The sequence below is a fragment of the Bubalus kerabau genome, chromosome X (genome assembly GCF_029407905.1).
Source record: "Bubalus kerabau isolate K-KA32 ecotype Philippines breed swamp buffalo chromosome X, PCC_UOA_SB_1v2, whole genome shotgun sequence".
NCBI classification, from domain to species: Eukaryota; Metazoa; Chordata; class Mammalia; order Artiodactyla; family Bovidae; genus Bubalus; species Bubalus kerabau.
The window spans coordinates 22,897,306-22,969,394 of NC_073647.1; the positions used below are offsets into that span (position 1 = coordinate 22,897,306).

General features: G+C 43.0%; 2 protein-coding genes across 4 annotated transcripts; one reads left to right on the forward strand and one right to left on the reverse strand.

Annotated features, from left to right (window-relative positions):
* Positions 1-10,711: 10,711 nt before the first annotated feature.
* CT55 (cancer/testis antigen 55) lies at positions 10,712-45,994 on the reverse strand. 3 transcript variants are annotated; one of them, XM_055564205.1, is made up of 6 exons: positions 45,657-45,994; positions 42,478-42,662; positions 39,894-40,038; positions 37,134-37,217; positions 35,148-35,260; positions 10,712-11,227 (listed from the first exon to the last, which is right to left on the reverse strand). In XM_055564205.1, exons 1-6 carry the CDS (start codon positions 45,745-45,747, stop codon positions 11,225-11,227), a joined length of 621 nt encoding a protein of 206 aa, XP_055420180.1. In that variant the 5' UTR covers positions 45,748-45,994; the 3' UTR covers positions 10,712-11,224. The 3 variants fall into 3 exon arrangements, with proteins under 3 accessions (XP_055420180.1, XP_055420178.1, XP_055420179.1); XM_055564203.1 differs by lacking the exon at positions 10,712-11,227 and adding an exon at positions 33,265-33,685 and having other exon boundaries at positions 45,657-45,993; XM_055564204.1 differs by lacking the exons at positions 10,712-11,227; positions 37,134-37,217 and adding an exon at positions 33,265-33,685 and having other exon boundaries at positions 45,657-45,990.
* Positions 45,995-56,979: 10,985 nt separating this feature from the next.
* On the forward strand, positions 56,980-57,216 carry LOC129640363 (small integral membrane protein 10-like protein 2A). The gene has a single exon (XM_055565646.1). The coding sequence runs from the start codon at positions 56,980-56,982 to the stop codon at positions 57,214-57,216; it is 237 nt and encodes a 78-aa protein (XP_055421621.1).
* Positions 57,217-72,089: the final 14,873 nt, after the last annotated feature.

Consider the following 72,089-nt stretch of genomic DNA (forward strand, 5'->3'; position numbering starts at 1 on the left):
ATTTGAAAAGACCCTGATGCTGGGAAAGATTGAAGGCAGGAGGAGAAGGGGACGACAGAGGATGAGATGGTTGGATGGCATCACCGACTCAATGCACATGGGTTTGGGTGGACTCCAGGAGTTGGTGATGGACAGGGAGGCCTGGCATGCTGCGGTTCATGGGGTCGCAAAGAGTCAGACACGACTGAGCGACTGAACTGAACTGAACGTGCCCTTGAAGAGACAGGGCCATAATCGAAGGGGCAGGGCTGAGTTTTCCAAGGTAGGCACCTGGCTAGGAACAGGAATCAGGGGAGGAGCCCTAGACTTTGTTTTTTGTAAAGTTCATGGGGTTCTCCTGGCAAGTATACTGGGGTGGTTTGTTATTCCCTCATCCAGTGGACCACGCTTGGTGGCTCAGGTGGTAAAAAATCTGCCTGCAATGTGGGAGACACAGGTTTGATTCGTGGGTTGGGAAGATCCCCTGGAGAAGGAAATGGCAACCCACTCCAGTATTCTTGCCTGGAGAATTCCATGGACAGAAGAGCATGGCAGGCTACAGTCCATGGGGTTGCAAAGAGTTGGACATGACTGGGTGACTGAACAACAACAGCAACCTAGACTTTGTGCTGTAGGGCCCACAGCACGTGGAGATGAACACAGTTCCTCTTCTTGGAGTTGAACAGTGTTTCCTTTTCAACCCAACTTGTCCACTCACTCCAATATTCTTGCCTGGAGAATCCTATGGACTGAGGAGCCTGGCATGCTACAGTCCATAGGGTTGCAAAGAGTTGGACACAACTGAAGCAACTTAGCTAGCTAGCTAGCGAGCCCCTTTGCCCTAGCGTATCCTTTGCCCACCTTCGGACTGGGACACCACTTGGGTGCAGTTCTTTGAACACATTTTCTTACTTATCCATGCATCTCTTAGCTGGAGAAGTATCGCACCACTGGTTGTAGGTGTGGTTGCTTTTCACCACACCAAATATTAGTCAGCATAGTTCAGAGTAACTCAAGGAGTAACTCAAGTAACTCAAGTAATTCAAGGAGTAATGTACCATGACCAGTCAATGTGAAGAGGGTCAAATGATACAAAATCTCTTACTCTGGTATATTAAAAGACCAAAAGAAGTTTATCAGTATATAAACCAAAAGACAAAAGAAGTGTTGGATGCTTTCCAAATAGGATGGTATACATTTCCATACATGAGAATAAGGGGAAAAAGTAGCTAAGACATTAACCAATTGAAAGAGGGAAAACTAACCATTACAGGTTATATCTGAATTCATTTGTATGGCTGAGTACAAAATTAATATATATTCCATACACACTTTCATATAATTCAGTAAATAATCAATTAAAATAGATAATACTGTTAATTACTCAATTCAGAAAAGCAATTCAAAAGAAATAGTGCCTAGGAATATACTTGAAATATCCTAAAAGCCACTTAAAGAACATTTTGAAATGTGAAAGGGGGGGATATAAAAGAATACTCAAGCAAACACAAAAGCAAACTCGGATCTGAAATAGGATGGCACAACATCCTATTTGGCACCACTAAAGATGCTAATTTTTCCTGTGTGAGGAGATAGAGGAGGTGCGGACTTGTGTGCTGCCTCATTCCAACAAGGTGACAGCAAATTTGTCTCCACTTGCTTGAGTTGCAACAGTGCTTGGTGATCTCATGATGTTCAAGTGTAAAATCTCATGTGGACCAGGCTATTCCAGAATTATCCACAAGTAAAAAAATTCAAATTATATGAAACACTAGTTTTGTAACATTGGACATCAGGCAGCCACAGTAATATTCCTAAGTGTGAAAAATACTTAAAGTGCACCCTAGTATTGCCTCAGTTTACAGTCAGGAGCAAACATCCAACTTGCCTGTTTGTTTATGAGTGTGCATTGGCTTGTTTGTTTACTCTTGCTGATCCCAAATGGAAAGCAGATGTGAAACATCCTCCAAGACTCCCAAAGTTTTCTCTTGATTGTTGTCCTGTAGATCTTAACTTTCTATTGAGGATGTTTAACATCCCCTTCCCATTATGTCTCTTTCCCCAAACCTGGGCTCTCTCCATCCAGAGTGGGCACTTGCCTTGACTATTCCAAGAAGGCAATACCTTAAGAAAAAGACAGTTTGCTACCTTTTTGTTAATAAAATACTGTACACTAATAATAGCTTTCATCCCTCTTCAATTTCTTTTAGACACTGAACACACTATTTTAGTCTCTTTCCATGACTCTATATGAGATGGGAGGAAATCTGGAAGACAGAGCCTCTCAAAGAAGGGTGTGTGTGACCTGGGTCCATCTCACAGACCTCCTTGCCTCAGTTTCTTCAGTTGTCACATGAAATTGACCACAGTAGGGTCACCAGTGTAGGAATATATCAAATTTCTTCATAATACTCATGCTAGACTCTTAGGAAAGCACTATCAAAACAAAAACAAAAAACACTACCACCACCACCAACAGAGTCTTGTCCTCACAATTACCCCTCTTACAGCCTGTAAGAACCCATGTCATGACACTAAACAATACCCACTTGGATCACTCATCAATGTCAGCTATATAGCTGTTCTGTATCAAAGACTTGCAAGGTAATATGGCATGAGAAGTATGGCTACTCATAGTCAAAATTTCTACAATTAGACACCCCACTTATGATGTGAATTGTGCATTTCAGAATTGTGGCCAAGGCTGTATCTAGAGATTGAGAAAGAAGCAGAAAATTCTATCTGAGGCCAAGTTCCTGTTTGGCACTTGAGGCCAAAACTGCTCAATACTGCCCAGAAGACCTATGGATATGCAATGGGTATTTTAACTCCTAACACAGGAAACATTTAATGGGAGAGATTTTGAATGAGCCAGGAAAGATCTCTGAGGCCAAGAGAACTGAGTATCCTTCCAGGGAACAGATATGAAGATGGTAGCCAAATATGGGTAGTATTTTCCCCTTTTACTAGCACCTCGCAGTCACTCAGTGTTCAGCCTCACACCAGAGATAACCTAGCTGGTGGTATCCATGGCACCAAAATCAGAAAGTTCTTTGAGGCATTGTGAGTCATCATGACTCCTGGGTCTGACCAATCAGGCTCTCACAACAAGGGATAAGACAGGGAGAGACAGAGAATCCTCTTTCTAACTTCTTGAAGTCTCTTCAGGACTCTCCTTCCAGAGAAACCTGAGTGGTCTGGGTTGTAAGCTATCCAGATATATACAAAGTAAGGTAACATTGTTTTTTACCATCCCCATACTAGTCCACCTGATAAACTCCAACCCTACGGTATGAGACTGTCATTTGCTTTATAGAGAAGTGATGTGGAGCACAGGCTCTAGAAACAGGCTTGGTTAGTTCCAATCCCAGCTCTGTGTAACCCTAGACAAGTTAGATGAGACCCCAAAGCAATCTCTTATGAGCACTGCTGGGAACACGTGTGTGTGTGTGTGTGAGATTGTGAAGGGAAGAAGCCCCTGGATCCACTGGATTCAGTGTATTTCATCATCTTTTTCAGGCCTTCTCGGTTGTGCTCTCTTGCTGAAGACTGTCTGTGGCATCAACCATTCATGGATAAAGGAAGCTCTGAAGTCAATCCTAACACACCTACAGTAACTATCAAGAAGGAAGAAAAACACCCCAAATCCCGCAGGGTCTCCCAAAATGTGCTGGTCTTTTTACTTGATAGGCAACTGGGGAGGCACAGAAGTGATGTGGATTTGTCCAAGTGGGTGTGGATGCTGACATAAGCCACAACAAGGGTAGAGTTGGCTATTGCCAAAAAGTCACAATATCTAAGTGCTTATGCATGCCCATAATTTTAGAAAAAAAAGCAAAAAAATGTGGAATAACAAACTCCTTCTTTGTTTCAGTTGTTAAAATAAAAGCTGAATTTTCACCCCTTTTGACTCAATATGTGTTTATGTCAATACAGTTTTCCTGGGTTACACTGGAGGGGAGATTCTGTTTATCCTAACAGTCTATGAAGAGGCTCTCAGACATAGCAGAGATGGTGAGATCACACTGCATGTCCGATATCTTTCGCCTTTAATTCAAAAAAAAAAAAATCAAGGGACATTATATAGTTCTAAGTCACTCAAGGACCCAAGACTCCCATCCCCTAGGCCTTTTGGAAAGACACTCACTGTGTTGCACTCTAAAACCTGTTTGCTTATCCTGGTGAGAAGACACTGTTTAAGAACAGGCCATAAGGTGGGGGGTGGTGGCATTTAAGACAGTCTTTTTAAAATGTTGATGCTCATGAGAATATCATTTAAATATTCTGCAGCATCAAATCATCTTTGTTGGCTCTATTTACTATAAAAAAAAATCACAACACAAGGCATTTAAAAATGGGAACATACATTCAGAGCTTTCTAATGGTACTACTTGTCATTGTCCCCAAAGAAGTGGAATCCTCAGGTCCCTTATCTGCACCATGTGAAGTACACCTGTTCAGGCCACAGCTGGGTGAACAGAATCCATTGGACTGAAGTGATGCCAGCGAAGATAGCTCCCCAAGAGATGTGCTGAGAAAACCATGATGCCCACTGGGGTACAATGGAAATGGGAAGTTGGGAAATTGGGCATTCAGAGTGGGAGCTAAGCTGAGAGGAGGACAGGATGAGCTGAGAGGCAGGAGCTGTGGGGGTGTGGGAAAGCCTGCTGACCAGTGAGATGTTCGGCTGGGACTCTTGCCCTTGTTGGACTTGGCAGACTCCCCAGAACGATTGGTATCCATACTGCACATCTCCCAAGGGTGGTCTGACCATCCACGGAGGACAGATGGCTGACAAGGACATCGCATGCACTCATGTGACCTCTGACTTCTCACCCACGGAGGGGCAGGGTATGGACTCACATAAGAGTCTAGGGGGCTTCAAGCCCAGAGAGGCCCTCCTCACAGAGGTTCAGAAATGTGCTGAGTTTAAAAGAGGCAAATAAATATCCCTTATGTACTGGGAGCATGAGCTCTCAAGATGTCCACTTGGAGGGCTTGATTTGTTTCTCCAGAAGTCAGAATCACAAATTCAAAAAAAGGTAGAAAAGGGTAGAAAATATGAAATTCAAAAAGGCTGGCAGAAAGAGACAGAGTCAGAGAGAGAGACAGAGATAGACACACACAGAGAGAGATATGGCTGGAATCCTCCTAAAGGAGTTTTTACCATGAGATGTTTGCGGAGGCTATATGCAGCTTTAACAGAGCATCAGGATGCAGGTGAGGCTCAGGGATTAGGCTAATTGGAGAGTGCCTCACACAGTGCCACAGAGAGACATACTGTCTCCTTAATTTCTGCATGCTGCCTCTCCTTGGCCAATGTATCTGCCAGCCTGAGAGAAAGAAAACCATGGTAACAGCAGTCTATGGATGTCAGCCTTCTGGGGCACAGAGCAGTGGAGAGAAGGGAATAGAATTATCTGGGTGGACAAAGAGAATAAACAATCCTCCACTTTTTCCACAGGCAGCATCTACTGTTGGTTTGCTCAGACGAAGGAACACTTTGCCCAACATAGCCACCTTATCACTGAAAGGTGAGATAGATTTGGCCATAGTCCTGCCTGGAAGCTAAATTATAACCTTAGTGGCCAGCTGTCAGTTTTGTAACCCAACGACCCAAAAATGGACGGTTAACGATCCACCGACCAGGGAGTGCTTAGGGCTGGTTCACCCTGCTACCCTGACTCCCCCATGGAGACCTTAAATGACAATGAGAGGTTCTCAGCCCGGATGGAGAGGGGCAGGAACTGGGGAAAGAGGGCACAGGGGGACAAAAGGTGTTAAACTCCCTCATTATCATATATTCCCTGTATACATATATTTCCAGATATATTATATTTAAGATGGTACCTTAATTATTAAAATAATTACTGATAATAATACTGTTTCCAGATATATTTAAGTTGAAATAATTACTTAAATATATCAGTAATTATTGAAACAATTACTGATAATAACAATACTCATCAATGTATTCAACAAATAGTTCTTGACAATTCTGTGTGCCAGCCACACAACAATGATCAAAAGATATAATATTCCTGCCCTCATTGAAAGAACTTCCCTGATACCTCAGTTGGTAAAGAATCCACCTGCAATGCAGGAGACCCGGTTCAATTCCTGGGTTGGGAGCTTACATTATAATTAAGATTTATTGATTTCTCAGGTCCTGTGCCAAACACTTCATGAGTACTGTATATTCCTTTCAATAATGCTGTGGAGTAGGTACTCTTAGCTAGTCTTTCAGCTAAAGAAGCTATAATTCAAATAACTTCAACAATTTGCCTAAGATAAAACACACTACTGCAGTGGGCAGCCTATCCCTTCTCCAGGGGATCTTCCTGACCCAGGAACTGAACTGGGGTCTCCTGCATTGCAGGCAGATTCTTTACCAACTGAGCTATGAGAGAAGCCCATATTTTACAAAAATGGATTTCAAACCCAAGCAGAGCTTCACCTAAAATCAGTGCTCTTAAATACTATGTTACTATTTATATTCACATTAGCTAAAACTATAGCTGAATATATGGTCATAGAATATCCACATGACTACTGAGTATTTAAGTTTTATTTAATAAATGAATAAAAGTGTTTAATGAAATCATTTATTTAATAAATTGTCATTCCTCAGAGTCAATCATTCACATGAATATTAAATTATAGAACTCATTTTGTATTGCCTTTGATAGATTCTTTCTGTACTTTGTAAATTTACATGTGGCCATGTATGACAATGTATGACAACATAGATAATTTTTCAATTAAACTTGGAAGAGACACAGAGATATTTACTAAAGTTTTGTGAAGATAAGAAGAGATTATATCACATATCACACAGTTAAACTTGCTAAAAATAAACCTCTAGTTTCCCAAATTTCACCTAACTACTGTTAGATTTATCACCCTAGTATCAGTGTCTTCTCTCTCACAGGTTCCCCCAACCCTCTCCCAGGCCACTCTACATCCTCAGAATTTCCCTAGTCCTTTATAGCCTCTCGCCAAAATTTGGTTTGCCAGTCTACCTAATAATAATAGGACTCATTCAAGCAATGAGATTTCAGCAAAGCAGATATGCTTGGCAGCCACTCTCTTTGTGTCTCTGGCTAGTTTCATCTTAACACAATACATTTTACAAATATTTTTACAGTTTGAATTTTATATTTTGTAGTTTTTAATAGCTTGTCAATTATATCTCATATTTTAAAATCATTTTATTTCAATGGAAATTTTAAACAGTGAAAAATGTAAAAAAAGGAATGTTCTATAATTGCATCCATGCTCAAGAATTAACCAGAATTAAAATTCAGAAATATATTGTGACCATGTTTCCATATGATTAAATACTTTCTGATCACACAATCTTTTATTGACTGAGTCAACATATATTCATTGATTCATTAAAATATATTTTTAGACCTCTACTTATGTGCTCTTAACATGTATATGGTGTTTTTGACAAATTATATAGAGTAAATAATAATTTTTAAACAAAATTTCAGCCATATACCTTTATATTGATCATTTGTGATTAGTACATTAGCTTTAGATTTTATGCTGCCGCTGTGCCTGCTGCTGTCACTTCAGTCGTGTCTGACTTTTGCAATCCTATGGACTGTAGCCCTTCCCTCCAGGCTCCTCTGTCCATTGCATTCTCCAGGCAAGAATACTGGAGTGGGTTGCCACTTCCTCCTCCAGCGGATCTTGCCCACCCAGGGATGGAATCTGTGTCTCCTGCAGCTCCTGCATGCAGACAGATTCTTTACCACTGAGCCATGGGGAGACCCTTAGAGTTTATAGAACTAATCAAATGAAAATATTAAGATAAAGTATGGAAAAACCATTTAATACGTTTTTTAAAACACGGTTATATAATTAAGAACCAAAATATTTATTTTTGTTACAGATTTAATTTTTCATTAAAATGGTAAAACTAGTCTCTGAAATATGTACCTTTGAAATGAAAGTCATCTTTGAAAAACATTGTCATTTTTGTTGAGAACATATATGCTTGGGGAAAACATAATTGTTTTGTTTTGTTTCTAGGCAGCAAATTATGCTCAGAGACTGAGATTGTCTTCGACGATTTATGTAACACAGGTTCACTGAGGGAGATAGAGTAATTTCACAATCCAATAGCATACAGCATAATGTCTCTTAAAAAGCCAATAAAGAAATAAAAGAGTTCAAATCAATACTGGAGTAATGACACTATGGTTCCGGACAAGAAGGAGACAAATAAAGTCCAAATTTAGTTGAGCTGCACCTTTCTACAGCAGGCCCTCCAGAGAGTGGGCTTGGTCGACCACAAACAGATGCCCAGCTGCCAGGGCAAAATGTTGCTAGACCACGTTGCTAAGGAAGGTAGAAGCCATGCTAGAGGACAGGGCACGTTGCTAGGAAAGGAAGACACTATATTGGCAGCCAAAGCGATCTCCTTAGGCCGCTGCAGGCAGGCAAAGAGTCATTTCGTCCAGGCGGGAGCTTATCCTCACCCCTACCCCACTCCTACCCACCGCTCAACACAAAGTCTTCAGAGAATTATTTAGATCCGCAAAGAGCTGCCTTGCCCAGACTGAACACTCTGGAGATACTGTTCACATCTCTTGGTATTTAAAGCTTAAATGTTCTCCAGTCATAGTCGCTCCTCCTTGTGTTCTTACAGATAAGCACCCAGCAGTGCCAGTCAGTAGTGGAATTAATGTATGCTTGAGAATTCCATGGACTGAAGAGCCTGGTGGATTACAGCCATGGGGTCGCAAAGAGTCGGACATGACTGAGTGACTAACACTACTTCTATGACAGCTACAGATATCAATGATAACATCCTGACACAGCTTCCTCAATGTGAACAACTTCACTCTCAGAGCAAAACAGCTTCATTCTTAGATCAAAACAAGTGGGTTTGAAATCATATCTAACCAATACACAACAGTAATTCTCAAACTTCACAAAAAATACCACATCTTATGATAAAGTGAAAGTGTTAAACCCATAGTGTATATGGTAATGGGTTTAATATGAAGTAATTCCATTCAGAAGAATTGTATCATCCTAACATGAAAACGTACTGAAAGAAAAAAATTAAAAATTTTATTAACAAAATGTAATGATTTTGACCACTACACCAGCTGCATTATTTTAGTGTTTCTAGCCATCAGGCAGTGAATCTCCACTAGACATATACACCCATAGTGTATATGGTGATCGGAGAAGGCAATGGCACCCCACTCCAGTACTCTTGCCTGGAAAATCCCATAGATGGAGGAGCCTGGTGGGCTGCAGTCCATGGGGTCGCTAAGAGTCAGACACGACTGAACGACTTCACTTTCACTTTTCACTTTCATGCATTGGAGAAGGAAATGGCAACCCACTCCAGTGTTCTTGTCTGGAGAATCCCAGGGATGGGGGAGCCTGGTGGGCTGCTGTCTATGGGGTCGCACAGAGTCAGACACGACTGAAGTGACTTAGCAGTATATGGTAATACTTTATATCATAATTTTTAATGATCAAGCTTTTGGGGAAAGTTTTTTTCTTTTCTATGTTTGCTCCGATGAGCACAAGAGGCTGTGGAGTCACATGTGTTTTATTGTTGTTTTACTATGTTTTTCCTCTGTTGTTACCATAGAAATGAAGTAGCATCAGAGAGTCATGTCATTTTCAATAAACATGCTTTCTTATTTGTTTGTAACATTGTTTGACAAATGTAGTTTAAATCTACTATCCAGATATTCTGGCTTTTCTTTTTAGTTAGGCATTTAGGTTGCTGTGCTGTTGCTTAATATTAACAGCTTCATGATTTTTAATAGTGTGATAATGGGTTGATATAATGGACTTCATTCTCTTCCAGCCTATTTCTGACACTGATTTTATCTTCCCAGCAAAGTGCATCTTAGTCTCTCTTTGTCTCTGTCACTTTTATCTTTGTCTCTATCATATTTAGCTTAGTGGCTCAGTCGTGTCCAACTCTTCACAACCCCATGGACTGTAGCCCACCAGGCTCCTCTGAAATAGCCAAATTTAGAATAATGATGTTTTACAACTTATATCTAGTCTATTATTTTAAAAGAACAAAATAGATTTCTCTTGTTATTTGACTAATGCTAAATATTCTTCACAATGTTGTGCAGGAAGAAAGAAGAATGGCGATTCAATTATGTGTTTATTTGTTGTTCTAGACTAAAGACTCCACTGCTGTAACAAAACAGCTCCCACTGCATTAGGTTATACACTACTGAAAACAGAGAGATAGGATCAGGATCCTTGTATTAAATTGGAGGAAATTAATTTCATTTCCAAGCTCTTGAAGGTCTTTACATGAATTACCTCATTAGATTCTTATAGCTAAGCTATGAGTTCGGTCCTGTTACCTACTCTGTATTACGGCAGGAAAAAGTGTTTAAATAGGTATAGTATCTTGCCCTAAGGTACAGCTTGTTAGTAGTAGTTGTTTTTGAATCTTGGTATTTACTGCTGCTAGAGTACACATGTTTAAATGAATCATTACCCTAGAGTCTAGGTAATGATTAGTACTGACAAAGGACAGCTCATGCAGAGTGATTAAGGTCAAGACAGAAAAGAGACCATGAGGTGTCTGGGGAACTGGGAATGGCTTAAAATGATAAGTGTGATGGTTAATGAGCAGGAGGCCAATGACAGAGTTCCTCTGTCTGCTTGGTGACTGTCTTACTCCATTCAGGCTGCTATGATAAAATATCACACATTGGAAAGCTTATAAACAACTGAATTTATTTTTAACACTTTTAGAGGTTGGAAGTCCAAAATCATGATGCCAGCATGGTCAGGTGACGGTCTTCTTCCTGGTTCATTGTTGTTGTTCAGTTGCTCGGTCACATCTGACTCTTTGTGACCCCATGGACTGCAGTACACCAGGCTTTCCTGTCCTTCACCATCTCCCAGAGTTTGCTCAAACTCATGTCCATTGAGTCAGTGATGCCACTCAACCATCTTGTCCTCTGTCCTCCCCTTCTCTTCCTGCCTTCACTCTTTCCAGCATCAGGGTCTTTTCCAATGATTTGGCCCTTTGCATCAGGTGGCCAGAATATTGGAGCTTCAGCTTCAGCATCAGTCCTTCCAATGAATATTCAGGGTTGATTTCCTTTAGGATTGACTGATTTCCTTGCAATCCAAGGTACTCTCAGGAGTCTTCTCCAACACCACATTTTGAAGGCATCAGTTCTTTGGTGCTCAGCCTTCTTTATGGTTCAACTCTCACATCCATACATGACTACTGGAAAAAAAAAATATATATATTTTTTGACTTAGACTCTATGGAATTTTGTTAGCAAAGTAATGTCTCTGCTTTTTAATACGATACCCTGAAGAAGGAAACGGCAACCCACTCCAATATTCTTGCTTGGGAACTCACAGACATGACTTAGTGATTAAACAACGAGTAAGCAGAAAAGTTTAAATATGAAACAACAGGTTGACACTATTGAAAAAAAAAGAAACAGACGTAAGAGAGTAATGTAATACAGCAATGATGTTCAAAAAGCAGAGAAAGTATAATCCTAGAAAAAAGAATTATTCCCAAATAGTACAAGAAGAAGTTAGTCATAATCTTCTTTAATACTAGTAAGAAATTTAAACTCATGGAAAAAATGAAATTAAAGGGGAGAAATTGACAACAATGAGCTGACAAAATTCTTGTGAAAATAGGAAAAAATAAAGCCATTGCTGAAGTGAAACATTATTAGAAGCATCAGGAATCAGAATGGATGGTACAGAAGAAAAAAGGTCTGATACAGGATACAGAACAGAAAAAAAAAAAAACCCACAAAGAAATAAAAACTACTAGAAGAAGGCAACAGATAAGAAAAGGAGAGAACAAAGCACTAACCTATGGGTTGTTGTAACTCCTACCACAATTCTCAACTGGAAATGTCATTTTTTACAAGGGGAAAATATCAGGCTGGTTTTAAAATTCTTTTCTGTAATTTTTAGTGTCAAAAGGCGTACTAATTTACCATAAACTCAGTAGATTAAACAACAGAAGTTTACTGTCTTATAGTCTGGTGACTATAAGTTGGAGATAAAGGGGTTGGCAATTTTGGTTCCTTTTGAGGGCTGTGAGGTAGAATCTATTCCAGTCCTTTCTTCTAGCTTCTAATCATTTGTTGTCAATCTTTGGTGTTCCTTAGTGTAATAGGATTCTCCAGAGAAATGGAACCAATATGATGGGTGGATGGATAATGACACATAGACAGACAGATTTATTATAAAGAATTAGTTCATGTGATTATGGAGGCTGAGCAGTCCCAAGACCTGCAGTCAGCAAGCTGGAGACCCTGAGTCCAAAGGCCTGAGAAAGTAGGAGAGCTGATGGTTTAATTTTACAGGCTGAAAGTCAATAGGCTCAGGCTGGAGAGTCAAGAACAGCTGATGATTCAGTCCAAATCTGAAGGTCAGAAAAAGATCAAAGTCTCAGCTCAATCCAGGCAGAAGGGGTTCTCTGTCTCTCTTTTTTTCTTTTATGAGAAATTCCCTCTTACTCATAGAAAGGTCAATGGTTTTGTTCTATTCAAGCCAACCACTGCTTAGATTATGGCCACCTGGATTATGAAAAGCAACCTGCATTACTAAGTCTACCAAATTTAAATGTTAATCTCATCCAAAAAACACCTTCACAGACACACCCAGAATAACGTTTGACCAAATATCTGGGTACCCCGTAGTTCAGTAAAGTTTGATACATAATATTAACCATTGCACTTAGCTTCTGTTGCATCACTCTGATCTCTGCCTTCATCTCCACACGGTACTCTCCATGTGTACATATATGTATCCAAAGTTACCCCTTTTATAAGGACACCAAGTCATATCAGATTAGGGGGCCACCTTAGTCCAGAATGACCTGATTTTAATTAATTACACCTGAAACAATCTTATTTCCAAATAAGGTCACAGTCTAAGGTACTGGGGGTTTGGATTTCAACACATGAACTGGGGGGGGGGGGTCAAAATTAAACCCATCACAGAAGGCATATCAGTGACTTTTCTCAAAATTAGGAAACAGGAAATACGTGACACAGAAATTGTAAAGCTTTCTAAGCAGGGTCTTGAGTTGTACGACTCCAGAGGACACAATCTCAGAGACTGCAAGGTGAGCTGTGTTTCTGGAGGCACCATGCACACCTCATCCTAGGTGACAAATGCCCCCTGGAGTTACATACAATGGGCATTCTCCTGTTTTTCAGGCAACAGGAAATCTCAAACATGCACTGACACAGAAAACACAGGCACCCGTGAACCTGGCTTGCCAAACAAAATCAACCACGACCTAAAGGAAAATGATTTAGGACTGGATGAACAATTATATTAAAAGGACAGTGGTACAGTGGTTGGAATTCTGTGGAATAAAAACTACCCTTTAGCCCCTTGCAGCCCACGCTGGCGGGCATGTCAGTGCCCCCCAGCCGGGTGCGCTCCCGGGGCCACGGTTCCGCACGGTGCCTCGCCTCCTCTGGCACCTAGCAGCCGACTTAGAACTGGTGCGGACCAGGGGAATCCGAAAACAACAACAACAACAACAAAACAAACAAACAAAACTATCCTTTACTTTATAAAAGTATATACTGTTCAAATATTTTTATATTAAGCTCATTTCATACTCAAAATCCAATTTTAAAAAGTCATTTTGTTTTATTTTATACTCAAAATCCAATTTTTAAGTCACTTTGTTCAGTTCTTATTTGAGCTAATGATAGTAAATACAAGTCTCTATAATTCAGCACTATTACTGTTTCCTTCTGTTGTTGTTAGTCACTCTGCTGCTGCTGCTAAGTCGCTTCAGTCGTGTCTGACTCTGTGTGACCCCATAGACAGCAGTCCACCAAGCCCCCCAGTCCCTGGGATTCTCTAGGCAAGAACACTGGAGTGGGTTGCCATTTCCTTCTCCAATGCATGAAAGTGAAAAGTGAAAGTGAAGTCGCTCAGTCCTATTGGACTCTTAGCGACCCCATGGACTGCAGCCTACCAGGCTCCTCTGTCCATGGGATTTTCCAGGCAAGAGTACTGGAGTGGGGTGCCACTGCCTTCTCCAGTTAGTCACTCAGTTGTGTCCAACTCTTTGTGATCCCATGGACTGTAGCCTGGCAAGTTCCTCTGTTCATGGGATTCTCCAGGCAAGAATACTGGAGTGGGTTGCCATTTTCTTCTCCATTGTTTCCTTTGAAAAACATCAAATATCATCCTAACAATTTATATTTGTATACTGCTATAGAATTAAAAAAATATTTTTACAGCATCATTCTATTGATGCTATCTATCAACTAATGATGCTATCTAGCAACCTAATTTCATTGGAGCGTGTATATTATCTCTGTTTAAAATATCTTGCCTCGGGCTTCCCTAGTAGCTCAGTGCCAAAGAATCTGCCTGCCAATGCAGGGGACACAGGTTCAATCTCTGGTCTAGGGAGACCCCACATGCCATGGAACAGCTAAGCCCGTGTGCCACAGCTACTGAGCCTGTGCTCTAGAGCCCAGGAGCCGCAACCACTGAGCCCATACACCACAACTACTGAAGCCTGCACACTCTAGAGCCTGTGCTCCTCAACACCACAACAAGAGGCCCATGCACCCCAACTAGAGAAAAGCCTGTTTAGCAGCGAAGACTCAGCACAGCCAAAAATAAATAAATAAAATTATTTTAAAAATAATAGTGTTAGGCAAAAAAGAAGCTGGCCTTATATATCTTACCTCAGATCATCTGGCTATAAGACATGAACCCAGAATCTACTTGGTACATAATTCATTAAAATACGTTTAAAATATTTTGCTGAATTTATGACTGTGAAAGTCTTGGGTAAAATAGAAAATTTTGGCTAAAAAGAATACCCAGAAGAGTATCTCGAGATGCTAGATGTGGGTGTGGGTGGACATCAGTATATAAAAGTTAACTTTAAATCAACATCCAAACATTCTCTCCTCTGTGAGTCTTTTCTTGGTTTGGTTTTACCACGTTTTTTACTTGTGTTGAATTGTAACCTCATTTCAAAAAAGGGAACAATTTAAATAAACTCATGTTTGTTAAAGAACTGTCCATCTTTGAAATAAAACTAAATTGTCTTTAAATATGAACTTTACACAATCCTGAATCTATCTCTCCCCTGTGAATACCAAGGAAACAGTGCCTTAAATTCAGTTTTTAAATTATTTTGCCATTTTCCAGGATGTTTAAATAGTAAGATACAGGTAACTGAGGATTAAGATACAAATTCAGGGCAAAGAAATGAAGATTAGAAAGGTGGGATTTGCTAGACAGGCTAGTGGGATGGATCTTTTGTGCTGTACAAATGGTGTTGGTGGGGACTTAAATTCACTGTTGTCATGGAGACCTTTGCACCTGGCTGACATCTATTTCTGCTTTACTGACTATGCCAAAGCCTTTGACTGTGTGGATCACAATAAACTGGAAAATTCTGAAAGAGATGGGAATACCAGACCACCTGACCTGCCTCTTGAGAAACCTATATGCAGGTCAGGAAGCAACAGTTAGAACTGGACATGGAACAACAGACTGGTTCCAAATAGGAAAAGGAGTACGTCAAGGCTGTATATTGTCACCCTGCTTATTTAACTTATATGCAGAGTACATCATGAGAAACGCTGGGCTGGAAGAAGCACAAGCTGGAATCAAGATTGCCGGGAGAAATATCAATAACCTCAGATATGCAGATGACACCACCCTTATGGCAGAAAGTGAAGAGGAACTCAAAAGCCTCTTGATGAAAGTGAAAGTGGAGAGTGAAAAAGTTGGCTTAAAGCTCAACATTCAGAAAACGAAGATCATGGCATCTGGTCCCATTACTTCATGAGAACTAGATGGGGAAACAGTGGAAACAGTGTTAGACTTTATTTTTTTGGGCTCCAAAATCACTGCAGATGGTGATTGCAGCCATGAAATTAAAAGACGCTTACTGGATGCTTGGGGCTGGTGCACTGGGACAACCCAGAGGGATGGAATGGGGAGGGAGGAGGGAGGAGGGTTCAGGGTGGGGAACACATGTATACCTGTGGCGGATTCATTTTGATATTTGGCAAAACTAATACAATTATGTAAAGTTTAAAAATAAAATAAAATTAAAAAAAATAAAATAAAAAAAATAAAAGACGCTTACTCCTTGGAAGGAAAGTTATGACCAACCTAGATAGCAAATTCAAAAGCAGAGACATTACTTTGCCAACAAAGGTCCGTCTAGTCAAGGCTATGGTTTTTCCAGTGGTCATGTATGGATGTGAGACTTGGACTGTGAAGAAAGCTGAGCGCCGAAGAATTGACGCTTTTGAACTGTGGTGTTGGAGAAGACTCTTGAGGGTCCCTTGGACTGCAAGGAGATCCAACCAGTCCATTCTGAAGGAGATCAGTCTTGGGTGTTCATTGGAAGGACTGATGCTGAAGCTGAAACTCCAATACTCTGGCCACCTCACACGAAGAGTTTACTCATTGGAAAAGACTCTGATGCTGGGAGGGATTGGGGGCAGGAGGAGAAGGGGACGACAGAGGATGAGATGGCTGGATGGCATCACCGACTTGATGGACATGAGTTTGGGTGAACTCTGGGAGTTGGTGATGGACAGGGAGGCCTGGCGTGCCTCGATTCATGGGGTAGCAAAGAGTCGGACATGACTGAGCAACCAAACTGAACTGAACTGAACTGACATCTATTATTTTCTTTATTGAGATGGCAATCACTTAGCTTGTGGGATCTCTGATGCATCTTGCTTTGCTTTCTCTTAAACTGTTTGTGAATGAAAGCAGACATTAAAATATGCTAATACAGTGTCCTGCCTTTGGGAGCTCTTCTTCCACTACATTCGTGATTTGTTAAGGCTCATCTGTGGTTCATTTTAGCCATGGTGTTGGGAGGAAGAAGCAGACAAGTAGGATGCCTGAAACTGCCTGCACTTTTGCCTGGGGGCCAGGAAAGTGACCTTTCATCTTTATTTGCCTAGACTATAGTTTTCAAGTGTTTAAAGACCATTTCTTTCCAGACAATACAGCAAGGGCAAAAATAAAAGTGAAAGTTATATTATTTGTTTTTTAATGTTGTTATTATGATGATTTTAGCTTTATTTTAATAATTCAAGCTGAGGGTTACATGTAGAAAACAGTAATAATTTATTTCTCACCCCTTAGCTGTCAGTTCACCTTAGTCAGTGACTCACATATTGATAAAGTAAAAGCCAAATAACCAAATTAAACAAAAAGCAGTTTTAAGAAGGATGTGCCATTTCCCATGAGCCAGTTTTATCAAAGAAACATTGTAAATATTTAATAAATGTTTTAATAAAAATTGACAGGTTATAAATACTTTAGATTTTATGAAAGTTATGATTATCCATCGTTAAAAAGCAATTTATAACTCAGCAAGAAGTCATCCAACTAGTGTCAGTATTTAATTTGACAATGCTTTGTTATACAGCATTTGGGACTACATTAAAGAAAACCAATTTTTTCTTCTGCATTACTATATCAGAAGCAGAAAAAGCATCTTTCCTGTCTGTCTCTACATCTATTGTTTCAATATCAAGAATATGGTATTGTTGCAGGAAGGGGAATCCCTTCCAGGGCCTGAAAGTGGGCTCTTTTCTAACACTCAGAAATGAATTGTCCGAGGAGGCACATGTGCTGACAAAGCAAGAGATTTTATTGGCAAGGGGCACCCAGGCAGAGAGCAGTAGGGTAAGGGAACCCAGGAGAACTGCTCTGCCACGTGGCTCACTCTCAGGTTTTATGATGATGGGATTAGTTTTGGGTTGTCTTTAGCCAATCATTCTGACTCAGAGTCCTTCCTGGTGGTGCACGCCTTGTTCAGCCAAGATGGATGCCAGTGAGAAGGGTTCTGGGAGGTGCTTGGACACGTGGTGTCACTTTTGACCTTTCCTGAACTCTCCCTGTTGGTGGGGGCTTATTAGTTCCGTGTTCCTTACCAGGATCTCCTGTCATAAAACAACTCACGCAAATGGTGAGTATGGTGCCTGGCCAGGGTGGGCGGTTTCAGTCAGTGTGCTTCCCCTAACAGTATGCAGTTGTTTTGCTTAGCAGACCTTCAACATAAATGCAAGTAAGTCAGGTCCCACAGAAGCATAATGGCTTATAGTCAAATACAGGTGTGACAAAGAGAACTTTTAACACATCAAAGCAGATTCTTGCTTTTGTCCACAAAAAGGGAAACTTTTACAAGCAAATATCTAACTGTTGGTCACGGCAGAAAGCCAGACTTTTTTTTTTTTTTTTGGTAGCTAAATTAGTCCCTGACAATAACTCTCTATAGAAAATAGTATTGTATATATTACTTTGGTAAATCTAAGTCCCATAAGTCATAGGGTAAAATTGAGGACCTTGAGACAAAGTTATATACTCAATAATGTAACTGTGTCACTTTCCTCAATAGCCAATGCCTACAAAATATTAATAAAATTACTCTTCTTTGCACACCCATATCACCAAGGCATAATTACTTACCCACCCTTATTTGCTGGAGTTCAGCCCACTCAAAGATTTATCATTGGAACTTCCAAAGTGGTTTAGTAGTTAAGAATCTGCCTGCCAATTCAGGGGACATGGGTTCAATCCCTGGTCTGGGAACATCCCACATGCTACAGATCCTAACTACTGAGCCCACACTCTAGAGCCTCAACAAGAGAAGCCTGTTTGCAGGCAGCTAGGGAAGCCACAGCATGGCAAGGAAGACCCAGCACAGCCAAAATAAAAAATAAATACAGAAGTATATATTTTAAGAGTGTTTCCATTAAGTATTTCTGAGCATTGAGAGTGGGACCTGCTCACCTGTGCTCTGGAACATGCTGCTTCGTGGCTTGCCTGGACTTCTATTGTCCCTAGGCCTCTGGTGCTGTTGATAAGGCAGAGAGGTGCCTGATCTTCTGAGAACAGCTGTCATTCCTCCACTGTGCATGGTCATTCATCCTCCAATTCCAAGTTGTGGGACAAGTCGCTGCTCTGTTGAGTTTCTCACAGCACACATTTCAGGGAGCTGAGTGTTGTAAAGACCTTGATAGTGGCTTAGGGAATACCCCCATGAAGAAAACAGCTTATATTCACTCCCAGACATGGCTGCTCACTGACCACCAGCCTGGTTCAAGCAGCCCAGTTCAGCCTTGAGGTGGGGAGCACTGGCATGTCACATCACCACACCCCAGAACCCAGAACATTTTACCACAGAAAAAGAAGGAATTCTTTCCCCCTGAAAACAACTCGTTTTCTGCCTCTGGATGATGGAGCTAATACATTCATTTTCCTTAGAGGGAACCCCATGCCCATCTCCACGGAATGGACTCTGGATGCTATGGCCTAAACAAGACCATTCACAATACACAGCATTTGGCCAATGTTTGGCCTATTCTCAATTTAAATCACACCACAAAGGCCTCCTATAGTCCAATTCTATAGTCCAGTGCTGTCTATTGTGATGGTCTTGTTCAGGCCAGGTTATCTGGGATCAATGAAGTCTAATTTCTAGCCACAGGTTTTCCTTTAGTGACAAGTCAAGGTAAGATCAGATCTCTTATGCTCCCCAATTTGCTGAAAACTGTTCAGAATATTTATGGACATCTTTCAAACTCAACAATGATCTCAGGCATAGGACGCATCTTGTCTATGTGTGACTCTGCCAAGGTATAATCTATTTTTAAATACACCAATTTATATTACTAAACAACACAAAATCTTGTCTGCAGTACCTTCTGGATTCATACTTGCCTACTGTCTGAATGACTGATAAGACTCACCAAATTGATCCCACCCTAAAAAAAAGGAAGGCTTCTGTAAAATCAAATTCCATTTGTCAATGTAAAATGCTGGAACTGTAATCTTTATAAATGCGGCATTCCAGCTTAAAAAATTCCAAGATACCGGCCCCAACAGGCCCCTCATTCGTGACAGAACCATAAAGTTATAATTATTTCATAATATAAGCCAGTCACACCAGAAGAATGACTGTATGCTCCAAATGGGACTTTAACAAGACTGAGCAACCTAAAAATGTGTCTATAAACACTTACTTCTAAAAATGTGTCTATAAACTTACTTTTGTTGAAGTAGTTGATTTTTGGGTGTGTAAGTCAATTTTTATAAGTTTATACTATCAGATCAAATATTTGATCAAGTTTTATGGAAAAAATGGCCTTTTAAAGTTTTGTCATATATTTCTTAAGTACTGTAAATTAAATATTTTCTATTTTATTTGTCTCAAAAAAGCAACCAAATGGAAACTTCTATTTATAATAAGGAAACTAGCTTCACTCTCTTTCAGGTCATTCATTTCACTTAATGCAATTTTAATCAAGGTTCTTTTTTTACTCACATCTATTTTGCATAAAAATCTCTTTTTTTGCATAAGAATCTTTAAAAAATCTTTTTACTAATCTATGAGACAGTGAACTGAAAGTTCCTTAGTACTTACTCATTGGTATGCTGGTAAATAGTTGCCAACTGGCTCTCAATATATATATATGAAGGCCCTGATTTGTAATGTTTGCCAATTTTCATCGTATAAATACTTTCACTTTGGTCAATTTCAACCCACCAGCATCACGTCAGTAAATACACAATCAGTTCCTGGCCATTGTGAAGTGGTATACTCTCAAAAACCAGTGTCAGCTAGTTCCAGCACGTTGCAAGATCCACTCTCTCACTTCCCAGAATAAAACTGAAACACTCACAAATATATCAATTTCTGCAAGCAGAGGGTACAGGGTGTGTATATTGTTATTGTTAAGAGAGAATCTGGTTTTTTTTTATGACAGCAATTCTGATCTATTGCTGATTTATGGGACAAGAAACACAGTTTTCTTCCTTTGTTCTCTTAAGATTGTTCAGTCCGCACAGAAGAATATCTGCAGATGAGATGGGAAAAAGTATTTTTTCAAAATACTAGTCATTTTTAAGTACACTCTTCCCTTTAAATTGAGGCTATATGCAATGGACATGAGTGTGAGTAGGTTCCAGGAGTTGGTGATGGACAGGGAAGCCTGGCATGTTGTAGTCCATGGGGTTGCGAGGAGCTGGACACAACTGAGCGACTGTACTGAACTGATTTTTTTCTTGTAACAATGGAGTCAGAAAGCAAAACTAAATGGTTTTTAAGTTATTGAAAAGCATCATCTTTCTTTCTAAAAACATGATTGAATCTTCAAAAAATGAAAATCAGAGCTACCAAATGATTCAGCAATCCCACTTCTGGGTATAATCCAAACAACTGAAAGCAGGGTCTCAGCGAGATATTTGCACACCCATGTTCACAGCAGCATTATTCACAATAGCCAAGGAGAGGAAGCCACCCAAATGTCCATCAGTGGATGAATGGATAAAACAAAACGTGATACATCACATAGTGGCATATTACTCAGCCTTTAAAAAGGAAGGAAATCCTGTCGCATGCTGCAACATGGATAAAACTTGAGGACAATATGCTAAATGAAATAAACCAGTTGAAAAAAAGCAAATACTGTATGACGATTCCACTTATATGGAGTATTTAAAGTAGCCATATTCATAGAAACAGAAAGTAGAATGGTGGTTACCGTGGGCTGGGGGAAGGGACAAATGGAGCACTGTTCAATGAATATAGAGTTTCAATTTTGCAAGGTAAAAATTCTGGAGATATATTGCACAGCAGTGTGAATATACTTAACACTGGTGAATTGTACATTTAAAAATGGTTAAGAGGACAAAACTTATATTGAGTTTTTTACCACAATTTTTAAAAAGGTGATTGAAATATTATGATTTGTAGTGCTCTAGTTCTTTTTCTAATACATCAGTCTTCAGGAAGACAAGGTACCAAGTTCATGGAGAGAGTTTGGTCTCTGGAAATTTGGGTTGGACACAATTTGGTTGTCATTATGGCTGCACTGTGTGGAGGCAAGAGGATATATCTAAAGGAAAAAAACAAGTCAAAGTGTCAAGTGGGCCATCACTTGAGCTGTGGACTTTGGGGCTTATACAGAAAGGAAGAAACTGCCAGAAATGGAACAGGACTGAAATAGGAGCGGTCAGAAGACAGCAAATGCTCAAAAAAATAAAAACAAGAGATATCAGAACTTGAAATAATTCTCTTGTAGGCAGTAGGACATTTTACATGATTCCTACCACTGTAATAGGAATATGTGAATTATCCCACACAAAATGAGCACACTTTTATCCCACACACGTAATTCAAGCTCATTTGAACTCTGGTCTTTATTTTTTTGACCCAATAAATTTATTTAGATTATAAATGGGTCAATGCTAACTAACAACTTTTGGGTTTCATTTTGCATGATTTTAAAAAATGTATTTTCGGTCACATATTTTACAGTGCATTTCAAACTCCCATTACTCATAATTTAATTTATACACTACAATACATTCATACATTTATTCATCTTTTAACCCATCAGCCTGTGTTAAGCCCTATGATTGATATCAAGATAAGTAAAGTCTTCAATTAATCTATTAGAAGAGACAGACATATACACAAATAATTATTAAACGTAGACAAATAGGTGTTTTATAGTTTTAAAGAATATCACAGAAACCTGAATATTTGAGTGTAAATTATACTCAGGGACTGAATTGTCTTTGCCAATAATTTATTTAACACAGGTTCACTGTGGGGATTATAATAATTTCACAAGCCAATAGAATATAGACCCAAAAAAAGTCTCTTAATAAGCCAGTGAAGAAATTATAATGGCATCCCACTCCAGTCCTATTGCCTGGCAAATCCCATGGGTGGAGGAGCCTGGTGGGCTGCAGTCCATGGGGTTGCTAGGAGTCGGACACGACTGAGCAACTTCACTTTCACTTTTCACTTTCCTGCACTGGAGAAGGAAATGGCAACCCACTCCAGTGTTCTTGCCTGCAGAATCCCAGGGACGGGGAGCCTGGTGGGCTGCCGTCCATGGGGTCGCACAGAGTTGGACACGACTGAAGTGACTTAGCAGCAACCAATATTAGATAATCACACTACGGTTCCAGGCAACAGGGAGATGAAAGGAATAAAGTCCAAATTTAGTTGAGTTGCACCTTTCTTCTACAAGTTGGATTTTCTACAAGTAGGCTAAGGCAACCAAGGACTGACATTCAGCTGTCCCCGCCCCCTGCAGCTGGGAGGGAAGTTGCCATGGGAGCTGGCAAGATGATCTCTGTCTAGGGGGTTGCTGCAGGGTTTTCACCATTCCAAGCAAAGAGTCCTTCCCTTCCTCCATCTCCTCAAGGTTTCCAGAGAACTATTTAGATCAGCAAAGAGTCACCTTGCCCAGACTGAACACCCTCAAGTTACTGTTCACACCTCTTGGTGAAAGTGAAATGACTTTTGCAGCCCCCTGGACTACACAGTCCATGGAATTCTCCAGGCCAGAATACTGGAGTGGGTAGTTTTTCCCTTCTCCAGGGGATCTTCCCAACCCAGGGATCGAATCCAGAATCCAGGTCTTCCACATTGCAGGCGGATTCTTTACCAGCTGAGCCACAAGGGCAGCCCAAGAATACTCGAGTGGGTGGCCTATCCCTTCACCAGGGGAACTTCCCTACCCAGGAATCAAACCGGAGTCTCCTGCATTGCAGGCAGATTCTTTACCAACTGAGCTATCAGGGAAGGCCTTGGTATTTAAAGCTTAAATGTCCCCAGCCATAGTCCCTCCTCCACGTGTTAACAATAAACTCCCAGCAGTGCTGCTGCTGCTGCTGCTGCTAAGTCACTTCAGTCGTGTCTGACTCTGTGCGACCCCATAGAGAGCAGCCCACCAGGCTCCCCCGTCCATGGGATTTTCCAGGCAAGAACACTGGAGTGGGGTGCCATTGCCTTCTCTGCCCAGCAGTGCTAAAGCTGAACTATTCAGTGCTTATAGTCAACCACAGATATCAGTGATGACACACTTCCTTAATGTAAACAGCTTCTCTCTTAGATCAAAACAAGTGGGTTGGAAATTACATTAACAAACACACAGCACTGGAGAGGGAGCTCTTAATTCAAAAGAAGTTTATTAAGAAAACCAGGAAAGTGAAGGAGGTTGAAGAATTGGTACAAAATTCAGAAATCGAAACAGAAGAATATGAACTAAAGAATATGATGACTGGAACTGTGAGAAAATGTGCCAGGTACAGGGAATCAGTTGTCTGCCTGCACCTGAGAAGCCCGCCCAGTGAGAGAGGAAAATGAAAGTGTGGGCTGAGTCAAAATCTGAGTGTTTAGAAACCTGCACTTGATTCTTTAGGCAGGAAGGAACCACTGAAAGTTTGAGTCATTTAAAACTGTTCATATTAAGTAGGAACATTATTGGCAACAATTTGATGAATGTATTAGAGGTAAAGGGAAACTATTACGGGCTAGCAAGCTACAAGGCAATCCAAATACAATATCCCAGTTAGAGGTCTATCAGTGTGGTCCAGGTGAAGGATGATGAGAACCCCAACTAGGTTGATGACTGTGAAAAGAAGCAGGACACAGTTCAGTTTTAAGATTTAATGAAAACAATTTTTTGGACAAAGGTTAGCAATTCATTAGATTCGAGGATTTAGAAGTGGAAAATGACTCAGAACTCAATCACTAGCCTCGGTGGCTGACATGGTGGGTATTTATTTAGCTGAAGAAGGGCACAGAGAAGGAGAAACAGTTTTTGAGTTTAAGGTAATAGAGTAAGCTTTGGACGGATTTAAGGTGTTTGGGAGACATCAGTGAGGCAATACCTACCAAGCAGTTAAACAAAGGTATTATTCAGAGGGCTTACTATGTGTTGGGCACTTTGCTAAGCCCTTGACATGCATTATATTGCTTAAAACTTACAATAGCTTTACAAGGCTTCTTTTGTCATCATCTTCCCTGGTAGTTCAGCGGGTCAAGAAACTGCCTGCAATTCAGGAAACCCTGGTTCGATTCTGAGGTCAGGAAGATCCCTTGGAGAAGGGATAGGCTACCCACTCAAGTATTCTTTGGCTTCCCTGCTGGCTCAGACAGTAAAGAATCTGCCTGCAATGCAGGAGACCTAGGCTTGATCCCTGGGTTGGGAAGATCCCCTGGAGGAGGGCATGGCAACCTATTCCACTATTCTTGCCTAGAGAATCTCCACGAACAGAGGAGCCTGGTGGGCTATGGTCCATGGGATCACAAGGAGTCGGACATGACTGAGTGACTAAGCACAGTGCTCTATTATAGATTTTTTTTTAAAAGAGCCTTAGAAAAGTTAAGTAACTTCCTCTGAGCCACACAACTTTCTAGTACTGAGTCAGTTTATATATACCTAAGCAATCTTAAGAACCTGGCTGCCAATGCAGGAGATGTAAGAGATGCGGGTTTGATCCTTTGGTTGGGAAGATCCCCTGGAAGAGGGCATGGCAACCCACTCCAGTATTCTTGCTGGGACAATCCCATGGACAAAGGAGCCTGGTGGGCTACTGTCTATAGGGTTGCAAAGAGTTGGACACAACTGAAACGACTTAGCACACACAGCAGTCTTATTTTATGGCTCACTGCAATGGCCACTGCCCTATATCAGCTCCCTAAAATGTAGATTTGGAGCTTGGGAGAGAATCAGGGCTAACAAAGTAGATTTGGAAGTTTATTCCACAAGCCTGTATTGAACTCTTGCCAAGGTCCAAGCATAGTACTCTGAGTTGTAAGCACATGAATACCATCAGTATGATTCTAGAGTGGAAATTAAAACAGTGGACTGAATCAATGAGTGTGAGCAATAGGAAGAGAAGAGGCTAAAAGTTGGGCACATGAATAGGTAACACTCAAGGAGAGGGACAATAAGCAACAGTCCCTCTATATCCCTCCTTATCTGTAGGTTCTGCATTCACAATTACAGAGGGCTAACTGCACTAGACCATTTTATATAAAGGTGGATTTTGGTCTCCACAGGGCTCCTGGAATCAATCCTCCTCAGATAGAGGGTTGACTGTATAGTTACTAAGGTTTTGATAAGTTTACAAACTTACAATAATTACAGAGCATTATATGTGAACTAAGAATTGACTTCACCCTCCTAAATTGTGTGCTGGGCCTTCAGCCTTTTGAGTAGCTTTGTTGTTTGTTGGTTGGTTTTTTTATGATCAATTTTGGGGTACCAGACAATCACAAAATTCTCTAGAAGTTGAAATTGTTTGTGCCAATGAATAGGAAGGGATATTCTTATTCTGTCCCAAATACAGAATGTGCTGTGCTATGCTCAGTCCCTTCAGTCATATCCCAACTCTTTTGTTACCCTACGGACGGTAACCCACCAGGATCCTCTGTCCATGGGATTTCTCCAGGCAAGAATACTTGAGCATAAATTCTTTGGTGCTCAGTTTTCTTTATGGTCCAACTCTCACATTCATATATGACTATTGGAAAAACCACAGCTTTGACTAGATGGACCTTTGTCAGCAAAGTAATGTCTCTGTTTTTAATACACTGTCTAGGTTGGTCATAGCTTTTTCTTTTTTTTGGATAAGATATGTTTCTCACTCTCAATGAGGTGACAGAATTCTCACAGACTCTTGCTCCTCTTTTATGTTTTGCACTATTTTACATATATATTATATTTAATTCCCAGCTTTTATGATAACGTGGAATAGAGGAACAAATAACATCATGGCATAAAGAAGTAACTGGTCAAACTCAGAATGTGGGAGATTCTGAGAAATCTCATTCCTTTTTTAAAATTTTTATTCATTTTTAATTGGAAGGAAAAAAAACTCATTCTGAAACCAAATCAATAAAAAGGGGTGTCAGGAGCAAATGACTGAATGCAGGAAAGAGAGGCAAAAAGCAAAGTAACTATGTGGGTGTTATTTGGATCTTCATTTGAACAAAACAAATAAGAGAAATTTGAATATAAACTTGGGACTTAAATGATATTAGGTGATTTCTATTAATTGGCCAGGGAATCACTATTGATTGGGATATGGCATATCCTTACGATTAAGTGATGCATAATGCAGTGGTCATGAGTAAAATAACATAATATCCTGGATTTGTTTTGAAATACTTTGTCAAAAGAAGCCAAATGTTCATCAGCAGATGAATAGATAAAAAACATGTGGTATGTATATACAATGGAATATTATTTAACCATGGTAGAGGAAGTTATCTTTCCATTTGTGACAGCATGGATGGCTTTGAGCACATTACGCTAAGTGAGATTAAGCCAGAGAGAGAAAGACAGCTATGGTATGGTATCACTTATATGTAGAATCTAAAAAAGTGAAACTTGTGGAAAACAGTAAAACTGTGGATATGAGGGAATGGAAGGGGGTTAAGAGTGATGGTGTTTAAGGGTACAAACTTATAACAGGTAGTAAATAAGCCATATAGATCTAATGCACAGTATAATGAATACAGACAACAATATTGTACTATAGTTATATAATGTGATAAAATATAGTCACATATATTATAAGTTATAAATGTATATAATCTTAAACTTGAATGATGATACATGTCAAATTTATTCAGTTAAAATTTTTTAATTGATTTTCAAAAAAGAAAGGGAAAAAAACCAAGGGAGGGATAAATGAAACAAGGTGGTCAAATGTTGACAATTATTGAATCTGGGGGACAGATCTAGGAAACTCGTTAAACTTAACTTTTAAAAATTATGAATGTTTGAATTTTTATAGTAAAAAATTAAAAATTAATTGAAAGCAAGTTAATGAATTAAACAGTAATCATGCAATCACCCAGGCTCTCGTTTTATTTTTGGCTGCCACTAAGCCCATAGGACACTGGAGCATTAACTAGACAAGGACAGGGAAAACTGATTCTCATTTTCTGAGAATCATTTTGAGGCTCATAAGGTGGCCATAGATATGTTTCAGGAGAATCTGAACTCTATGTAATTAGACACTAAATTTTATTTGAAATTGTTTCTAGGGAGGTGGTTTATAGGTTTCACTGCATTCTCAAAGTCATTAATGATTCACAAAAGTTTAAGATATACTACATTAGAGAGTTTACAAAGCCTTTACCAGGTTTAAAATTCTACAAACCTGAAGGGGATGAGAACATGCCACTCCAAATATGCCACTTTGGCATAAGAATTATTGTGTGTGTGTGTGTGTGTGTGTGTGTATGTGCGCGCGCGTTCAGGTGTGCCCAATTCTTTGCAACTCCATGAACTGCAGCCCACAAGGCTCCTCTGTCCATGGGATTTCCCAGGCAAGAATAGTAAAGTGGGTTGCCATTTCCTCCTCCAGGGGATCTTCCCAAAACCTGCATCTCCTGCATTGACAGGTGGATTCTTTACCACTGAGCCACTTGGGAACCCCAAGAATTATTTTGAGTTTCAGGCAATTGAGAAAAAGCAAATACAGGAAGAGGTCTTTGCCTTTCTCCTAAGTGCCTAAAGCAGGACATAATTTTTCCTTTCGAAGGTGTCCCTTCTCCTCTAGTACTAGGAGGAGGAAAACAACCCTTATCACTGGACATGAAACATGGCATTGAGATGAGTCTGCACACACAGAAAAGAACTCCTTACTGAAATACCGTTATCTTTATAATTTCCCATATATTTACCTTCCTCCAATTTACTGCCCCTAGAAGCCCAACACCCCTCCCCAACTTTCCTTTGTCCAGTCACTTCTTCATAATTTATCTCCTTTTGTTTCCATGGTATATAAACTGTCAAGTCTAACAGTTTCCTGGATTTTTCACTTTCTGTCAAACCTTTGTGCACATATAATTAAAATAAGTTTGCATGCATTTTCTCCTGTTAATTTTTCTTTTATCAGTTTAATTTCTATGTCCCAGTTACAGAACATAAGAGAGTAAAGTTTTTTTCCTCTACCAACCCATATAAGAACAAGAAATGTAATTGTCCTATAAGAAAGACTCCCCGCACAGTGGAAAGGACTCTAGATTTCATGAACAACTCATTTAGAATGCATTTATGTTCTTATCTTTCAATAATGCTTAAGTGCCATCAGATATATTTTAATGAAATCGCAGATACTAGACCAGTTCAATCACTAACAAATGGCGGTATATCAATGCAATTTTCTCTTTTGTAGATGCTTATCAATGTCACCCAAAAGTCTGTATGGTAAAATCTCACCTTTAAAAGTTTTGTTTCCCAAAAGCTCTTAAGAAGTGGGAAGCATTACAGCAATAAAAATCCCTTGGCTAAATAGGAGAGGGAACTATAATATGTTTAAGTGCCATTATCTTATTGACTGTGAAGAAAAAACATATTCTAGATAAGACCTGAGGTTTCTCTAAGCCAGAAATTGAGATCGTGAAGGCGGTAGCTTGTCAATGCAGTTCTATTTGCTACTGTATTGTGCTATTATCCTACCTTTTTAAAAAAGTAAAATAATTTTGCAAGATAACTGAAATATGTTGTATAATGGCTTTATTAAAAAGCCTGGAGCAGTGCAACCAATAGTAGCAGCCTGGTTTAAATTCAAAGACAAAATTACTATCCAACTGCCCATCATCTAGTGTTATAGTTAATAATCATGCTTTACACCCTGCATAGATTCCTAGTCATCATTTTCCTGTTCTTGTTTTAGTCAAGCCTGATGATGAACCAGTGCAGAGCAGATAGTGTGTGCATATGTCTGGGTGTATTAGTGAGGGTCACTTATTTCTGTTAAAAGTCTGTATTAGCTATTGCAACAATAACGTCCCAAACTCAGTGGTCTATGATAACAAGCATTTATTTGTACATTTACAATTCTGCACATTGCTTGAGAGCTGGGGTTTGTCAGTTCTTGCCTAGGGAGCCATGTTGCAGATATGAGTTGTCTGGGTTTGGCTCCAGCTGCAGGCTGGATGCAGATCAGCTGTGTGCTGTCATTCTGGGCCTAGGATGAACTGGGCATGCGTTTTGCATGGTGGATCACCAGAACATCAGAGGCACTTACTCACATCACGTACTTTCACATCCCATTGATTGTATCAAGTCATTTGGCCAATCCCAAGGCTTTTCAAGTCTTTAAAATGCACCAAAGGACTTCCCTGGTGGTCCAGTGGCTAAAACTCTGCGCTTCTGATGCAGGGGGCCCATGTTCGATCCCTGGTCAGGAAACTAGATCCCACGTGCCACAGCTAAGACATGGTGTAGCCAAATATGTTTTTAAATGCACCAAGCTTTTTTCTGCTTCAAAATCTTTGCATATATCATCCCCTCTACTCAATATGGTCTTCCCTGACACCTAACCTAACATGGTCCCCATCACCACTATTATATCACTTTCAGAGCAGCCTATTTCTTCCTTCCCAGTCCATCATAATTTTTACTTTCATGGTTACTTAAGTGATCATATTTACCTTTCACATTAGATCAACAGTGTCATTGACCAAAAAAAGGTTAAGCCACAACCTCTTTTTTTTTCTCATCTTTGCATTGGGTGTATTTTATCCAGCCTGTTATTTTTAAAAGGCTGGTTGAATGAATTAAGTGAAAACCATTAGACCCCTGCAGGGAGAATTTCCACTTTTCAAATGTACTGAGTTTGCAAGGTTGGTGACAGACAAGCATGATTGATTCCCAGTTCTATATATTTGTTAAAAGGCCTCTGTCCTTTTCAAAATCGCTTGACTTTTCTGTGCCTGTGTTTACTAACCCTGTACTCCCTATCTCTGACTGTGCTTTTGAGGATTAAATGAGATTGTGGATTTAAGCTCCTAGCCCGATGCTGTGAGGATGTTATCTGTCAAAATTCATGACCATTTTGCTCTCTTCACCCCACTCCCTGACAGCAGAGCCCCAGTCCCATTCTCATACCAAATGGCCACCATTTTAGAGCATTTGTCATACATTCTGGTTAATGTAGTAGAAATAGTGCTCTTAGATACTATAAGTAATATGATGTGTGGAACTTGAAACTAATGAACAGTGTCCTAACTGATATTCTGTTTACATGTCTATTTCACATATGTTTCCCTTGAGTCTGAAATAGATGTAATTTTTACAGGCAAAAAAAGGAATTGTAAAGATTATAGAGATGAAATTCTAAGGGTGAATAGCATCAGCAAGAATAATGCAAAAGGAAACCATGAAGCATGTTTTAAGAGTAGTGCATGTCACCTGTGAATGAAGAATTTGCTGGTCCTAGTCACTAGGCATAGAATATAGTGAGTCCAAGGTGTTGCTCCAGAGATGGCAGGTGAAAAGTTGTTTATGACAGTTGAGTTTGAGCTCCAGATAGACTGCAGCAGGTAACTGGTTACACATTTAAGGAATGTAGGCAGCACACCTGGGTGAGACTAGACATTTGAAGTTCAGATTTTAAGTGGCATCTGATACCATCTATAAGTGTGACCACTTGAACATTTGCACTTGGGTCTCAATGCTTATAGGGCTTCAGAACCACTTGAAGAGCTACCTTTATTTTTTTTTAATATTTATTTATTTACTTATTTTTGGCTGTGCTGGGCTCACTGTTTTCATTGTTGCATGCAGGCTGTCTCTGGTTGTGCCAAGTGAGGGCTACCCTGTAGTTGTGGCACATGGGCTTCTCATTTCAATGATTTCTCTTGTTGTGGAGCACAGGCTCAAGGGCATGCAGGCCTCAGCAGTTGTGGCACATGGGTTCTAGAGCACAGGCTCGATAGTTGGGGTACATGGGCTTAGTTGTCTCGTGGCACATGGGATATTTCTGGACCAGGGATCAAACCTATGTCCCCTGCATTGGCAGGTGGATTCTTAACCACTGGACTACCAGGGAAGTCCAGAGCTAACTTTAAGATGTAGTGAATGGAGTGAATGTGTCTATGACTGTATCAAAAAGGTGAAATATACAATCTGATTTTTATTTCTGATATGGGGTGTTTTTAAGTGGGGGTGAAAATGTCCTAAAATTAAGATTGTGGCAATGGTTGAATACCACTGCACATATACTACAAACCACTGAATTGTACACTTCAATTGGGTGAATTGTATATTATGTGAATTTCATCTCAGTGAAAGTGAAAGTCGCTCAGTCGTGTCCAACTCTTTGCGACCCCATGAACTATACAGTCTATGCAATTTTCCAGGCCAGAATACTGGAATGGGTAGCCTTTCCCTTCTCAAGGGCATCTTCCCGACCCAGGAATTGAACCGGGGTCTCCTGCATTGCAGGTAGATTCTTTACCAGCTGAGCTACCAAGGAAGCCCTCCATCTCAATAAAACTGATTAAAATAAAAAAGGCACAGTTCAGATTTGGCCCAAGGACTGTAGTTGGCAGCTCAAGATGATTGTCATATTGTTTTTCCTGTTGCGTGTATCCCCTGAATGAGCTGAAGGGAATCCGCATATCAGCACTTCAGGTTGGGAAGATCTACCACACAACACTGGAGTCCCGGAAGTGTGTGGTGACAGGTCCCTGTGTTTGCATGGAACTTATTAAAACTCCGTTTCTAATACAAGCCAGACTCATACTTTCTGCTCCCCAGTCCCAGCACCATGATGTTGTTCAGTTAGGGAGACCAGGTGCTGCGCTGACGAGGATCAGATGATCAAGGACCCTGTATCCTTGAGGTGGCAAAGACCTCAGAGTTGATACAGCCCTGAAGCAAAATGTCCAAAGTAAAGCTTTGCTGGGCCAGCCCTGTGAAAGCAGACAGATTCTGGAGTTTGCCAAAAGGATGAAGGAAAAGTATTCTGCTCTCTCCCCTACTCCCGCCACTGCACGCCAGGTGCTGACACGCGATTCGCTCACTCCATTGAGGAAATTTGTGAACTGGCAACTAGGATCGAATGACCAACAACCAGATTTACAACAATCCACTGTCACTCTCCAAGAACAATCTTCTATGCCAACCAAACAGGAGAATTCAGTGGGGAGCTGGCAGAATCCACGGCCCATGCATCTTTCAAGTCCAGTGGTGGACTTTTCTGGAATTCCCACAGTGTATGGTGCTGCTTTGGAATAACCACTTTCCTAGGGACCTGGAGCCGCAGCAGCACCCACTGGCCCCTTTCTATCTGCAGACTCCATAGGTCAGGAAGCCAGGTGGGCATTCACAGAACACAAGTTCCATCAGGGCACAGAATTTTGGCCATTGTGTTCAAGGTTATAACCCTAGCACCTAGGAGTCAATCACTTTCTGAAGTGGACCAATGGGTGACTATCTAAAATCTAGAAAATATTGACTCCAACTACCCAACCATAAAGTGGGGAATTAACCACTAGATGGTAGTCCCATTGAACCTATAACACAAGCACATGAGTTCTAAAGAAACATTTCTTGGATTAGAAACTCTGAAAGGTGAAAAAAAAATCACAGAATGTAGATTAATTTTTAAAAATAAACACATCTACTAAAAACAGAAAATCATGAACATAAATTATTACAAAGGATAAAGATGAAAATGTCTTTAATCAATAATGAAAAATGCTAAACACCCTTCAGAAGATGCATTCCATTTAGCTAGACCACAGAGGATTTTAAAGGTTGTCTTTGAATTAACTGTTGAGGTTTACTAAGCTATTTTTTTTTCCAGAACACATTTAAACCAAGCTGTTTATTGCCAAGAGAAGAAAAGATGCACAGGGAATAAAAACGTTGCTTTCTTATTACCCCTTTTTCACTAGAGTCATAGAAATTGCTCTCCAAACATAGCAGGACTGAACACTCTCCACCACAACTGCATCGACCATGTCAGATACTTGAGGTACGTAGCCATCAGGAACTTTCAGAGATTCCAGGGTGAAAAAGATAGTATCATCTAGCACCCCATTTCTTCCCTGCAGGCTAGTAATGCAGACCTGTAATTACAAATAATGCAAATGTTTATGTAAAAGGCTCGTGTACTTTCACAAGGTCTGCACCTCCTCACTCAGGATTTAATCTGTTGTTTAGTTGCTAAGTCCTGTCTGTCTCTTTGCAACTCCATGGACTGCAGCACTCCAGGCTCCTCTGTCCATAGGATTCTCCAGGCAAGAATACTGGAGTGGGTTGCCACTTCCTTCTCCAGGGGAATCTTCCTGACCCAGGGATCGAACCAGTGTCTCCTACATTAGCAGGTGGATTCTTTACCACTGAGTCACCTGGGAAGCTTGGATTTAATCTGTTGCTGCTACTGCTGCTAAGTCGCTTCAGTCGTGTCCGACTCTGTGCAACCCCATAGACGGCAGCCCACCAGGCTCCCCCGTCCCTGGGATTCTCCAGGGAAGAATACTGGAGTGGGTTGCCATTTCCTTCTCCAATGCAGGAAAGTGAAAAGTGAAAGTGAAGTCGCTCAGTCGTATTCGACTCTTAGCGACCCCATGGACTGCAGCCTACCAGGCTCCTCCGTCCATGGATTTTCCAGGCAAGAGTACTGAGTGGGGTGCCATTGCCTTCTCCTGGATTTTATCTGTAGGTCACTCCAAATCAGTGATTCCCAACATGGCTGGCACATTTGAGACACCAGAATGGAGTGCTTTGTAAAACTACGCATGCTGAGACCCCATCTCACATCAATTCAGTCAGAATCTCTGTGGATTTAAGTCTAGTATTAGAAACCCTGCTCTAAATATAACATACTCTGTCCATTAACCTCCACAGTTACAGCAGTGAGAGTGAAAAGGATTGAGTAAGAAAGGAATGTGGTGGTAAATAGAACATCATTTCCCCCACTTCCTCTGTCACATTTCAAGCTTCATCTGTGAAAAGTGAAAGTGAATGCCGCTTAGTCATGTTCGACTCTTTGCGACCCCATGGACTATACAGTCCATGGAATTCTCCAGGCCAGAGTACTGGAGTGGGTAGCCTTTCCCTTCTCCAGGGGATCTTTCCAACCCAGGGATCGAACCCAGGTCTCCCGCATTGCAGGCGGATTCTTTACCAGCTGAGCCACCAGGGAAACCCTGCAAACTGAATTTCTATTAGTCTCCATGACCCAAACCACACCCAGTGTTTACTGTAAGATCTAGTCCCTTCACCCATGCCATTCATTCTTCCCCAGCAATTCCCTGAACATGATTTGTTTTCTGGTCTGTTGCTCTCAACATTTTAATACCTCTCATATAAACTGTATAATTTAGATCTTAATTATATATGTCTTCTATATTATTCTTTAATTATTTCCTTTCAGAAGCACCACCTTTTCAATAAAAAAATAAACTCTTTGGCAAAGAATGTATTTTCTTTTAGGTTTCCCAAGCCAACCAATAGAATCCCAAGCAGCAAATTATCACCACAAACAGGCTAAGTCAAAACAAACAAGGACAACATCAGATAAATTACCTTGTGCACGTGCTTGTGTCTCAGAGGCTTCACTGAGAGGGCCTTTCTGCTTTGTGTGTCTGGCTGGATGGAAAATACAACTTCTACTCGGTCACCCTGATAAGGCTCAAAATCTAAAACCACCAGGGAGAGAAATCAAGTTGGAATTATCTCACAATGTTGTCATGTGAAATTTCACAAGTTACTTTGATGCTGGAATACCCTAAAGTAGATTCTATGACAATGAAGTTCCATTTTAAACATTTAAAAACAGGTAACCTGTCTTCCTGTCAGAAAGGAAGTTTATAATCTTTTAGGCATTGATTCTCTCTCCTGACTTCAAGTTGTGAGTTGGTGATGGACAGGGAAGCCTGGCGTGCTGCAGTCCACGGGGTCACAAAGAGTCAGACACAACTGAGTGACTGAACTGAACTGATAGCAGAAGAACATATTGCTACAGGAAGAAACAATTTTCTCAAGTGTTTTGGACCAACGATGAACTCTATATAATTTACATTTTTCAACTGTCAACAAATCTTTACAGATTTTACACAAGTTAAAAGCGAGTCACAGTGCCCAAATGTACCATGGAGCATCTAAAGCCAATAGAATTATCGAATGCTGCTACTGAAAGTGAAACTTGATACAATCACTTCAGAAAGCTGGCAATATCTATTAAAGTTAAACATTTCTGTACCCTATGATCCAGCATTTTCTAGTTCCATCATAGCCCTTTCTTCTCCTTGGTTCCATCACAACTAAATTTTAGAAGGACCGAAGACCACACGAGGGACCTCTTGTCTTCTTTCTCTCCACATTTCCTTTGTGTGGCTTTCTATAATATCCATAGGCTGATAATTCCAGTAACTGGAGCTCTAACCAATTTCGGATTCATATATCCAAATGTTTACTCAAATTATTATGTCTAAAGCTGAGCTCTTGCTAGTCTTCTCATGCACCCAGTTTTGCTCCTTGGTCTTTCCATATCTGAAAAATGGAAACTCTACCCTTACCATTGTTCCAGCGAAACACTTAGGAGTAACTCCTGACCCCACTTTCCTTCACACCAAATGTCCAGTCCATCAGCCAATACTTTCATTTCTAACTTCAAAGTATTTCCAAAATCAAAACAATCCTTACAGCCTTCCTTTCTACCAATCTTAGCCAAGTTTCCATCATCTCTCACCAGGACTATTGCAACAGATTCCTAACTTGCGTTCCCAATTCCATCCCTGTCCCATGTAACCTGTTCTCAGCAGGACAGCCAGAGCGAACACCTTAAAACATAACTCACTTCATATCACATCATTGTTCAAAGTTCATCCCCCCAAAAAAGGCCAAATCCTTAATATGATGTATAAATCCCTGTGTAGCTTACCTCCTTACTCTTCTCTTTAAGGTCTTTATTGAAACTTTACTTTTTCAGTAAAACCATCCCTAATTTTTCAACCCATAGCTCCCTAGATTTATCATTATCCTGAAACTATGATTCAGCAGTTTCAAGCCTAGTCCTAAGAATCTAGCCCTGACAAAGAAAATCATAGGTTCACAAAAAAGACTTGTATAAGAACGTTTTTTAGCAGCTTTATTCATAATAGCCAAAAGCTGACAGAATCCAACATGACCTTCAATAGGAAAATGGAGAAACTGTGATATACAGAATGCGCTACAGACACATGCCAACAACATAGATGAATCTAAAAATACCCTTCTTAAAAAATAAATAAAAATACCCTTCTGAGTAAAAAAGTATTAAACAAAGAAGTATATATGTCTGATTTCATTATATCTGTAAAATTCTAGACTGGCAAATTAAATATATGGTGGGGAAAAAAACTCAAAACTGTATTTTGCCTTGGAGATGGGGGTGGGGGGTTGACTGAGGACAGGCATGAGGGTAATGTTTAAGCACTTGGATTTGTAAAAACCCAAAGACACTCTGAAAAAAAAAAAACTAAAAACAAACGATGAACTTAAGCTGCTGACACAGATATGACGCCTACTCACGATGCTCCAGCCATCCTGCCCATCCTTCTTTTCCGAGGAAATGCCAGCATTTTTCCACGTCAGGAATTTTCTCACATTTCTTCCCTGTGAAATATTTTTCCCAGGTGGTTCCTTTGTCTCCCTCAGGTCTCGGCTCATGTGTCACCTCCTCAGAGAGGCCTTCAGTAACCTGCTGTCTATAGTAAAGCTCACCTCACTCTACTCCCAGTTTTACTATCACAATGCCTTCCTCAAGTCCTGGAGAGCAGAAAACAATCTGTATCTCTTTTGGGAGGGGGCTGGGGGAGGTTTACTTGCGTATTGTCTGAGTTCTACCTCTTTCTACCTCATTAGAATATAAGTATTATGAATACTGTACCTGGAACAGAGTGAGGTACTCAAGTATCTGTTGAATGAACATAAACATGGAAATAACATACATGGACTCAGCATGATGTGGAACAAAACAAAAAAAATCAACACAATTTTTCCTTCTTTTAGATTCCTATTGGAGAAGGCAATGGCGCCCCACTCCAGTACTCTTGCCTGGAGAATCCCATGGACGGAGGAGCCTGGTGGGCTATAGTCCATGGGGTCGCTAAGAGTCAGACACGACTGAGCGACTTCATTTTCACTTTTCACTTTCATGCATTGGAGGAGGAAATGGCAACCCACTCCGGTGTTCTTGCCTGGAGAATCCCAGGGACGGGGGAGCCTGGTGGGCTGCCGTCTGTGGGGTCGCACAGAGTCGGACACGACTGAAGCGACTTAGCAGCAGCAGCAGATTCCTATTATGTTTTAAATTGTAACAAGTTTTTACCATTTTCATTGGGTTTTATAATTAGATTAAAAACAGCTATTCTGACATTTCTAAATAGGACTGGTTAGGTGCTCAAGTCTTCTTTTTCATCTACTCTCTTTCACCCTAGGAAGTCTATTACTTCAGTTCACTCAATTTATTTTGCAGCAGTAAATCCCTCCACCTGTGCTTTGAGTCCCACTCTCTCTTTACAACCAGGGACTGTGTTTTATCAGTCCTTCCTGCTCTCTTCTTCACTTTCAATTAATCCCTTTGGCATTACCAACATGTTCAAGTGTTTCCCATCTTGAGAAGAATTCTCCTAGCAAGGGCTACCATTGGTGGTGACTTCCTATTGACATGGTTTATAGGGACCAAGAGATTGCCTTTGGAACTTAGCAATCCAAGGGGCATCTTATCTTAGCATTAGGTATTTCTGACTAAATGGCTCTTAAGATCCTAGCTGCCACCAGACAATCATTTTTGGGGACTTTTCTTTGGACTTAGGTGCAATATTTTTACTTATATTCATCTTTCAAAATCCAGCCTGGCAAGGGGTTGCAGGGGTACAGAGACCAGCTGGGAAAGCACCTCACCCAGGCAGCCTTTCACAGTTCTCTCCATAGCAGTCAATCATTCTCTCTCCTCTACGCAGTAATGTGTTTTTTTTTTTTTTTTGTAAAAAAACATTCTTTTAATGTCAGTCTCTCCCAATTGAACTATCAGCTCTTTGCAGGCAGGGTTTAGTAAAGTCTTAGTTATCTTGGTCTTGCCAATATCTAGCACTCTATCTTGAGCTGAATTAATAAATTGAAATAGCATCAACAAACCAACAATTGCTTTTGGCATAAAATAACAAAATGTTATACCTGATAATTAATGGACACACACATACACACACGCTTGGAATGTGTTGGAGGAGATTACTGAGAAGACATAACCACGGTTGACCCACAAACTGGACCTGGGCACTTGGAGGCTCCTCATCTCTTCCATGGTCCTTGGAATGTACGTTCCACCTACCGTTCCCATGTTTCAAGGACACAGCCTTGACAGAGTAAGGTATCACTGAGACCATTTGGGTGGTATTTGTGACTGAACTCTCTCAAGCCCTCTGTATAAAGTGTTGACATTCTGGCAGGGGAGGGTATAGATCTACTTGTGCACTCAAAATAAGGCTCATACATTAAACTCCCTTGCTTATTAAACTTGCTCCCTACCCATCTAGAGTGGCCTGCCTCTTTCTAGGTCTCTCCTTGTTTTCCATGTACAGGGCCAGTTTGTGAGCCAACAGAAAAGTACAAGGCTACTTCCAAACCTTATTTTAAAGCTTTTGAAGAATAAAAAAAACATTATCCCTGTATACTTGTATTAATAATATTTTTCAGTTAGATTAGAAATTCAATGCCTATAGAAATGGAAAAATTACACAAATACTAGTGATTACATCTAATAAATGAGAATGCAACAAATGACAGGATGAACTTTTAAAAATATAACGCATCTGTCCCTTGCTGTACATAATTTTCAACTCCAAAAGTACACCTTAAGTATTAAAGAGCTTCCACTTGAAGTGAAGGACAATGGAGAAGTAATTAAATCCTCTTACCAATTAGTGTTAACCATGTCACAAATTTGACCCTGGAAATGATGCCTATAACCATCTTCAAATGCAATCTATAAAATTAAAAAATAGGTAAAACCTAAATTTTAAATTTTTAACTTTTTTGGCTGAGTCCCTTTGCTGTCCACTTGAAACTATCACAACATTGTTAATCAGCTATACCCCAATATAAAATAAAAAGTTTAATTAATAAAAAAGACAAAGTTGGAGCATTTAAGAAGAGATGATTTACAATGGTTGAAATGTCTTTGTGAAAAGTATCTTGTGTATACATCTGGCATTTCCAAAAATCTCTTTTGCATTGCTTATTAAAGGAACATTTCAGCAATCTAGTAAAAAAAATATATATAAATTGTACCTTTACAAACAACATCTAGAGAGAAGTAAGCTGTGTGATGAATGAACTCAACACCTTCCATCAGAGAGTTCATACAGCCAAGTGAGATTCTAGTACAGGAGTCTGGCAGTTCATCACCACGGCTATTATCACAGAAAGCATCAACCTACGAGAAGAAGAAACATTTACTTCACACATAACAAAAGTTTAAAAATCAGAAACATATGCTTAAATCATTGTTGTTTAAGAAATAGCTTAAATAACTATAACAAACAGTGGTGAATATATTTTACGTGGCAAACATCATAGACATGAGATGATAAAATAATGCCTGAGCTTCATATATTTTTAATTTTATGCTTTAGAGCAGTTTAGGAAAATTAAGCATCAGTTCAATTCAGTTCAGTCACTCAGTCGTGAGCTTCCCATATATTCCTTTTCTGCACTCGCAGTTTCCCCTGTTACTAGTATCTTGCATTTGTTCAATCAGTACATTTGTTCGATTGATGAACCAATATTAGTTATATTTAATTAAAGTCCGTAGTTTAAATGAGGGTTCACACTTTGTTATACTGTTGTATATTTCTAAAAATGTGTCTGAAAACATTATTTGTGCACCAACAAATTAAATGCACTGACCATATTAGATACAAAAATAAAAGATACTATTCCTGCCTGTACGAATTCATAACCAAAGAGGAGTAAAATGCAAAAATAATGAATTCAAAGCAAGTTATGACAAATAGTAAAAATATGTGCAAAAACTGGCTTTTGGGAATTCCCAGTAAGGAAAGAATTTATGATTCAGAGAATACAGGACAATTTCTTGGAGAAAGTGGGACTTGATCTAGGCTGTGAAAGAAGAGAAAGATTTTACTAGCAAATGAGAATAGGGCTGAGGACAAGGGAGATAGCAAAGGAGGAGAGAAAACACATGGCAAAGTAGTGAACAAGGAGGAAAATCAAGATTTCAGATCATGGCACTTGGTGGGAGAGTGTTATAAAACATGACAAAAAGTTGGGAAAATAAAGGTGGCGGGGGGCATAGCTCTAAAAGACGAGTCAAATTAGGACTTAATTTATCTACAACAGAGAGGCATTCAAAAGTTTTATTATTGAAAATGAAAAGGTCTTTATATTTTTCTTTGCTAATTACACTAATAATACATGTTCATTGTACAAAAAATACAAGGCAGAGAAAAGAAAAAAGCAAAAACCAATTATACATAATCTGTAAACCCAATACCTTTCTAAAGATAAGCATTGACCATATTATATTCTGGTACTTACCCTGTTCCAGATGTTTTTACTATGCATAAATATCTATGCACCATTTGAAGGAAAATTTCATAATATATATATTACTAATGCACTCTCAAATAATCACAAGTATGTCAACAACTCATAAAAGCACCATGACTAAGGAATAAAAGTTGCCCAGGAGGGCATGAAAGGGGATTTTTGCTTTTTCATCCTAGAGTTAGAATTATTTCTGTATTATTTTATGTGTATATAAAACTTTCCAAATTTAGAGAAAGTTTATATTAAGCATTCAGTTGAGAGCTGCTATCTAAATAATAGAGATACTACTACTACTACTAACAACATATATCTTAACCATTTAAGAAAGAAAGGCACAAAGGAAATTTCAATGTTTTCCATCAACCAAGTTATATAACAAAAATCCATACTTTATAGTGAAACCAAGTGGGACCCTGTGGGCCTTTCCTGGGAACAGACCCTCTCTTCCCCTCTCCCTGCACCCTGCCTCTTGTTTGTAGAAAAGCTTTAGCTTCCTAAGCCTTCTCCAACTTCCAAAGAGCAAATTTAATCAGAGAAGTAAGAAAACACAGAAAGGAAAACCGTCAAGTAAGACAAAATAATTGTTTAGCCGTAAAACAAGGCCCTTCAGTTCCTCCACAAGGACTATAGATAATATTCTGAACCATATCCTTTGAGCTTTTCAGCAGATACTGAAACCCCCAGCAGCTGGCAGAAGTTAATTGCATGCTGACCACCAGCACATAGACCTCAGACCAGTTGGAACCATAAGGTTAACAATGTTGACTTCTGAAATACCACCCAGTTCCTCATCACCAAACAATCAGAAGGATGTCCACGAGCTGATTAGGCACACTGCTCCCTCTTCCCTAGCATGAAAGAAACTTGAATTCTACTCTGAATTACAATCGTTCCTTAAGGCATTAGTCTGCCATCTTCTCGGTTTGCTTGCCTTTCAAATGAAGTCAATTTTCCTTGCCCCAACACCTTTTTTCTAGACTTACTGGCCTGTCATGGGATGAGCAGAACGAGCTTGGACTCAGTTACAGTAGGAGACAAAACTGGTTGGAACACATTATATATAAATATATAAATATGTTGACAATGGTTTAAATTATCCTAAAAGCAAAAAGCTTATTTTTTAGAGTTTATTTATTTGTCCACGCTGAGTGGCTTTTGGGATCTTAGTTCCCCAACCAGGGATTGAAATTGGACCCCTTGCCGTGGAAGCGCCAAGTCCTAACCACTGCTCAGACAGGTTGACTAAATAGAAACAAGGTTGGAATCCCCCCGGGAAAAGAGACAGTTCCCAAACTTATCTTACTTTGATTGCTTTCAATCCATGAGATGTTTTATTTTCCTCCACAACTGCAGTAACCTTTTGCCCAACTTTCAGAAGCACATTGCCAGTCACAACATCACCGCTGAAGTAGATCAACTCATCGATCAAGCCATAGTTACTACAGAACTTTGTCACGACTCCTTGTACAGTTTTTGACTTGGTGTGACCTAAGAAATGAGTAAAGGTTTCATTATTCTCCAAAGCAAAGACACATTATAATGAAGCCCTACCAGAGGAAGATGGGCTTCCCAGGTGGCTCAGTAGTAAAGAAACTGCCTGCCAATGCAAGAGACGCAGGACATGCCTGTTCAATTCCTGGGTCGAGATCATCTGGAGAAGGAAAATGCAACCTACTCCAGTAGGTTGAAAAATCCCATGGACAGAGGAGCCTGGCAGGCTACAGTCCACGGGGTCGCAAAAAGTCAGACATGACTGAACATGCATGCATAGATGATACCAAAAGAAGATATAGCAGAAAATGAATTAAATCTAAAAATAAATTGGGTTAGATTTAAGATACAGATGACAATGAGAGTAGAACATAGTGCTAAAATGTGCAGGATTTGGGAGGCAGATTACTTAAATTGAAATGCTGGTTCCACCATTTATTTCTGTTTGGCACACTGGCTCCATGCCCAAGGCAGTGGGGCTCTGAGGTGAAGAAAGCTGAGTCTGGAGCCTGACCTGATTTCAAATCACACAGCTCTTCCCGCTTACCTAAATCTGTGTAATCTGGGGTTCATTTCTTACCCTCTCTGAATTTGTTTTCATCTGTAAAACCAGGGCAATGACAATGTGAATTCACAAAGGTGAATCTTAAATGGTCTCACCTTACTGGCCAGGGATCTTGGCCTCCCCAATCAATAGAAATTGACTAGACGCCAGACAAAAAATTCAGGCAAGGCTTTATTGGGGTCCTTGATGCAGCGGGGGTGGGGGTGGGGGTGGGGGTGGGTGGGTAGCTAAGGAAACAAACAGGTGTCTTTACTTCCTCCCTCCCAGAGCCTAGTGGCAAGCAGGCTCCTTATGTGGGGTGAGGGCAGGGGGTGTGTCCAGCGGTCAGGCCTAAGAGGTGGCTTAGGTAGTTTGCCCACCCTTCTGGTGATGAGTGCAGAGGGCAAGCACAGTATCCTGCTTTTGCTCCCAACCCCCTGCTTGTGCTCCAGGCTCTTCAAAAATGACAGTTGGGTGTTATTGGTCTCTTTGTATCTTTTGGGTCTGGAATTTGCCCCAACAGCACATGCATGCAGTTATTTTTAGTCCCAGTTTCTTTGCATTTTGTTGCTCAAGGAGAAGTGTGTACAGGTGCAAACATTGCAGCACTGCAGCAACTTGGGTCTCAGGTTTCAGCCTGTCTCATCACCACAAAAAATGAGATAATTCTATCAGGTGATAGAGGCATTAACTAGCCTTATTGTGTAAACATTTCACAATATATACATACATCAAATCATCACATTTTACACCTTAAACTTACAATTTTATATGCCAATTATATCTCAATAAAGCTGGTGGGAAAAGGTTGTTATAAATATTAATTCACACATACATATCAACTGCTTAGAACTGTGAGTGCCTCCCACCGGTTAGAGCTTATATGTTAATTGCTATCGTGGTATCTACATCTAGACAGTCTAATGTATCAATTATTATTATATAATTTTACTGTAATCAACAACAGCATGAAGAGCAGATCTGGAAATTCTTGAGCAACTCACCAGACAAAGCACATAAAGAGATCTGGGGATTTAAATCTAGCCCAAATGTGCATCTGAATCACTCGGGTTTATTTTATTTTATTTTATTTTTGTGAACAAACACAGCTAGTAAGCCATAATTTGGGATCTGAACCTAGAGGTCAGCCTGCAGAACCCATGCTATGAACCACAATGCCTTAGGTGCTTGATCAAAGACTCGGGTGAACTGACTGGGGAAGGCTAGGGAATACTTTGATTATAATAGATTATAGAATCACAACCCAAGAAAATCCTGAAAATTTGAAAAAAGAAAAGAAAAAAGAAAGGGGAGGAGCCACATTTATTATTTTAAATCATAGCACTGAAAAAAGAGGAATACAAGAGAGACAGCTTCCACTCAGGCACATGATAACTTGTCAAAGACTCCTGTGTTGTTCCTTGGGTAAAAGGGAGGGGAATTAATGGATGATGCAGTGTCAGCTAAAAGCTAAGCAGCAGCCTCCCATCGCAAACTTCGCTACGACTCAGCCACCTCAATGGGGCTCAAACTCCTGCAGAAGCTGCAGGGAGATTCGGGCACCTGGAAGCCGGGGCCCTGCTGAAGGAATAATGCTGCTCAAGAGCCGTCTCTGGCAAACTGCCACCATACGCGAGCGCACAGTGGATTCACTCCCATGGCATGAAGCGCCTGCGGCGGGAGCGCAGAGGTCGGGAAGCGTTTGCAGGGCCTGAAGTCTGGGTGACACTGGCTGGTGTCCGCTCCTCCCTGCCTGTGTCTCTCTGACCCCGCTGTCCAAAGGATCGACAACCCTGCGACTTCTCTAGGGGAGATTTTTGAAGATTAAAGCACGTGGATGCCCCTCAGCCCCTGAGCCCAGTGCTTGGCCATAGACAAGCACTCAGTACACAAGAGAATTAGAGCAACCAGAGCAGGGACGCCACTCTGTCAGCAAATTTTTCATTTTACCGGATTCCCACCAACAAAACGACGCCTTCTCAATGCTCCCCGGGTCACCCCTCAGTGCCAGACTCTGGGGCAAGTTTTTAAGGCACAAAGGTGAGCAAGTTAAACGCGGCCCCTGCCCTCCGACCGGGGACAGATGTATGATTCGTCCACTTGCCTCCAAATACACGCTTTTGTGAAACCATAGCAGATTCACCCTCAATTCAGGGTGATGCCCCGAATGGAAAGGCAGTCGCAACACACTCACATAACACAGGCACAAATTCCAAAGGCATTTGGGGAAATGCAAGGGTGGGGCACGGCTCCCCAGGGAGCTTCTCAATCAACATATTAACTATAGACTAGGGGCTCCGGGTTGTGTTCAGGGACTCGGACGCCCCTCCCCACATGGAGGCGCTGCCTGGGACACACACAGCGCCCCTCTGGGCTCATGCGGCCTAGAACTAGGAGTGGGACGCACCGCTAAATACTCAAGGGGAAGGAAGGGATGAGGTGAGTACCTTCCAGGAGCCTCTGATGCTGCGCCCTCTCTGCTTCCGACGAGTCCACCTTCCTCCAAAAGGCAAGAGCCCTGGAAATAAACCGGAGCATAGTCCTGTAGTCAGGGCGGCCTGGGCTCCGCGTGACACTGGGCACGAGGCTTGCTTCTGTCTAATCCTCTGCCTCCAAGCCGCACTCTGATCACAGCAGCTGCCCAGAGGCCGTGCCTACCTCTCTGCACCGCCCAACTTCTAGTAAGGCCCTCACACAGGACTTGGCTGAGGCTGCTCTACCAAGAACTTTACGGTTCCCATCCTCCAGCCAATCTGGGCGTAGACCCCTGGGAGGAGGGCCCTGAGATGTAGCGAGCTGGTGGGCGGGACTTCGTGGCTCCTCCCATCACAGATGAAGGTGGAAACCTGGAGGCCATGCCGGAAGTCGCTTCCAGTCTAATCCTTTTTTGCATCTCTTAGGGTAGACGAATTCGCCCAAGGGCTTCTGCAGGGAGGGCCTGGTGCCTGTTTTGGAAGATGGCACCGCAACTTGCCCTGAGGATGGAGGCGGGCTTCCAGGTGTGGAGCCCCATCCCTCAGGGCCTGAGTTCTTTTCCTTTGCCTCTAGAACTCCTCTACCCACCCACATCCCAACAGCACCACCTCTTCACCCCTACACACGCTCCACAGAGAGTTCCGTAATCCACTCTAGGCAACAGTTTTCTGTTCAACGTTAAACCAATACCATCGATATTGTGGAAAAGTCAAACTTTTGCATCAGCTTGGGCCTCAAAACACAGAGGAGGGCATGGCAACCCACTCCAGTGTTCTTTGCCTGGGAAATCCCATGGACAGAGGAGCCTGGCAGGCTAGAGTTGATAGGGTCTCAAAGAGTCGGACACGACTGAGCAAAGCTACAAAGCTGCTTGGAAGCTGGAGCCAACTGCTGCTTTATAGCGAAGCACTCATGGTCCTGAGAGACACTTTTGAAGTGTGAGCTGGAGATGAGGGTGGCTAAGTGAGGAGAATCAAATGATGTAGCACCATGCAGGGAGTTTGGATTGCATCCCTACTAGTATTTGGCTGAGCAAGGGTCGGGGTGGCGGGGAAAGGACCATGCAGACATGGTCACATTAAGAATATTAAATGAGGATTTGGGTTGTCTTCAGTAAACCACCAGAGAAGGCAATGGCAATCCACTCTAGTAGTCTTGCCTGGAAAATCCCATGGGCGGAGGAGCCTGGTAGGCTGCAGTCCATGGGCTCACGAAGAGTCGGACATGACTGAAGCAACTTAGCAGCAGCAGCAGCAGTAAACCACTCACCAAAAAAAAAAAAAAAAAATCTGTAAAACATCGTGTAGTGTTGCTCAGTCACTCAGTCGTGCCTGACTCTTTGCAACCCTATGGTTTGTAGCCCACCTCAGAGAAGGCAATGGCACCCCACTCCAGTACTCTTGCCTGGAAAATCCCATGGACGGAGGGGCCTGGTGGGCTACAGTCCATGGGGTCGCTAAGAGTCAGATACGACTTAGCGACTTCACTCTCACTTTTCACTTTCATGCATTGGAGAAGGAAATTGCAACCCACTCTGGTGTTCTTGCCTGGAGAATCCCAGGGACGGGGAGCCTGGTGGGTTGCCGTCTATGGGGTCGCACAGTCAGACACGACTGAAGCGACTTAGCAACAGCAGCAGCAGCAGCATTTAGGGCAAATTCTGAACAGAAGATACAAAGAAACAAAACAAAACAAAACAAAAATTAACCCAACTGCCACTTTAGAAGAATCTGGAGCAAAAGCAGAGTACTGAGCATGCTCCCTGAATACAATAACATCAAGGAGAGGGCAAAACTAAGGCACCCCTCCAGCCAGACTCCTGCACACACCTCTGCTGCTGCTGCTGCTAAGTCCCTTCAGTCGTGTCCGACTCTTGTGTGACCCCATAGACGGCAGCCCACCAGGCCCTGCCATCCCTGGGATTCTCCAGGCAAGAACACTGGAGTGGGTTACCATTTCCTCCTCCAATGCATGAAAGTGAAAAGTGAAAGTGAAGTCGCTCAGTCGTGTCCGACTCTTAGCGACCCCATGGACTGCAGCCCACCAGGCTCCTCCGTCCATGGCATTTTTCAGGCAAGAGTACTCTACCCTCACCCTATATAAGGAACAAGCTTGCCCCACGTCGAGGAGTGAGCAAGCAAGTGAACTTGTTTGTTCTTGCTCCCCGCTACTGCAGCAGGGGGCCCCAATAAAGTCTTGCCTAAATTTCTTGTCTGGCCTCTAGTTAATTTCTATTGATTTGGGAAGGCCAAGAACCTGTAAAATCTGTTACTTTTCTCAATATCTTTAAAACTCTTACAGGCTGCACCTGACAAGCCTCAGAAATAGCCCCAGACTCTGGAGTCTGGAACAGTGCACAATATCTCCATGTGCAACCTTCCCTGGACAGTGGGCAGCTTAATATCCATGGCATCTAGTGGCTGTCCAGCAGTTCCCTTCCCATTTATCAAGTTGAGGTATTTCCACTCTATTCTCAGTTTTTCAAGTGACTTTATCATGAAAGATTGTGGGATTATGTCAAATGCTTTTTTAATTGAGATGATCATGTGATTTTGGCCTTTATCCTATTAGCATGGTGTACAACATTGCTTTTCAAGTTTAACCAACCTTGTGTTCCTGGGATAAATCCCACTTAGTCATTGGTATGGACTGAATTCTGTCCCCTAAAATATATATGCTAAAGTCCTCAGACCTCAGAATGTGACTGAATTTGCAGATAGGGTTTGTAAAGGTGTAATTGGTTAAAAGGAGGTCATTAGGATGACACTGATTCAATATCAGTTCAATATCAAATTCCTCTTATCAACCCTCATAAGAGGAAAATTTGACACAGATTCAGATAGAGGGAAGGCGAGGAAATAAAATAACCATCTATAAGCCAAGGAAAGAGGCCTTAGGAAAAAATCAACCTTGCTGACATCTTGTTCTTGGACTTCTCAGCCTCTAGAATTGTGAGAAAATGAATTTATTTTGTTTAAGCCACCCAGTCTGTGATACTTTGTTATGGCAGTCCTAGAAAACTAATACAGTCATTGTAGACAGTTCTTTTATATGTTACTGGATTGATTTGAGGATTTTTGCCTTTGAATTCATAAAGGACATTGGTCTGTAGTTATGTATTTTTTCTTGTGTTGTTTCCATCTAGTTTTTGTATCAGTTAGAATGAGTTTGGAAGTATTCTCTCCTATTCTGTTTTTTTGGAAGAATTTGAGAGGGATTGCTATTCATTCTTCATAAAATGATTGGTAGACTTCAACAGTGAATCAATCTAGACCTGGATGTGTGTGTGTGTGTGTCTGTGTGAAGTGCTTTACTTACTAATTCAATCTCTTTACTTGTTATAGATTTATTCATATTTTCTGTTTCTTTCTTATAAGGGTTTTGGGGGGTATGCTTAATTTTTATAACAGCATTATTGAGATATACTGTTGTTGTTAGTCACTCAGTTGTGTCTGACTCTTTGTGACCCCATGGCCCATAGCCAGCCAGGCTCTTTGTCTATGAGATTTCCCAGGCACGAATACTGGAATGGGTTGCCATTCCCTTCTCCAGGGGATCTTCCCCACCCAGGGATCGAACCGGGTCTTCTGCACTGCAGGCAGATTCTTTACTGTCTGAGCCACTAGGGAAGCCCCTTATTGAGATATAATTCACATACTATTGAAAGTCCCTCAGTTGTGTGCAACTCTTTGCGACCCCATGAACTATACAGTCCATGGAATTCTCCAGGCCAGAGCACTGGAGTGGGTAGCCTTTCCCTTCTCCAGGGGATCTTTCCAACCCAGGGATTGAACCCAGGTCTCCTGCATTGTGGGCAGATTCTTTACCAGCTGAGCCACAAGGGAAGCCCTCATATACTGTAGTACTGACCTATTTATACAATTAAATGTCTATTTCTTCTTTGGTTAGTTTTGATCATTTTTGTCTTTCTAGGTCATCTAATTTTGTAGCATACAGTTGTTCATATCATTCTCTTATAGTCCTTTTTATATACAGGGATGTCCTCTCTTTCCTGATTTTAGCAATTTGAGTCTCCTCTTTCATTGGTGGATCTAACTAAAGGTATATTAATTTCCTGATCATTTCAAAGAACAAACTTTTGATTTCATTTATATTCTCCCTTTCTTCTCTATTGTCAACTTCATTTATTTCTGCTCTGATCTTTGATTTCTTTCCTTCTGCTTGCTTTGAGTTTAGATCACTCTTCTTTTTCTAGTGTCTTATGGTAGAAGGTTAGATTATTGATATGATATCTTTGTCCTTACTCTGCAATTTCTAAATTGATTCTCACTTAATACTCTTTAGTTGCTCTCACAATAAGGCCCAACACCCCAGTGCACCCTTGTCTTGGTAACTTCATCTTGGATCCCTTACACTGGGTCAGCTGTCAGGGTGCCCAGACATACCACAGGTGCTCAGAGACACCAGCATTCTGAAAATCTCCTGTGAACATACACTGCCTTGAATTGTTTATTCATTCTTCATTGTTTGTTTGCTGTTTCCCTTTCCTCCAGACACTGAGTATCATTTGTCTATTTTTCTTTGTCCATTGGACTCCCTTTATGGACCCCAGTGGTAATTTATCATGGACTTATTTCTTAATCACTACTACTATTTATTAAGTGCTTACATTTGTCCATTTTTCTGGCTTAAACCCTCATCAATTTTTACAGACTGACTGATAAACTGACCAGTGGACCCATCATGCTATGTGGTAACTGCCTATTCCCTTGGCCATATCCCTCTTATTAGAAGTTCAATGAAGGTAGGACCCTGTCTGCCTTGCTCCCTGAATCAGTAGAGACCAGTCAGTTTAAAAGAAAACATTACAGGCATTTCAAGAAGGAAAAAAAACCTAATGCTGGAATTAGATGTTGACTAATCTGTTTAAGGTCTGGAGGAGCAAAGGTCAGGGACTGTGGATACCACAAAGAAATTAGCACAGTGCAAGAAACTGTGCCAAACCCATAGAGCTTTCCTGATACCCCAGTGCTGGAGACTGACAGGTAAGGGTGCAATTCAGGAAAGCTGCAGGAACCTCCAACCCTGAAGCCTGCAACTAGTCTGCCACCACCAATATTAGAGAAAGAATGCCTTCCTTCTGGCCTCCACATCTGGCAGCAATGTCTCTCAGAGAGACTGTGATTAGAACCTTGCCTGCAAGTGGTTATGGGCATGAGAATGGGACCAAATGCAAACAAAACCCAGAAGTAATGACTTGCTTGAGTAAAGTGTGTGTGGTCCTATGGATGGGCATGCAACATTTTAGGAATGGCTGATACCTGCCTTTTATATTCTGACTCCCTTTATGGACCCCAATGGTAATTTATCATGGACTTATTTCTTAATCACTACTGCTATTTATTAAGTGCTTATATCACTATGCCATCCAGTCACTCTGCCCAATACTTTCCATTTATATAGTCATTTAATTAATATTTGTTGAATGCTATGAGCCAGACAACTCTTCTGAGCACTTAGAATAAATCAGTGAACAAAGAGAAATAAACCTTGGTCCTTAGAACTAACCTTCTTGTGGTGGGGGAAGGGTAGATGATAAAAGCGAAAAAAAAAAGTAAAACATGTGGTATGTTGAAAAGTAACAAGTGCCATGGAAAAAAATATATCAAGCAATGAAGTTCTGGAGTGCTGGGGAGGATTGGTGAGTCGTATTTTAGAATAGGGTAGTCAGGGTAAGCTTCATTAGGAAATAATAATTGAGAAAGGGCTTGAAGGAAGTTAGGGAGTTAGGAAGGTAGATATTTGGAGTAAGAACTATCCAGGGTAAAACTTTAAAAGCATAATCTTTAAGATCAAGATAAACACAAGGGAAATTCCTGAGACTAAAGGTTTTAACAAGGTTTATAATGCAACAAAAATCAGTTTTAGGGTTGGAAAGGAAGATACAAAACAATCATTCTTTTTATATATATATATACTTTACAGATGATAGCATTTTCTACTTAGAAAGCACAAAGAATCAGATATTAATTTCTGGAATTAATAAGAAAATTTAGCAAGGGTGCTAGATGTAAAGTCAATGTAAAAATCAATTTTATTTCTACCAAACAATCCAATAGAAAACTGGATAGAACATATGAAAGAAACAGTTGTTAGAGGAGGAAACCAAATTGCCAATAGACGTTGACAACACACTCAGCTTCATCAGTAACTGGAGAAATGTAGATTAAACTGACAATGACAAGCCAATTCACATGTGTCAGATTGGCACAGATTTTAATTTGGTTATATCAAGAATAGGAAAGAATGTGCTAGTACAACTCTCATCCACTGATGAAAGGCATATCAATACTGTAGACACTTTAGAAAACAAATTGGAATTAGCTGTTAAGTGTTGAGATGCACATACATTTTGACTCTGGATATCACTTCTCGGTGTGTACCATAGAGAAACTCACATATGCATCAGCAGACAAGTAGAAGCATGTTCACATCAGTACCGTTTGTACTAGCAAACACTAGAAATAACCTGTATGTCCATCAATAAGCCCCTAAAACAGTGCCTGGCACGTAGTAGCACCCATTAACTCTAGGAAGAGGAGCTTCATAGATACATAAACTATGAACGATTTATAAAATGGCATGTTACTTAGCCTTCTACTCAAAGTGTGGGCCAGGACCTCAGGGTTTATTCTTGCCTTCCTTCTTGCTTACTTGCAACTTCTTTTTCCGACAGTGAAGAACCTGACTTTCAACATCCCATGTAGGTATTTTTATTTTTACCAGAATGGTGCTTTATTATAGGTCTCATCCTGTTTCTTACTTTTTTTCATTTGCACTGGTCAAGATCTTCCTATGTTGCTGTGTGTACATCTAGTCTCTTACTTCCAACTGCTGCTGCTGCTGCTAAGTCACTTCAGTTATGTCTGACTCTGTGCGACCCCATAGATGGGAGCCCACCAGGCTCCCCCGTCCCTGGGATTCTCCAGGCAAGAACACTGGAGTGGATTGCCATTTCCTCCTCCAAGGCATGAAAGTGAAAAGTGAAAATGAAGTCGCTAAGTCGTGTCTGACTCTTAGCGACCCCATGGACTGCAGCCTACCAGGCTCCTCTGTCCATGGGATTTTCCAGGCAAGAGTACTGGAGTGGGGTGCCATACTTCCAACTACAGCATACTATTTCATCATATGTATACCCCTGTCTTACTGACTTGCATCATTCTTTGCAGAAAAAAATATGTTACCACCAAAAAGAGCTTAAGCAAAGACCTCATCAACAGTCCCTAGGGAGAATCAACCTCAATGCCTTCACAATCGCTGTTTCCTCAGCCTGGAATGCTCTTCCTCTGGCTTTTCCATGGCTATTTCTTTCCCACAATCCCTTGGATTTCAGCTCAAATGTAATCTTAGAGTTCTTTTCCCTACAGGATTCTATAAAATTGTTCTCTCCTCCTTCTACCATGAAATATCCTATCATATATTCAAATACTGCTCTATTCTCTTGATATTCCTGGTCACTAGCTGCAAAATCTTATTTACTGATTTATTTACAAATGTACTGCCAGTCTCCCTCAACTCAAATATCAGCTTCTTTTTAAATTTTATTCTTACACTTTTTAATGTTCAGGATTCCATAAAATGCGGAGCTTCCAGAAAATAGGGTTAGTCTCAGGGCTGTTACGTGAAGCTCCTTGGGTTGTGTGCTGCATATTTACATTGTATTCTGTTGTGATTGCATAGGCTTCCAGGGAAAATTGCTAGGAGGCCTGGAGATGTGACTCTTGACTGGTCCTTCAGGAGCAACTCTCAGAGTCACATCTCCAAACCTGCCCATCTTAGAAGCTGCCTGCTCTGCCAGTCAGGAAGGTGGGGAGGGGAATTCGCTGGATTTGTTCATTGGAACTTTCATCTCAGGATCTGGAAGCTGTTGCTTGCCACCACCACCATACCTGCCTCTCTCTCAGCTCCCAGGAAGCTAATGGTTGGTCACTGAGAAACTGCTACAGAGAAATCAACATCTCCATGACTACACTTGCCAGAATAAAAAAGAATGTCAATTTCTTGAGGGCAAGGATTCGTTTGGCATTGTTCTCTGCTATGTTTCTAGCACCTAGAACAATTCCTGGCATTAAAGAATAATTGAATGAAAGAAAGGTAATGTTCTGGGCAATTCCAGATGACCTATAGGGAGGATACGTTTCATAACCAAGGTGAGTCCGATCAAATCAGAATATTTTACTTTCCCACTTGTCCCTTACTCAACAGAATTTGTCCCTACTCCTGATAGTGTTAATGTTATACAGCTGGCTGTAAACAGAGGGGTATTTCTCAGAAGATAACGTGGTTCAGTCCTTAACCCTTCCTCATCCTGATTTTGTGATCTGCCCTTAGGGCTCAGGCTATGGCAATAACTTGCAAGTAAAATCACCCGATAACTTGGAGTTTCTGTGATATTGGTGACATTAACTCCTCAGTGTAAGTGAAATGCAGTCTGTAGTAAAATGATGTTTTAAAGCTACAAAAGGTCTTTTGCCAGTAAATATTTTACTAATGTTTACAGAAACAACTCTCTAAACTTACAGTAGCATTGCTTTTAACTTTATTTATTTATTTGGCTGTGTTGGGTCTTAGTTGCGGCATGCAGGATCTTTGTTGCATCATGTGGGATTCTTTGCAGGACACAGACTCTCTAGTTATGGCACATGGGCTCATTGTTCTGAGGCATGTGGGATCTTAGTTCCCTGACCAAGGATCGAACCTATGTTCCCTGCATTTAAAGGCAGATTCTTAACCACTGGACCGCCAGGGAAGTCTCCCTCCTTCACTTCTGAAGGATGTATTCACAAATATAGAATTTGGGTATACGTTTATGGGTGGTAAACTGAACCACAGATTAATCGGGGTCCATACCACTTCTTTTAGTGTCCTTGATGCTTCAAGTTTGCCTTTTTTCCCTTGACCATGTAGGTAGGACAATTGTCTAATAAGTGTATATAAATCTGTTGGGTTTCTTAAGAAGTCACATGGATGCCATAGAGATGTTCAAGTGTGCTGAACAGGCATTTTGAGAAAGCCTTATTACTCAGATGAGCCCTCCTTGTGAAACTGGGATGGAGTCGTGGTGACTCTACCTCTTGCAGACAGGTTTTAAAAAGTTATGACTAAAAGGAGACGTGAGGATTTTTCTACTTCTCTAAATAGTCTTGAAAACATGGTCAAGTTTGGGTTGGACTTGGTTTAGAATAAAGATGAAATGAAGCTACAAAGGGGCCTTTAAACACACCAGTAAGAAATGCCATGTATGAGGGCAAATGAAAACCTGAGTGATTTCTGTGCAGTATCCAGGGCAAACAAAGGATTAAGACAAGTGTTTAGAAATCACTATGAGGTATGAAGAAGTTTAGTATGTGCCACCTCAAAATATGCCACTTCAGTTACACTGATTATTTTTAGCTGAAGTCATCTGAAAAAGGAGAAGGTGATGGCACCCCACTCCAGTACTCTTGCCTGGAAAATCCCATGGACGGAGGAGCCTGGAAGGCTGCAGTCCAGGGGTCGCTAGAGTTGGACACGACTGAGCGACTTCACTTTCACTTTTCACTTTCATGCATTGGAGGAGGAAATGGCAACCCACTCCAGTGTTCTTGCCTGGAGAATCCCAGGGATGGGGGAGCCTGGTGGGCTGCCATCTATGGGGTCGCACAGAGTCGGACACAACTGAAGCAACTTAGCAGCAACAGCAGCATCTGAAAAAACTTTTTCTTAAATCCCCTTATTTGCCTAATGACAGATCTTCTAAAAGGAACTCAATTGTCATAAACCCCCTCCTTGGAAGTTTCAACAACCAGGAAATATTGAGTCTTACCACAGGAGAACTAGAAGTCCCTCAGTCGTGTCCGACTCTTTGTGACTCCATGGACTGTAGCCTACAGGCTTCTCCGTCCATGGGATTCTCCAGGCAAGAATACCGGAGTGGGTTGCCATTTCCTTCTCCAGGAGATCTTCCTGACCCAGGGATTGAACCCGGGTCTCCTGCATTGTAAGCAGACCCTTTACTGTCTGAGCCACCAGGGAAGTCAAGGAGAACTAGAAGTCAACACCAAACCCAAACAACTCTGTCTCAAACTATCAAATCTCCCATCTATGCTTCTAAGGAGTCATTCATTTTTCTATAAATCATTTACTGTCTCCTAGACTGCCTACATCCTCCCTCTGCTATCCCTGGCAAAGTGGCATTATAAGATCTCAAATCTCACTGTCTTTCTGGGTATTTTTTTTCTTATGATGCCCATGCTGAAATAATATTAAAAATTAAGAAGTGTATATACATTTTCTGTTAATCTGCATGTTGTCGGTTTTTTGTCATTGACCTATGAAGTGTATATAGCTAAGAGAGTAGAGGGAAAGTCTTTGCTCCCCAACAGGTAAAAGGTAAGGACAATGGGGCAATTCAAGAATAGAGAAATACACAGCATCAAGCAAATATACCAGAAAGGGAAAAAAATGTGTGTGTGGATTTGGTGAAACTCTATAGTGCAGAGTTACCAGGGGCGAAAATTATGAATTAAAGAAAAGTTGGGGCTTCCCTGGTAGCTCAGAATGTAAAGAGTCCACCTGCAAAGCAGGAGATCTGGGTTCCATCCCAGGGTCGGGAAGATGCCCTGGAGAAGGAAATGGCTACCCACTCCAGTATTCTTGCCTGGAGAATTCCTTGGACAGAGGACCATGGCGGTCTATATACTCCAAGGGGTCGCAAAGATTCGGACATGAATGAGCGACCAACACACACATGCACATAAATACACAGTGGGTTGACTGCCCCTGTTTTCTGCGGAGACAGGGAAGGGGATGGTGTAAAGGGGCAGAGCGCTCCGGGTGGGCTTTGCTTGCAGAATAGCGCATTCTGCAAAAGGATCCTTGGGGGGCAGCGCCTTCCAAACCATTCAGGCCCTCTGGCTCTCTTTTTGGGAGTCCAGGAGGAGGCGGGGCTTGTCGGAGGGGCGGATCCCGAGGGGGTGGGGCAGAGTAGCTGGCAGCAGCTCTGTGGTACCCGGCAAGGGGCGGGGCCATGTTAGGGGTGGAACTGTGCTGGCTGTCGACAATGTGCGTGCAGGCAAGGGGGCGGAGCTGTCCCTGGACAGCTCAGGCCTGGCCTTGGATGTGGCAGAGGCGGCAGTGGGAGACCACCCCTCGAGGGGAGACCGACGGTAGGGCGCGGCGGGGAGGGGCGGGGTGAGACTTGAATGCTGTATGCCAGGAGCTCCAGGCATCGAGTCCACCTGCCCGCCAGCTCGTGCTGCGGTCGGTCTGCGGGGCCCGCGCCGGCCCAGGCCCATGGCGGCGTCGGGGGCTCTGTCTGCGGCGGCGGCAGCAGCGGCCCTGTCGGGCGTGGCAGTGCGGCTGGCGCGCTCAGCCGAGATACGCGGCTCCTATGGCGCCTTCTGCAAGGGGCTCACGCGCACGTTGATCACCTTCTTCGACCTGGCCTGGCGTCTGCGCATGAACTTCCCCTATTTCTACATCGTGGCCTCGGTGATGCTCAACGTGCGCCTGCAGGTGAGGATCGAGTGAACGCCCACTACCACCTCCGTCCGGGAGCGATGGCAGGAGCATCAGCATGAAGGATCATGGGGCCGGGGGCCGCCGGGACGTGCCGGGGAAGGGGCAGCCCGGGCCTCTAAGCCCTAGACCTCCGCGGAAGACGTAGCCACCGAGCCCCGGCTCCGGCCAGCCACGTCGCGGCTGGTGACACACTGCACAGAAAACTAGCAAAAAGGGCCCTTTCCGTCTAACTCAAGAAAATTATCTGAGTGCAGCCGACCTGTTGCCTCACTTTGGCTGAAGCGGGGAGCAGAAGGAAGAAATTCTTCATTAGAAACATGAATGACTGACCCTGACCTTAAGGTAGGAGGCCAGAGGTTGGACTTGCGGGCTGGAGGGAGGCTGTTGCCATGGCATCTAGATATCCAGCCCCTGGGCGGCTTGGGGGAGGAAGGGACTCGTGGAAGCCAGCCTGGAAAGCTGCCGAGCCGAGAGCGGGCAAGGCAGGGTGCACACAGGCCCTCTGGACAACCTTGTCATATTTCCAACTTGGGGATGAGAGGCGGCTTCCTGGGCATCACCTCTGCCCACGGCCCCGGTAGTGTCACCTGAACACGGGGGATTGGAGGGAAATGGCCCTGGAGAGGCCCTGAGAAAGCCCTGGAAGAGAGCGGATGCTGGCCCCCTTGTCCTCCACGCCTTGAGAGGCAGCCTGGAGGGATGGTTGTGTTCTTGGCCCAAGCCCAGGTCTGTCTCTTTCTCAGCCCTTCACAAAACTGCCTCTTGGCGGGTCTCTGGGACTGCTCACTGCCTGCTCCTGCTGTCTCTCTTGCTCCCCTCCCCCCTCCAAAGCCTTGCATCAGGGGACAGGGAAGAGTGGGAAAGACGTGTTCCTCCCAGCCCTGACCCGTCTCAGCCACGATCCCTCCACCCTCTACCAGTGCCCTCCTGGTGCCACAGAATGCGCTGCTCCAGTCCTGGACAGCCTCCAGCAGCCCCTGTGTCCCAAAGGATTTGGGAAAATGGGGGTCTCCTTGAGTGGAGGGCAGCTGTCAGGCCGGGGTAGGAGAGCAGATGGAGAAGAGGCTTGTAGGGTAGGCAACAACTGGGGAGACGGGGACATCTCTGGGTGAGGAGGCAACTCTCAAGTCCCCATGTTTTTCTTGCAGGAACTGGTGTTATAGGTGAACCACCCCTTCTGTGGTCTTGTCCAGAGAGTCAAATCCCTGCCTGGGGCACCCCTGACCCTAGAGCTGCCTGGGGAGCAACCAAGAGAAGGGCCTGACCACCCCCCCACCTCCAGGAGAGGAAGGGCTTTCCAGGCAGAGAGCCTGAGGGGGGGAGTGACCTAGTGGTCAGGTTCTGGCATGGGGAAGGAAGTACAGAGCTAGAGACACTCTGGCGGAGCTCTGTTCTCCCCACCTGCCAGGCTCTGGGAAGGGAGACATTTGCCCTTGTCACATAGATCAGAAGTGGGGGAGCTGAACCTGCCTCCGGGCCTGCATTCCCCACCTGCCCCCCAGTCTCTGGGAGACCTGGCACAGTGGGATGGGGGAGGGGAGCACAGGCTCCCAAGGGACCTAGAGAGAAAGGCCCGTGGCAGGGAAGGTGGGATGTATGGCAAGTCACTGGGAAGAACCAGGGGACAGTCTAAGCTGAGATGGTCACAGGAGAGATGAGTCCAAGAACCCCTTGGGGAGCAAGGTCCTTACACACAGACCTCCCCACCCCAACGCAAGCCCCACCCAAGGCTTAACCAGGGGTTCCTTGGTGTTCAGTGGCACAGGCCTCTCAGCTTGGGTGGGGGTGTTGGCTGGCTCCTGGGGCCGAGTGTAATAGGAGGGAAGGGATACAAGTGGGTGGGATGGAGCTGAGACCCACGCATGACCCCATGTCTCTGTCTCCAGGCTGACCTCCTGCTAGGATCACACAGGAGCATCTGCTCTGGATGGGCCTGCAGCGGTCCTGGCTGAGCTGCTGACTGGTGCACCAGGAGCGGCACTGAGCGGGGGAGCCTCACCCCCATCCCAGATCCACATCTGCCCCCTCACTGATTGCTCGCGGTCCTGGTCCTCAGTTCCTGGGACTAAGAACCACAGCAGCCTGGTTGCCCCTGGGACAGAGGGGCTGAGCCTCACACCATGTGCCCTTCTCAGCCACCCAGGTCCCGGCTGAAGAGCTCTCCCTGCCTCACCCCGAGGCCTGAGGCTGCACCCGGGCTACCACATGCCCCCCGCAGATTCCCACAGACGGAAGGGCGCTGGTGGCTTCCTCCCTTGTGCCAAGTTGCCTGGAAACCCCTGGTCCTGGTGGCCCCTCCTCCACCCCAACTGTGTCCCTCCAGGACCACTTCCGGGAGACTGCCAGCCTTTGGACTTCATCCCTGGAGTTCTGAGAGACTGTGACATGGGCTGCAGGGGAGGAGAGGAGCGGAGGACCAGGGGCCTCCTTGGGGCTGATGCGTAAATGTGCCCTTTTCAAGTTCGGGTCTCACCATCTGGGTGGCTGGATCCCCAGCTGCAGCCTCTTCCTGGGCCAGCCTGAGAGGACCTGAGGAGGGCACTAGGGAGGGTCTTTACTTAATATGTGCGTGCCTGTGTGTGAATGTGTGTGTGAGCGCGCATGTTGAGTGCATGTGTGAGTGTGGGATGTGTGTGGGCATGTATGTGCGAGTATGTATGCACATGCATGAGGGCTTGAGTGTGTGAGTGTGTGAGGGGGTGTGTGGATGAGTGTGTGGGTATGAGTGCAGATGCATGAATGCACAGATGTTTGTGTGTGAATGTGCAGGTGTGAGTGCGTGTGTGAATACACGTGTCAGCATGCTTTTGTGAATGGGTGTGTGTCTGTGCACAAGTGTGTGATTGCTTGTGTACACACAAGTGACTATGCGCTGCAGAGGGTGCAGAGCTGTTTAGCTGGTGTGCAGTGCAGGACGGGCTCCCGATCCTTCCCGGGCTTGTGGCTCTGTTGGAGCTGCCTGGGCCCTGGGAGGCTGCTTCCCAAAGTGGAGAAAGTATGTTGGAGTCAGGGCCCTGGGCTCAGAGACCCCTCATCACCTGTAGAGAATCCCCGCTCCTTGTGGGGCTCTGGCTGGGGCTGTCCGCCCCGAAGATGTTGGCCGTGGGAGGGGCGGGGACACGTCCTCAGCACATGCTCCTGCCACTGCTCTTCTTACCGTTTTGATCTTGAGTCCTTTGCTGCTTCTGCTCTCCCGCCTCTTCCTCATCTCCCGACTGGGCCCCTGCTGCTCTCTTTGCACTTTATTTGCAGTCTGTTTTTCAGGCAGTGGAGCTTACACACAATCACTGACTTGAATAAGACCACTGTTCCTTTTCTGTGTGTGATGAACTCTGCACCAGTCAGCACAGTCTGGTCAGAGAAATGTTCTTGTTTCCAGTGTTGTCAAATCTTGTGTCTGTCTAAGTTAATAAAAAATATTCTTTGAATTGAATAAAATAAAAACTGGAGGCCTCTTGTTTCTGGTGTGGTGCCCCCTTGGAGGAGAGGGGCTGGGGGTGAGCGCACCCTACTCTGGTGGCCAGAAGCTGGGGCAGGGGAGCATCCTGAGGGCTATAAGTGGGTGGGGTCATGGCAGGGATGGTGGCCTGTTCAGAAGATGCTCTGAGACAGGCCCTGACTTGAGCGCTGCTCCCGTGATGAGAAGTCAGCAGCACGGGCCTGGCCTAAGAGGTAGCGATTGTCCCAGTTTGTCCCATTCACAAACTATTTGAATAACCAGACAGCTAAGCGTTTTCTTTATTTTAAAGCCTGGTGTTAGAAAGCACTTAATTCAGTTGAACCCCAAGGATGGGCTGGGGTAGGTGAGGTGAAATGGACCGTCTGCAGATCATTTTGTGTCACCCGGAGGCCCCTCTACAGCAGCAGGTGGCAGGGACCTATCGCTTCCCTGGCAGCCAGGTTGGTTCCCGTTTTGAAGAAAATCAATGTTGGGGACCAGAGACCAGCTTCCCTTCCCTCCACCTTAGACTCAAGCTGTCCCATCACAGGGCCCGGGGTGGGGACTCTGAGACTGCTGCAGAGGGAGGTGGGGTGGTGGTCGGAGGCTGGGGGAGGGAGGCCTGCAGAGGAGCACATCACCCACCTCAGAGGAAGGAAGGTAGGGCCCTCTTCTGCACACAGAAACAGAAACATCAGGTCGTGGGGTGGCTGAGACCTGTGCTTAAGCAGAGTCCCACGACAGGACCAAGGCTCTGAGCTACTGGCAGATCTTAAGGCCTGGCCCTGACATTCCCTGAGGGTCCTGTCACCCCACTGGAGGGACTCATTCTCTGCTCCCCATCCTCCCTGTCTGCCTCCTGACTCTGCCCACCCTTAGACCAGGATCCAGCTCAGACCCCACCTCCACACCTGCACTCACCTACCCAGGCAGGGAGGAAGAGCACTCAGCCTCCCCAGCCCTTATCTGGGCACCCTCGGCCCCCCCAAGAGATGATTGTCTGCCCTCCCTCCTTAGCCTCAGCCTCTGGTCTCAGCCAGACCTCTCCTGCTGTGTCTTTCCTGCCATCTCCTGCTCTGCTCCTTCACTTCCACCACCCTGAGCTAAGGGCTCACTCAGCATCTGGGCCCAGGCACAGCCTGTGGCTTCTGGCCCAGTGTTCTCGCTGCCTCTGGGTCTCCTTCTTGGCACCCATGATTGTCCTGGGCCTGAGGCTGCTTCTGAGCCTGCACCCTGCACCCCGTCCAGCTCTCAGCTCCCTGCACCCACTTGCCCAGCCCCTCCAGGGAGGCCCATTCCAGCCCTTCTGCTGCCCCCCACACCCAACCAGGCAGGAGGAAGATGCTCAGACAGTGCCTACCCATGAAAGCCAGCACGGTGGGGCTTCCCCTCTGGCCAGAGCGCCTCCTGGGGCCTATGACCGACTTTCCCAACCTCCACAAACAATAGGCCTCCATGGGCCACAGCTCCCCACCAAGGCACTGGGTATCCCCCCAACCCTGCGCACTCAGAGACAATCTCACTCCCCACTGCCCCGCTGACAGTGGCAGAAGCTCCTGATTATCTTGAGGCTGTGTTCCACCTGAGCACTGAACCTGGGAGCCTCTACCTCTTCTGCACAGCAGTCCCCAAGGCTACCTCATGCCAGCTTCTCCCTTGCCTGGTCACCAAGCCTTTCTCGAGGCTTCCCTCAGTGGCTGCCATGACAGCCCTCCCTCTCTGTGGCCACCACAGGGTCCATCTGCAGCAACCGCCACTGCTCATCCACCCACAACACCCCTTACCCAGAAATCCAAGGTCTCCTCAGGAATCCCTCCTGCCCCTTACCCAGAAATCCAAGGTCTCCTCAGGAATCCCTCCTTCCCCTGCCTCCCACACCCCAATTTATGCCACACATCCCGTGTAGCTCATTAACATTCACCCTGATAATGGGGTCACACTGACACCTAGAGGGCCTCAGGGAAGGCGATTCTTCAGAGACCCTCAGCCGCTCATTTGGCAAGACATATTTCCTGGGCTCCTCTCCACGCCCGACCCCAAAGTAGGCCCTGAGCACCGAACCCATGGACCAGTCAGAGGAGCCCACACAGACCATGTGAGAGCATAATAGGTGCAGGGCTCATGGGAGGGTTCAGTCAGGAGGAATGCGACCCCTCGTGTACCCAGGAAGTAATCTGGGGTGTCGTTGCTACGGCCAGCTCCAGGTCCGAGGTTAACTCAGAGCAGCCTGGCCACCCGGACCAGCAGAGCCATAGGTGACTTGCCCAGTTCCCAGAGACTGGCAGCCAAAGATTGCATTTTTACATGGTGTAGATTAAAAAGAAATGTCAGGACACATGTGGCAGGAATTCCAATGAATGCCCCAGACACAACTGGAAGGTAATTCCATTGATGTTCTCGAGGCAATTCTTCTGGAAAGTCTTATCAAAAATTGTTTCCAGGTGAATACCACGGCAGATCTGAGCACTTTTTAAAGCATTTTTTATTCAGATGTTGTGCACATCCTTAACCCAGACCCCGTGGAGTGTTCTCCATCCTGCTTTTCCTACCTCTCTCTACCACAGGGTTTTGCACCCAGGAGTACAGAGGGCAGAGCCCCAGCCCAGGAATGAACGGCCAGGTGGGTTCCAGCTCCACGGATCACCAGCTCTGGGCATGTGGGCATGGCACCGTGCCTTGCTGCACCCGTTTCCTGGCCTACAGGCACAGTAGTGCAGGCCCCAGGGAAGCAACATCTCAGTTCTCTTTGATGTTTTGAGACCAGTAGACTATTTTCTCTAGGTTTCTGTTTTCTCATTTTCTATGACTTCATGATGATGGCAACTCTCCATGTACATGCCGCCTGCGAAATACTGCAGTTTGACCTTGCCCTGCCGGGCGCCCTTTCCCCAAGGTCAAATTTAACAGAAAGGCAGTCTCTGTCACCCTGGGAATCCCAGTCTTATGGCTAAAGCAGAGGCTCTACAACCTCATCTTGACACCCATTCCTCCCACTCCCTTTCTGTGCCCCAAGACCTCTCTTCTCATCCCCTTAGCATCTATGTCTTTTTTTTAGAAATGTCTGTTTAGCTTTTCTGCCCATTTTTTTCATTTTTTATATTAAGCTTCCTGATTTGTTTGTATATTTTGGAAATTAAACCCTTGATAAATTAGGAGTATGGTACTAAGGTATACACACTGCTGCTGCTGCTAAGTCGCTTCAGTCGTGTCCGACTCTGTGCAACCCCATAGACGGCAGCCCACCAGGCTCCCCCATCCCTGGGATTCTCCAGGCAAGAACACTGGAGTGGGTTGCCATTTCCTTCTCCAATGCATGAAAGTGAAAAGTGAAAAGTGAAAGTGAAGTCGCTCAGTCGTGTCCGACCCTCAGCGCCTCCATGGACTGCAGCCTTCCAGGCTCCTCTGTCCATGGGATTTTCCAGGCAAGAATACTGGAGTGGGGTGCCATTGCCTTCTCCCGTATACACACTACTATACATAAAATAAACAAGGATTTACTGTAAAACATAGGGAACGATATTCACTATTTTCTAATAACTCAGAAAAATTTTAAAAAGAATATACATATATAAAACCGAATCACTTTGCTCTGCTCCTAAAACTAACGCAATATTGTATATCAGCTGTACTTCAATTTAAAAAACAAAACTGACTGTATATGCATGACTGCTTCTGTCAGTGAAGTTCTTGGTCACACAATACCCACAGGGTTTGTGATATAGTTCAAGGGAGCCACCAGCACTGGCCAGCCTTGGACTGGAGCATGGAGCCTTCACCAAGTTTTGGCAGAATTTGCTTTCTGTAATGAACAAACCATGAGGACGAGATATACAGGTTTTCGAGTTATAGGAGGTGCAAGATCTTGAGCAAATAAGAATCTATGAACTGACTATGTGCTTCAGATTTCTATGCACACCACAAGATTTGCAAATACATCTGGGATGCAGGGTACCCTCTTAAGTCACCAGGGACTTTTTAGAACACCAGAAGTACTGGAAATTGTCATTACCTTTTATACACCAGGTACATGGTGCTTGGAGCAGACTTGGGAGGGGAAACTAGCTGGGTTCGAACCCAGACTCTTGAGCGGAGTCACTTTGGCCAGGTCCTTCAGACTCTCTGGGCTTCCCTGGTGGCTGAGTGGTAAAGAATCTGCTTGAAACCCGCTTGAGAGGCGGGTTCGATCCCTGGGTCAGGAAAATCCCCTGGAGAAGGGAATGGCTACCCACTCCAGCATTCTTGCCTGGAGAATTTCAAGGACAGAGGAGCCTGGCGGGCTATGGTCCATGGGGGGTCATAAAGGGTAAGACAGGACTGAGCGACTGAGCACATTCAGATTCTCTGTCGTTCACTTCATCTGCGAGATGGTGAGTAATTCCGTGGTTCTCTGAGGAACATGTGAACCAATACACATCAATCACTGAACACTGAGCACGGTGACTGACTCGTGGAAGTGGTCTGTACACAAGACCCCGTCTTTGTTAGTGATCAGCTTGATTCAGAGCTGGTCAGAAGAGCTGCTCAGTCTCAGGACATCAAAAAACAAGCTGCTCTTGCTGAAGCTGGGGAGGGGCTGGTGACTAGAGTCCTGCCTCTGGCCTCCACACCAGCAGTGAGAGCCCTTGAGCCACTTCTGTAGTGGACGCTTGCCTGCTACTCAAAGTGTGGTCCAGGGACCAGCAGCATGAGTATCACCTGGGAACTTGTCACTCTCAGGCCTCCACCACAGGCCTATTGAATTAGGACTTACACTTTCATAATAACTGGTGATTCCAGTGCACATTAGAGTTTGAAAAGCACTACTCCCTGATATCTTGAGAGTCGAGAGGTTGACATAAGTAAACTGTATTTTAAATGAACTAAAAAAGGACTTACAGTGATGTACCCAAAAACTACAAAACTAATGGGTGGGAGAGCCAAGATTAGCATCCAGGTTTCCTGACTTTCAGCTCAGGCTTTTCTGCACGATTCTGATCAGTTGCACCCTGTGGCAGATTCCCCTCTGGTCCCAGGGGACAAGTTCATATCTTGTTTCTGCAACCAAGCCCCTGTCATATGTCCTTGCATCTAAATCCATGACTTGTGAGACTTCCTTGGTTATCCAGCAATTAAGATTTCACCTTCCAGTGCTCCCTTGATGGTTCAGTGGTTGAGAATTATCCTGCCAGTTCACTGCACAAGGCTTCCATCTCTGGTCCAGGAAGATCCCACTTGCCACAGAGCAACGAAGCCAGGTAGCCACAACTGTTGAAGCCTTCTGGCCCTAGAGCCTGTGCTTCGAAACAAGAGAAGCCACGGCAATGAAAAGCCCACGTACTGAAACCAAGAGTAGCCCTGGCTGGCTGTAGCCAGAGAAAAGACCCAGCACAGCCAAAATAAATAACCTAGGAACCGATTACATTCTTCCGATTTCTGAGTGGAGCAGCGCCACCTGCTGGTTGATTCCTTGAACTACATCAGAAAGCCCTAAAGGTGTTGTGTTGCCAAGGCCTTCAGCGACAGGGACAGTCATCCGTGCACAGCCAGTTTTGATAAGGGCAAGATAAGAAAGTGAAGAGAGGCCTTGGGACACACGAAGGGCGTGGGAGGAATATATGTCAACGTGAGTGTGCAGAGCCTCGTATGACTCGAAAACCCAGTGGAGCTGCGCCATCTACTGGTGGATTCTTTGAATTATATCAGAAAACCAGGGGGTGTTGTGTTGGCCATCCACATCACATCAATTAGTGGACACTGAACACAGTGGCTGAAACGCAGAAGCGGTCTATCCATGAGGACCCGTCTTCGTTAGTGATCAGCTTGATTCTGAGCTGGTCAGAAGAGCTGCTTAGTCTCAGGACGTCAAAACGCAGCACCGTGTCAGGGTCAAGGGCATAAATTCTCTATTTAGACACAGCAGCTCTACCACTTAACCAGGGCAGGCCACTCGGCCTTTCTGAGCCGCAGCTTCGTGACTGGTCAAATTGGCGTGGGTAGCACCCACCTGGCGACTGTCGTGGGTCCAGTGCGGCCGCGAGCATGGGTAAGGGCCTGGCTTGTCCTGGGACAGGTTCGGTGGGTGGCAGCCACAGGAGCAAGCCAGTTGGTGCTACTGCCTCTCCTCCCGGGTGCGGCGAGGGGGGCCGCTGGGAGGGCAACTGAAGGCTGAGAGCTGCGCTAGATTCCTGCCCTCCCTCGGTTCTGCCCTCTGCCTCCACCAATCCCTATCTATGCTTTTCCATCACCTGTGTGCTCCATGGAGCATACGGATTTGCTCAGCCTTTTATGCCACAGAGGACTTAAACCTGCAAAGTCAACCACATTGTTTTCCTCTGGGAGATTTATGAAACTGCAGTCTATTATTTTTCACCTGGGGCTTCTGAGGTCCCCAGTTAAAATACATCTGTTCTGGCATCACTATCCCTCAAGAATACTTTCTGCTTTCTAATTTGTGTTGGTATTTTACCCTGACCATTATAGTTCCCACTGTAGTTCTGATTGGCATTCTAGCTTGTAGAATGGTGAGTATATCAGGATATCAGTCTCTGGTGAGTATATCTTAATTTTTGACTCTTGCAAAAATGAGTTCATTACCCTGCAATATCAAGAACCAACCCTTAGTGGTAACCAAGCAGATTCTCATCAGAGATCTAGCTGCTTTTGGCACACTCAAGTGTTCATAGTCAAACTGTTCCAAGTTGAATTTGTCTTTTCTAAAAACCCCAAATACCTTCTTTTCTTTTTTGGTTCCCTATCTTGTGTGGCGTCACCACCATCCACTCCAAAATCAGGAGTCGTCTCTTTACTGGCTGTGTCCTTCTCCCTCATGCATCCAGTTAGTAAGACTCCACTTCCTGTTGTTTCTTCAATCCATCCCCCATCAGCCTTGCTTTGGTTTAGATACAACTTATGTTGCTGTTGACTCTCTACAAGTTTCCTGTCACTGTCTACCCACTCCCAGGTTTTCAGCCCCACCCCAACCAATGCCAAGTTCACCCTCCTTCTCCTAGATAATGTGGTTCATAAATATAGCCATTCCATTCTTCTCTCAATATCTTTCAACAAATCCCAAAGTTTAGGATGAAACTGCATCTCCAGAGCACCTCTGACCCCGTCTCGCTGATGCACATTGTGCACTATGAGGTTTGTTTTCTTGCTCTCCAGAGACTAATGAGCTAAAAGAGCACTTCATGTGCACAAGGGCCTGACCTTGTAGCTTCTCGCCAAACAGATTGCATTTCACAAACATCATGACAATGATCAAAACACATGGAAGTTGAAAAATAATACAGAGATACTGCATGTTCTCATCATCTATGAGCAATAAGTATCAACCCATACGCAATCAGAATCGATCTCTGCCCCCTTCTCTTTCTTGCTGCTGCTGCTAAGTCACTTCAGTTGTGTCCAACTCTGTGCGACCCCACAGACGGCAGCCCACCAGGCTCCCCCGTCCCTGGGTTCTCCAGGCAAGAACACTGGAGTGGGTTGCCATTTCCTTCTCCAAAGCGGGAAAGTGAAAAGTGAAAGCGAAGTCGCTCAGTTGTGCCCGACCCTCAGCGACCCCATGGACTGCAGCCTACCAGGCTCCTCCGTCCATGGGATTTTCCAGGCAAGAGTACTGGAGTGGGGTGCCATTGCCTTCTCTGTCTCTTTCCTACCACCATGCAATTAATTCAAAATCAACCCTATATGAGTACGTACAGGAAATTGCTTTCAAAGGTGAACTGGAAGGCCTTATGAATAACACTAAATAAGCAATTTTTGGATCTGTATTCCTCCATTTTATTGGCTTGTGACATAATTCAGACATCCCCGATGCAGGAATAATGTTTTGAGTTTCTAGGTCCATGAACAATACACAGCCTTATAGGAAAAGAAACCTCTGCAGGTGACTCCAGCCGATGCAAGTGAGTGTACTAGGCCATGTGGTGTGGTGCGTGATGGTGCTGTATGGCATATCAGGTGGCTGTAAGAAGCCTATGTCAACCCAATAGATGAGAGTCTTCCTGGCATATACTAGAGGAACTGCATGCTCTCTTCATCTTTTCATTGCCTCCCTGATACTAGATGACTAAATGCCCCACTGTGAGATACCAGGTCTCTCAAGCTGCCCTGCATAACTGGTGATTTCTGAGGCTTAACAATTCATTAAGGAAAGAAAGAGAGTAGGTAAATAAATAGATCCCTATGAGAAATTATCCTTTGGGCCACAACACAAAAGCCACACATACATATTTGAGGACAATAAGAATGTTTAAGGAAATCTCCTGACCCTGCTAAGGTAAGGCAGAATTAGAGTGATTGGTACGCTCCTATGCATGGTCACAGAAGAAGTCAGGAGGTTCTGACACCAAAATCAAAGGAACAAAAGCAAAAAATAAGCAAGCAGGGCTATATTAAACTAAAAGGCCTCTGCCCAGCAAAGGAAACCATCAAAGAAATGAAAAGGCAACTATTAAATGGGTGAAAATACTTGCATGTCATATATCTGAGAAGGGGCTAATATCCAAAAAAAATATGGGAACTTCCCTGGTGGCTCAGATGGTAAAGAATCTGCCTGAAACTCAGGAGACCCAGGTTTGGCCCCTGGGTAGGGAAGATCACCTGAAGGAAGAAATAGAATATATAAAAACCTCATACAACTCAAGAGCAGAAAAGTGAATAGTGCCATTAAAACTGGGCAGAGGATCCGAATAGAAATTTCCCCAAAAACATACAGATGACCAGTGTTACTCGATCACTTCTGTCTGACTCTTTGCAGACTCCATGGACTGTAGCTGGCTGGACTGTAGCTGGCCAGGCTTCTCTGTCCATGGACTTCTCCAGGCAAGAATACTGGAGTGGGTTGCCATTCCCTTCTCCAGCAGATCTTCCCAACCCAAGGATCAAATCCAGGTCTCTCACATCGGAGGCAGATTCTTTACTTCTGAGCCACCAGGGGAGCCCAGATGGCTAACAGGTACATTAAAAGATGCTCTCACCACTATTATTCAACATAGTTTTGGAAGTCCTAGCTACAGCAATCAGAGAAGAAAAACAAATAAAAGGAATCAAGAAGTAAAAAGAAAAGAAGTAAAGCTCTCACTGTTTGCAGATGACATGATACTATACATAGAAAACCCTAAAGATACTATCAGAAAATTTCTAGAGCTAATCAGTGAATTTAGCAATGTTGCAGGATACAAAATCAATACACAGAAATCACTTGCATCCTTATACATGAACAATGAAAAATCAGGAAAAGAAATTAAGGAATCAATCCTATTCACCATTGCAACAAAAAGAATAAAATATATAGGAATAAACCTACCCAAGGAGACAAAAGAACTGTATCCTGTATACAGAAAATTATAAGACACTGATGAAAGAAATCAAAGATTAAAAAAACAGGTGGAGAGATATTCCATGTTCCTGGGTAGGAAGAATCAATATTATGAAAATAACTATACTACCAGATGCAATATACAGATTCAATGTGATCCCTATCGAATTACCAATGGCATTTTTCACAGAACTAGAAAAAAATTTCACAATTCATTTGGAAACACAAAAGACCCCGAATAGCCAAAGCAGTCTTGAGAAAGAAGAATGGAGCTGGAGGAATCACCCTCCCTGACTTCAGATAATACTACAAAGCTACAGTCATCAAGACAGCATGGTACTGGCACAAAACCAGAAATATAGACCAATGGAAAAAGATCCAGAAATAAATTCATTCATCTATCCATAACTTATTTTTGACAAAGCAGGTAAGAATATACAATGGGGCAAAGATAGCCTCTTCAATAAGTGGTGCTGGGAAAACTGGACAGCTACATGTACAGAATTAAATTAGAACACTTCCTAACACCACACACTCAAAAAGGATTAAAGACCTACGTGTAAGACCAGAAACTATAAAACTCTTAGAGGAAAACATAGGCAGAACACTTGATGACATAAATCAAAGCAAGATCCTCTATGATCCACCTCCTAGAGTAATAGAAATAAAAACAAGAGTAAACAAGTGGGACCTGATTAAACTTAAAAGCTTTTGCACAGCAAAGGAAACTATAAACAAGGTGAAAAGACAACCCTCAGAATGGGAGAAAATAATAGCAAGTGAAACAACTGACAGAGGATTAATTTGCAAAATATATAAGCAGCTCATACAACTCAATACCAGAAAAACAAACAACCCAATCAAAAAGTGGGGAAAAGACCTAAACAGACATTTCTCCAAAGACATACAGATGGCTAACAAGTACATGAGAAGATGCTCAACATCGCTTAGTATTGCAGAAATGCAGGTCAAAACTACAATGAGATATCACCTCACACCAGTCAGAATGGCCCTCATCAAAAAGTCTACAAACAATAAATGTGGAGAAAAAGGAACCCTCCTGTGCTGTTGGTGGGAATGAAAATTGATACAGCCACTATGGAAGATGGTATGGAGATTACTTAAAAAATCAGGAATAAAACCACCGTATGACCAAGCAATCCCACTCAGAGGCATATACCCTGAGGAAACCAAAATTGAAAAAGACACATGTACTCCACTGTTCACTGCACCACTATTTACAATAGCTAGAACATGGAAGCAACCTAGATGTCCATTGACAGATGAATGGATAAAGAAGTTGTGGTACATATACACAATGGAATATTACTCAGCCATAAAAGGAATGCATTTGAGTCCGTTCTAATGAGGTGGATGAAACTAGAGCCTATCAGAGTGAAGTAAGTAGAAAGAGAAAGATAAATGTCGTACACTAATGCATATATCAAGAGGGTCAAGGTCAAGAAGCAACAGTTAGAACTGTACATGGAACAATAGACTGGTTCCAAAGCAGGAAAGGAGCATGTCAAGGCTGTATATTGTCACCCTGCTTATTTAACTACTATGCAGAGTACATGATGAGAAATGCCAGGCTGGATGAAGCACAAGATGGAATCAAGATTGCCGGGAGAAATCTCAATAACCTCAGATATACAGATGACACCACCTTTATGGCAGAGAGCGAGGAAGAACTAAAGAGCCTCTTGGTAAAAGTGAAAGAGGAGGAAGAAAAAGCTGGCTTAAAACTCAACATTCAGGAAACTAAGCCCATGGCATCTGGTCCCCTCACTTCATGGCAAATAGATGGGGAAACAATGGACACAGTGACAGACTTGATTTTCTTGGGCTCCAGAATCACTGCAGATGGTGATTGCAGCCATGAAATTAAAAGACGCTTGCTCCATGGAAGAAAAGCTATGACCAACCTAGACAGCATGTTAAAAAGCAGAGACATTTCTTTGCCAACAAAGGTCCATCTAGTCAAAGTTATGTTTTTTCCAGTAGTCATGTATGGATGTGAGAGTTGGACTATAAAGAAAGCTGAGCACTGAAGAATTGATGCTTTTTAACTGTGGTGTTGTAGGAGACTCTTCAGAGTCTCTTGGACTGGAAGGAGATCTAACCAGTCAATCCTAAAGG

Bases quoted from the DNA above. Each gene is read 5' to 3' on its own strand.
- CT55 (XM_055564203.1), bottom strand. From the start codon at position 45,747: ATGCTCCGGTTTATTTCCAGGGCTCTTGCCTTTTGGAGGAAGGTGGAC. The intron at 42,663-45,656 runs GTACTCACCTCA...CTCATTTCTTAG, and splicing joins GCATCAGAGGCTCCTGGAAG to GTCACACCAAGTCAAAAACT. The intron at 37,218-39,893 runs GTACAATTTATA...AATATTTCACAG, and splicing joins TCTAGATGTTGTTTGTAAAG to GGAAGAAATGTGAGAAAATT.
- LOC129640363 (XM_055565646.1), top strand. From the start codon at position 56,980: ATGGCGGCGTCGGGGGCTCTGTCTGCGGCGGCGGCAGCAGCGGCCCTG.